Genomic DNA, 72,089 nt, shown 5'->3' with positions numbered 1-72,089 from the left:
CATATACAGTTGACCCTTGAACAACATGGGTGTTAAGGGCACCAGCCCTCTGGGCAATTGAAAATTTGCATATAACTTTTGGGCCCCCCCAAACTGAACTACTAATAACCTACTGCTGCCTTATGGATAATATGAACAATCGATTAACATGTATGTCATATATGTATTATATGTTCTATTACAATAAAGTAAGCTAGAGAAAAGGAAATGCTATTAAGAAAATCATAAAGGAAAAAATACATTTACAGTTCTGTACTATATTTATTTTTTTTTAAAAAATCTGTGTATAAGTGGATTCATACAGTTCAAACCTGTTGTCTAAGTGTTAAATGTGTTTACCCTCCCACAATTTTCTACCCTAAAAACAGTCTTTTTCCTTTGTGTTGTCACTTCTCTAAAAATGCATTGTTCTTTTTTTAAGATCCCATATAAGCTCAAATTCTAACCACCTCTTTGAGTCACTCATCACTGAATACTCTCGTGTGTATGTGTGATACACAGGTTAATAAACTTCTGTTTGTTTTTCTCTGTCTTGTGTCAGTCTAATTTATAGGGCCCCAGACTATGAACTTAAAACAGGTGAAGGAAAAAGAAAACTTTTCTTCCTCTACATATTCAAATCCACAATGCATTAAAACATTAGAGATGAAACAGAGTGTCTTATCTGTACTGTTAATTCTCCCATCTAAAATAAGTCCTTGACCCACCTTCCCCTCCAGCTCTTTCCATATTTCTGTTCCTTTTGCTTTCCTATAAAGAGTTTCCATACTTATGTATATTTTTCTTCTCTTCTCTTTCTTGATCCATCAATTACATATGACAAAGTTGATCACTCTTTCCTGAAATATTTTGTTTCAGAGCTTCATGAGTTTTCCTTCTACCTCATGGACTATTACTGGTTGCTTTGTGGGGTTTTCCATGACTCAGTCCTCAGACCTCTTCTCTTCCTTGATGTTCTATACCTTCTTGATGTTGCCCAATGTCAAGGCTAGAAAGACCATGTCTACACTATAAACTACAAGGGTTCTATCTCTAGCCACACCTTTCATCTGAACTGTAGCTTTTTATATCCAATTGCCTATGTAACATCTCTACTTGCATGTCTAATAAACATCTCAAGCTTACCATGTGCCAAACTGAACTCCTAACTTTGATGCCTGGCAGTTAACAGCAACACTTTTTTTCCAATTGTCCAACCTAGTAAATTTCAGAGTAATCCTCTTTTTGTCTCACAATACCCCCAATTCATCAGAAAATCTTGCTGTTTCTACCTTCAAAATGCATCCATTATCTGATGACTTCTCCCTTTCTCTACTCCTACCACCTTGGTCCAAACCACTATCATGCCTCACCTGAATTATTGCAACAGTGTCCTCACTGATTTCTCAACTTCATATAGCTCACATTTGAGTCTATTTTCAACCAACGAGTTACTCATCGGCTTGAAACCTCTCCCTATTTCTGACATTGTAAGAGCCAAGATACTGCCCCCCGCCCCGTGACCTTCCTTACCTCTTCTCTTGCTACTTCCTATTTTTTCACTCTACTGCACCATACTAACCACCTTGCTATTCTTTGAAACCATCAGATATGATCCTGCCTCCGAGATTTTGCTCTATCTCTTCTATATAAAATGTCCTTGCCCTAGATACTGGCATGACTTTCTCCCATATTTCCTTCAAATTCTCACTCAAATATCACTTTTTTAGTGAGGTCCACACTTCCCATCTAATTTAAAACTACACGTACAAAATCCCTAACATTCTGCATTCTTGTTTCCCTCTTATTTTTCTTCATAGTTTTGTTAACCTTCTAATGTACCATATATTTTTCTTGTTAATTGCTTTGTTCCCCGTCTAGAGTATTTCTCTTGAGGGCAGAAATTTGCATCTGTTTATTTCAATGCTTTATCTCAGAGCCAAAAAATAGCTGATATACATATTTTTTAGCATAAAGCGTTAAAAAAAACGACGAATGAATGAATTCACCAATTTATGATATTTGAACTATTATATATTCTCTCTCACCATCCAGATTTTCAGCTCTTAAGAAAAGGATGGCTACCTCACATCTCTTTGTATCTCCTAGCACAGTGCCAAGGATGTCATAGACCTTAGTAAAGGCATAGGCTGTTGAGAATGTAGTGAAGACAATGCTGAAAGACAGTAATAGTGAAACAATCTTTTCATGAGAAAAAAGCAACATGAAATTGCTGTTGGTGCAAATTTCATACTAACTAATATGCATCTGATAATAGAGCTAGAAATGTTTAATAGAATTGAGAAGTCTTTAGAGTTGCTCTTCATGATTACAATAGAGCATTTTAAATTGGAAGTAAAGTAGATGACTACTTCCTGGCAAAGCAAAAGTAAAAGAAATGTACTTGGCTTCCTAAGCAGTAAATAGAAACCAATAAAGGTGATAGCCCTGTACAAATCACTTACTCAATTCTCAATTTACAAAAGCATTTCAAAGAATATTGTCCATTGGGTGTTTGGATCACAGTAAGTATCTGGATCTCCATTATTTGGTCAGTTCTCAAAACTCTATTGCTAACATTAGCCGTTAGCATTTTTCACTTGGATTGTTACAATAGATGGGTGATATTAGAAGTAGTTACGTAGTTTTCAATATTTTTTTCTGGATAAATTAAACAGAGCTATTAATAAAATTTAAAGAAAGGAAAGCTGGAAAGAAGTTGCAAAATAACACATATGGTATAAGTCTATTTTGGTTATATATATTTACATATACATAAAAAGACATGGGAACACAAACTCCAAACTGATAATAATGAGTACCCTGGAGATGTGGTGGTGTTAGGGTAAGGAAAGTAATTAAAAACAAGGGGTGAAGATTATTCACTTTTTACATATAATGTCCTTGGTTTCAAGTTTTAACAAGAAGCATGTGTTACCTTTGTAATTAAAGGTAAAACAAAATAAAAATGTCAAGGGCACTCATCTAAATCGTACTCAAAACATCCAGAATGAGTCAGGAATGTGGTTCAGCAAGCTGGGGCACCTTGAAGTCAGGTAGCCAAACAAAGGTAATGAAGCTATGTTCTTAGAATTCAGTGCAACATTCTTTCAGTGGACCTTGACCCAAGTGATAGAAATGTAAAGCACCAGCATTTTCTGGATCCAAGATTGTCACAGCCTAGTGTGGTAGGTGACAAATTATGTTGCCTTTTCCTCTGCTTCCAAAATGGATGCTTCTGAATTTGAGTCTCCACACATGTTTACCTAGTCTTCTTATTCGATACCTCGTTAGAGGTGTGACTCTTTCAGATAGTGTAGTGAGCTGAATCGTGTCCCCCAAAATATGTGTCTACATCCTAACCTCCAGAACTTGTGAATATTACCTTACATGGCAAGAGATGTGATTAAGATTCTTGAAAAGCTTACCCTAGATAATTCTGGTGACCCCTAACAACAATCACGTGTATCCTTAGAGGAAAGAGACCGAAGGAGTTTGGGCACAGACATGCAGAGGACAAGAGAAAGACAGAAAAGAGGGTGACATGAAAATGGAGGCAGGGATTGGAGTGATACAACCACAAGCCAAGAAAGCCAAACCAAAATAGTTATGATGTATCTTTAGATACTATAGTGGGTTGAATAGTGTCCCCCCAAATTCATATCTACCTGGAACCCTAGAATGTGGACTTATTTGAAAATAAGGTCTTTGCAGATATACTTCAGGTAGAAATTGAGATGAAACAGTATTGCAATAGGGTGGGACCTAAATCCAGTGAGAATGATCTTTTTAAGAGACAAAAACAAATATACAGAGACAGAGAAAAGCATTATGTGAAGGGAGGCAGAGATTGGAGTGATGTAGCTCAGTCACATGCCAGGGAACACCTGGGGTCACCAGAAGCTGGAAGAAGCAAGGAAGGATTTCTCCCTAAAGCCTCTGAACAGAGTGTGGCCTTGCCCTACACCTTAGTTTCAGACTTCTGACCTCCAGAACTGTTAGAGAATAAATTTCTGTTGTAAGCCACCAAGTTGGTGGTAATTTGTTATAACAGTCACCGGAAACTAATGAAGATGGATAGTGGAGAATTATAGAGGCAAATACCATGCCATTGAATGCTCAGTCCCAAGTTTTATGTTCAAGAAATAAACTGCCCGTGCCTTCCATGCACTGAGAATAATCAAAAACCCCAGGCATTTGAACAGATTGTGTCCCAAATTCCCTTAGTTTCACAGTAAGTATATTGATTCTAACCACCATCTTAAGTACTAGCTCTTCTCCATTTTACAGATGAAGAAACTGACACAGAAAAGGAGTGATCTGCCCAAAGTCACACTGCTCCTACGTGATGGAGGCTGGATTCAAATATACAGTGTGTCTTTGGAAAACAGGTTCTTACCCATGAATAGGTAACTAATTACACTAAAAATGTCAGAAAACAATACTATTGTCCAAGCAAAACAGAAAATTAATAAAGTATGCTAAAATGTTTATCTCTTTATTTTTATTGCACTTAAAGAAGAGAAATAATAAGAAAAAGAAGCTGGTATAAGAAGATATTAAGGGTGATTTTGACAGAAATTTTAGAGTACTATAGGAAATTTTGGTATGATCTCCTTTGAGTCGTTTTATTTTTTTATTTTTAAAAACGCCATTTTTAAGCAAGACTGGGTGTGTCATTTTTCTGAAGTTATATCCTTAATAAATGGTGGATTGTGGATACTTCGGCTGGAGTCGTCTTCACTAGTGCCCCTACAGGCTCCTGCGATTATTTTCCTACCTCCATCTTACTCAAATGCCAGCCTCTTCTACGTTACCTTTTTTTTCCCCCCACCAAAACAGAAATCAGCAAGCCTCAGATCTTGAGAACATATTTTAAAAACTTTTTATTTTGGAAAAATCTCAAGCATATACTGAAGCAGAGGAATTGTATAATAGACTGAACATACCTGTCATTTAGCTTCAACAATTCTCAACAAATTAACATATAGCCAATCGTGTTTTATCCCTACCTAATGCCTGCTATTCTCCATTATTTTGAAGCAAATCATAAACATTCTATTATTTATTCTATATTTCACTGTTTGTTTCCAAAAGATGTGAACTCATTTGCATAATTATACCCATCAAATAATGATCATATTTAAAGATTAGTGATTATTTCATAGTAAAACCAAGCGTCCAATCAACATTCTTATTTCCTCAATGTCCATGTATTAAATATTACATTTGGAGTGTAATTAAATTTTTACATTAACTAAAGTTAAATTGACATTATTGAGACTTTCTATCCAAGATAAAGGTGCATCTTTGCACTTATTCAAATATATTTTTCTATTATATTTCTCAGTTCTATACTGCCTTTTTGAAAATATGACTTCTATTTCTTGGCTGAGATTTTCTATTTGTTTTTCATTTGTTTCAAGAAAATGTGTAATTTATGTTGAGGCACTTTTATCATGCCTGCTTCAAGGTCCTTATGAGGTAATTCTAATATACATCTCTATGTTGGCATTAGTTGATTATCATTTCTCATTCGAGTTGTGAATTCCTGGTTCTTGGTCTGATGGGAATGGGCGATTTTCAACTGCATGCTGGATATTTTGGCAATTATGTTAAGAGTCTCTGAGTTGTTTCAATTTTTAAATTTAAGATAGTCATCGTGGTCAGGTTTAGCAACTAGATCTTGGTCTACTTTCATAGACTGTGGGTCCATGACAATTTAATTTTCAGACTTTGCTATTGTTCTGCTTATTTGTTGTTGTAAGGGTGTCACTAGTCTTTGATGGTGCTGCTTGAGGAGACAGAAAAAGCTTTGAGTTCTGGGCCACCTGGTGCCACTAGGTAGGGGAAGAGTCTCTAGCCTGCAGAGTTAAAGAAGCTTCACATGTTGCTCTGCTAGTGATGATAGTATTCACCTAATGGTGCTGTCCATCTGTCTCTCAGTGGGAGAGAGACATCTGTCTCTCCAGAGGGGAGTCTCAGGAATGTAGGAACAAAGTCTTCATGGACTGCATACTTGTTGTGGCTCCTCCTTGTTGATAACCCCTGGCCTCCAGGTGTCTCTCAGTTGGGAGAATGGAGTAACACTTCCCTTGCAGTAACTTTTTTTTTTTTTGTTAAAAATTTTTTTTTTTAACGTTTATTTATTTCTGAGACAGAGAGAGACAGAGCATGAATGGGGGAGGGTCAGAGAGAGGGAGACACAGAATCTGAAACAGGCTCCAGGCTCTGAGCTGTCAGCACAGAGCCCGACGCGGGGCTCGAACTCACAGACCGTGAGATCATGACCTGAGCCGAAGTCGGACGCTTAACCGACTGAGCCACCCAGGCGCCTTTTTAAGCACTTACTGTATTTCTCCTACAGTAATGGGTGATATTGTTTCAATTGAAGCCCATTTCAAAGTCTACTTTTTCCAAAAAGAAAATCATCAGTTTCTCTGTTTGGGGGTCACCAAACTTTTTCTGTAAATAGTTTAATAGTAAATATTTTGGTTTTGCAAACCATAGGGTCTCTGTCACAAATACTCTACTCTGACATTTTAGCAAAGCAGCCATATACAATACAGAAAAGAATGGGTGTGTTTCAATAAAACTTTAATTACAAAAACAGACAGCTGGCCAGATTTAGCCTCTAGTTCACAGAACCCTGTTCAAAGTTTTAAAATTTATTTATGTAAACTAATGCAGAATAGTTTCTTATTTCTATTTTAAATTTCTCCTATTATGACTATTTTCTCCTTGTCATTTTAGATTTTGTGTATTTGTTCTTTCTTCCTTTTGTTTCTAAGTTACACAATGCTTTGCCTGTTTTGTTGATTTTGTTGATTTTTTTCAAAGACCTAGTATTTAGTTTTATTTAATAATTCCATTTTTTTTGGTGTTTAATTCATCAGTTTTGTTTTTAATCTTCACTAATTTCTTTCTACTTTAGTGTGTGGGGGGGGGTGGGGGTGGGGGTGTGTTTCTTTTTCTAAAATCCTGAGGTGGAAATTCATATGTTTGTTTACATTGCTATTTGGATAAATAATTAATTCTGTTAATTTTCCCCTGATAACTTCTTTTCTGTTTCCCACAGATTCAAATATATCATGTTTTTATGTTACAATTAAAAGAAATTTTATAATTTTATTTTTCATTTTCTTTTAGATCTAAGGATTTTTTTAAAAAAATTCTAAATAAAAATCTTTCAGGTTTTGATTTAGTTATTAATTTTTAGTTTTCTTTCATTATGGTCTAAAACTATTAATTTATATTATTTTTAGTCTTTTAAATTTATTGAGTTCTTTTTCTGTACTTTGATATAGTCAACTTCATAAATATTTCATATCCACTTGATGGAAAGTGCTTCCTCCATTATCAGGATTGATTTTGATATGTATCTCTTATCTAAGATCTACTTTGTTGAATATATTATATCTACCTTATTAAATATATCATACTTTTTTTTATAGCTTTACCAATACCTTGTCCACTTGATTTGACTTAAATGGTCAAAATTTTCTCTATTAATGTAATTTCTGCTTTATGAAAGTTGGTACTATGTTATTGAATAAATGTAGCCATTAGCACAATGAAGTCTTAATTTTGTATTTCTTAATGCATTTGGTCTTAATTCTACTTTCTCAGATTTATAGTATGTAGCATAGTGTTCAGTTATTATTATTAAGAAGGCGCCATGCCCACCATGGAGCCAGATGCAGGGCTTGAACTCACGACCCTGAGATCAAGACCTGAACTAAGATCAAGAGTCAGATGCTTAACCTACAGAGCCACCCAGGTGCTCCAGTGTTCAAGCATCATTTGTTAACTGGGGACACCTGGGTGGCTCAGTCGTTTGAGCATCTGATGGTTGGATTCAGCTGAGGTCATAATCTCAAGTTTAGTGGGTTCAGGTCCTGCATCAGGCTCCATGCTGACAGTGCAGAGCCTGCTTGGGATTTTTTCTCTCTCTCCCTCTCTCTCTCTGCCCCTCCCTGGCTTGTGCTCTCTCTCTCTCTCTCTCTCTCTCTCTCTCTCAAAAATAAATAAAAACAAAAAAAATAAATAATGATTTGTTAACAGGTCTGAATTTTTTTTTACTTCAAATGGGTGTTTTAAACTTATTTACATTTTTTGACATGATCAACACATCAATATTTCGTGCCCTATATCGGTTTCTTACATAAAGATATATGTATATATACATAATATGTACACAAATGAGTTATACTAATACACTAAAAACTTACATTAATATCTTTTTATAGTACCTTTAAATTTGCTTTTGGCTATTGCTTATTGATTCACCACTATGAACTATGTTGAAATTAGCCAGTAACCTTTCCTTTCTCCCTAATTTTTGCACAATATCCAAAATGAAGTTATATTCTTTTATTCCAGGTTAATACTGTTAAAGCAATCAGCAATCTTCTTTTTATAAATACTCTGCTTTCTCTTCTCCATTTGATTATTGTTCCATATCTACATTGCAAGAAAATACAGACACTGCATTATTGACTTCAAAACCTCTCTAATCTTTTGGTTGGCTAAAGCTCATTCTACAGTAAATTACTCAGGTAGAGCTCATGGAAATAATATTTTCTAAATCACTACATGTTCATAGGCATTTATTTACAGCTTTTATGTTGACAGTTGGTTTGTTTACATAGAAAATGTGTCTTAAATTTTCTTTCTTCTGAGTATCTTAAGTGCTACTCTATTCCATATCTGGGATAAAGTGTTGCTGTAGAAAACTCTAATGATAATCTTATTTTCTTTCATTATGTATGGTTTTGTTCTTTACCTCAATGCACATGGGATTTGTTTAATCCAGTATTTCTACTAAACTATGCCTTGATGTTTACCTTTCTGTGTAGATTTTTCCAAGTATGTGGTATATATTTTAATAAGTTGCAAATAATCTTTTATTTCAAGAAATTAAAAAAACTTTTAGTGAGAGTATATTCTGTTCCCTTGGTTTGTTTTTCATATAATGACTCATATATAAATGTGTTGAACCTTCTTTATGAATCTCTATCACTTTCCTTCAAATTTCTTTTTAATCTTCTAATTTTTTTTTTTTTTTTTTTTTTTTTTTTTAATGAGAGAGAGAGCTTGAGGAGGGAGAGGGACAGAGAGGGGAACAGAGGATTCAAAGCCGGCTTTGCACTGATAGCAGTGAGGCTGATATGGGGCTCAAACTCACGAATCACAAGATAATGACCTGAGCCAAAGTCAGATGCTCAACTGACTGAGACCCCCAGACACCCCCTTTCTAATTTGTTTTTAATTTGTTCCTTCTTTCCATCTTCTACTTCTATTAAGGCATTATCAGTAGTGTTATTCATTTTCATATCCTTTGTACTCTATTCTTTTTTTTTTTAATTTTTTAATGTTTATTTATTTTTGAGAGAGACAGAGACAGAGTGCAAGTGGGGGAGGGACAGAGAGAGAGGGAGACACAGAATCCAAAGAAGGCATCAGGCTCTGACCTGTCAGCACAGAGCCCGATGCGGGGCTCAAACTCATGAACCTGCGAGATCATGACCTGAGATGTAGTTGGAGGCTTAACCAACTGAGCCACCCAGGTGCCCCTGTACTCTATTCTTTACTTATGAGATGATCGTTTCTTTTTCTTTTCTGAGTCTGTCCCCCATTTTTCCCCAAATGTAGTTTTTCTCCAACTACTTTATTTATATTTTTAAAAATTATAATAGCTTCTATCATTTTCTTAATTTTTGTAGGTAATCTTAAGATACTAGTGTATTCATTTCTTCTCCCTGTTATGACAAATTACCACAAGCTTGATGTATTAAGACAATGTATATGTATTATTTTACAGTTCTGAGTGTCAGAATCCAAAATTGATCTCACTGGGTTAACTTACTTAACTCACTTAAGTTTCCAACAAGGCTGAGTTCCTTTTGGAGACTCTACGTGAGATTCTGTTTTCTTGCTCTTCCCAACTTCTAGAGATTGCCTACATCCTTGGCCTATAGCTGCATCTATGCATCTTCAAAGCCAGTGATTTTGGACCAAGTTTTTCTCCTGCCACCATCTCTCTAATTCTCTGTTTTTAGCCTCCCTTATCTAAGGTCCCTTGATATCACACTGGGCCAACCAGAGTGATTCAGGCTAATCTCCCTATTTTGTTTAGTTTACTCCTGATTAGCAACCTGAGTCTATCTGCAACCTTCTTCTTTGCAATGCAATTCTTCTTTGCCATGCAACCTAACATATTCACAAGTTCAGGGGATTAAGATGAAAATATCTTTAGGGAGCCATTATTATGCCTATCACAATTAGCAAACAATTTTCAAATGTTTGAGGGCATGACATTTTTGCATGTTTTCATTTTCTGTAGAAATCTTATTCTTTTTATTCTCTTGTCTTAGTCATTACACTATATTGGATACAACCATAATCCCTGTAAGTAAAGAAATTTTTCTGATAGTCTGGTATATTTCTCTTCTCTTCTCTTTCCTCACCTGTCTTTTTTTTTTTTGTCCCTATTGCCTTTATCCTGTTTGTTGAATACTACTCCTAGAAGTTTCTCCTCAGTACGGGGCTTAGTCTTAGAAGATAGCTTTGTTTTATTTCTTTATTTTTTGAAGTCTGTCTATTTATTTTGAGAGAGAGCATGAGTGAGGGAGGGACAGAGAGAGAGGGAGAGAAAGAATCTCAAGCAGGCTCCACATTCAGCACAAGCCTGACACAGAATTCAGTCCCACAACCATGACATCACAACCTGAGCCGATATCAAGAGTCAGACACTTAACTAACTGAGCCACCCAGCCTCCCCTCTTTTCTTTTTCTTTTTTCTTTTTTTTTTTTGAAGATAGTTTTTTTTTAATACTTTTTAATGTTTATTTTTGTTTATTTTTAAAAAATTTTTTAACGTTTCATTTATTTTTGAGAGAGACAGAGACAGAGTGCAAGCAGGGGAGGGGCAGAGAGAGAGGGAGTCACAGAATCTGAAGCAGGCTTCAGGCTCCAAGCTTTCAGCACAGAACCTTATGCGGGGCTCGAACTCATGAACCGTGAGATCATAACCTGAGCCGAAGTCAGACACTGAAACAACTGAGCCACCCAGGCAACCTTGGAAGATAGGTTTTGTTTTAATAATTTTGAGAGTTTATAGGCCCAGATGCCTCAAGCACCATTAGAATTTATGGTAGTATAATCCATTGTAGTCTTTTTTGAGTTGGATTCTACAGAAACCTGTCATATTCTTTCTGATGCTATTCTCAGATTAGCCCAGTGCTCACCATTCTCAGAACTAACAGATATCCAGTTGTTTTCCTTCTGCGTCTCCCCACACAGGTATGAATACCTTGTATTGTGAACTGTTGGTGGTTGGTCACCACTAACATTTGGAGGTACAGGAAAATATATTTTCATATGTTTTCTTATATGGGTGTTTGGTTTTACCATAGTCATTACTTTGTTTATTTTAATGGATAGTCAGACAGATTCAAGAAATGTGCCATCACCATCTTCCAGATTTCTCTGCAGAAGAAGTAGGTACAGGAGGCTCAGACTCCTTTTGAGTGGTAAGTGGGGACAAATAATGTTATTTGTTATTATAGATTTTCTATTTCTTTAACTCCATCTGTTTCATTTAAGGAAGGCACAGTAAGGTAGGAAGGCAAAACTAGGCAACTGTGGAGAGGCAAACAGTTCATTCAGGAGGGCCGCTTAAGTGAGAAAACCTTCTCTTTTTCCCACCACAGAAGTTCTTGGTCCAGGTCATAGCTTGGATGCATTCATCAATTTATTTGATAATTCTTCATTTATTCAGATATTTATAATGTAACTCCTATTTCCTGGGTTCACTCTGAAAGATACAAAGATAATGGAAACCTGAAGCTTATTTGCAAATGTCTTGAGTCTAGTATGGAAGATAGGATGAATTTACAAATAAATGTAATATTGATGCTATAAAGGTATGTCCTCATAGAGAGGGCTAATTAATCAGAAAAGTACCAAAATAAATAACAAACTATTATTTTCCCCTCTACCTCATTTCCATCTGAATCTTCTCAACAGCTGAAGAATATGCTTTAGATAGACAGGCAAGCTTTGTTTTTCAAATCCCTCAGAAGAGGGGAGGAGATGGTTTTGTTCATCTGAAGGGATGTTCATAAGAGAGATGTTGTCTCTCAAGGAGTGCTTGTTTAACAGCAATTACCACGTGATTAAGTCCAACATTCTGGCAAGAAAGGAAAACCAAAAATATTCATCATGAAGTTATTCAGTTTTAGAAAAGGGAACTATGGCAAAATTTGGGCTTTTCTTAGGGAAAAAATCCTGAAAGAAATAGTTCTGAAAGTAAATAACCATGAAGAAGTCTGGAGACTGTTTAAGAACAGCTTATTGGAAACTCAGGAAAAATGTTTGACTCAGCCCAAAAAGAGCAAGCATTTGAAAATAAACACTAAATGCCTAAATGGCAAAGGAAAGAAGGCGGTTTAAAAAAAGGAGGGGATAAGGGCAAGGAATCATTTTAGGGAGGAATAGAATTTTCCAGGAAGAAGAGTGGGAATTCTATAAATGCGACAAGTCAAATTTAAACAAATTTAAACAGGTCAAGAGCTACTTAATTACAAGGCACCTTGCAAGAGAATCCAAAATAAAACACTAAGGTCCTTAAACAAAGAAAGGAAAGTAGGTAAAGTATTAACAGAACTTCTTGAGATTCAAGATAAGGAGGCTGTACTCAAGCACATGAAGGCAAAACATTTGCTGTAATGTTCATGAAAAAAGGAATTTTATGAAGATATAGCACTTTAAATTGCATTTTAAATGAAGAATCTGTATCAATTAGCTTTTGCTGCCTAACAAATGACTCCAAAACTTAGCTATTTAACACAACAATGATTGGACCATGATTCAGCAGATGGACAATTTGTGCTGGGATCAGCTGGGCAGTTCTGCTGGATTTATCTGTCTCTCACTCAAGTGGCTGCAGTCAGCTCTTGGCTCAGCTGGAGCTGGATGGTCAGGATGGCCTCACCTACCAGTCTGGCAATGCTGAACTTCTCCTCCCTGGTTCTTATCCATGTGATTTCTGGTCAGGACTGCCACATCCTTGTTAAAGGATGACATGTGCAGCCACAGAGAGTGAGTCTTAATGTATAACCATTCATGTGCCTGGGTTTTGTCTTCCTCATGTCCCATTGGCCAGAGCAAGTCACGTGGTTATGCTCAGCTTCAAAGGAGCAAGAATAAAATTCCACCTCTTATTAGAAAGAATGGCAATGTTACATTACAAAGAGATGCGTATATAAGCGTAGCAGGGATTATTGTGGCCATCTCTACAGACAATCCATCATAGTTTGCCCACTAGCCACAGAAGAAACTTTCCTCCCACTTACAAAATACATTCTCTTTCTTCCCCAGAAGTCACTTCTCATTATGGTATTCATTTTGAATTACAAGATCTTCGTCTAAATAAGGTCCAGAAACAGATGAGGATCTTTAGACACAGTTCCTCAAATGTGACTCCTCTTTATTCAAAGACTTAGCACTGAAGTTATTTATATCATGCACACACACACACACACATACACACACACATACACACACACTATGTAATAGAAAGAATAGCTAACAGCAATAGATACTTCCACTCAAATGGGAAGAAAGAAATACAGGTAGTCACACTGGTCGGTAGCTATTGTAAAATCTTTCCAAGTAAACATTAACAAGGGCCTCTACTCCTAGAGAAGGGCATGTTCCTTAATTGGAGCCCAATTTTAATCCCAGGAACGGTTCCCAAGTCCATTGTTCAGTGTAGCTCTAGAAGCCTGAGTCCTATCCATAGAAATTTGGGGCTCAGAGGCTTCTCTTGGTTTCCAACTGTTTCTTTTCTCTTTAGGATAATCTCTCACCAAGTTTTATAAGTTCCCCTATGAAGAGGAATGAAGTCCACTCCTTGTTCCAAAATCTACATCCACAATTTCTTTGGAATAGACACTTCTTTGTTTGGGCAGCATGTCAGGCTGATATAGGAAAGCACCCTTAAAATTACTGAAAGCTCTTTTGTCCAGCTGAAAGAGTCTGCTAAGCACCACCTTACCTCTTCCGGAGGATTTTTAAAGGATCTGATAGCCATATACTTGATTTACCCTTATCAAGGAGCCATTTCTTATTTTGAGAATCTTTTGCCGTCTGGAGAGGTTGGATGTGAAAACAGCTTTATTTTCCAACCTAGAAATTTGGCTTCCCTCTACATCTCTAAATTCTGCTTGCCAAATCATTCTTTCTTTAGCTCCTCTTTTTCTCACAGTATCATATAAGGTACAGCGAGAAGAAGCCAATGGACGCTTTAACCATTTGGCCATAATATCATTTTAGGCATATCTACAAGGTTATTAGGTACATTTTTAATCCCATGACAGCTATGTCAACTCTTTCATGGCTACATAACATGGGTTATCTTTTTAGCTGGCTATTGCTGTTTCCTCACCACTTTCCTAGCCTCTAACAGCTCATTTGCCTTTTTTTCAGGCTTTGACAGCAGTTTCTGCATTACTTTTTCAGCCTTCATTTCCAGTCTTATTCCAAAGTCATTGCTACATGTTTTGAGTTTTGTTACAGCATCCTACCACTTCTGGTACCAATTTTTGTATCAGTTCAATTTTACTGCATAATAAACTATTCCCGTAAGAAACTGCCTAGAAGAAAACAAGCATATTTTTTGTTGACCACAATTCTGTAGATGGACTGGGAGTTCGTCTGGTCTGGATCAACTCCATGAGGATTGGAGAGCCTAGAGTGGCCTTGCTTGGATGACCAAGGCCAAGCTAACCTGGGACAAGTGGGCCTCTTTTCACATGGCTCAGTCCCCAAGGAAGCTAATCCAGCTTGTCCACATGGCAACAGTTTTTCTAGGACGGGAAGGGAAGGCAAGCCCCAATGGGCAAACACATTTCAAGCCTTTGTTTGCATATATCTTATTGGCCAAAGCAAGTCACGTGCCAAGCCCATATGCAGGGAGTGGAGAAATAAATTCCACATCTTACTCTGAGACACAACCAACCCACACTGAAAAGGTAAGTATTTATAAGAATGAGAACAATAACTGTGGCCCTCTTTGCAAACATTTTACCACAAAAGCTAACAATTACAGACTTAACATCAGAAAATGCACACAAATGTGCTAGACTGACTGATAAACTAGACAGAGATAAATCATGTATCTTCAGAAAATCGTCAGGCATAGAGAAAGTGACCATAACATATAACTTGACAGAGATGGCCATAAGGCCTGAGATGTATAACCAGTGATCACACTTTCATTCTATGTGAAGATCACTAGAGAAGATTCTAGGGAGTGCAAAAGATGAGTATCAGTTAATGGAATCATAAACTGGTAGAATCAAGTCCACATTTAGGGGCATATAGGATCACTGAAAAGCAGTATTTTATATGCCCCCACCATACAAACATTCCCTTAAATGTAGCCAAGACAAGCAGATCAAAAGCAATATCAAGGGTACCCTGAAGGGAAAAGAAGACAGTATTTCCCAAAATGCCAGCCTTAAACTTAAGGACTGAGATGTGGGAAGCTGAGGTGGAGGTGGGAGCAGGGGGTGGCAATTAAAGGAAGTTGAAGTGCTCCCTCTCCTGACACCCCTAACACATCAGAATTATATCTGCTGAAATGTAACCATAGGAGTGTCTCAGGTAATTTTAACCCCCATTTGGGATAACATTCTTCCTTCTTCTCTTCTAGTTATTTCCCAGGAGTTTTAGGAATTTGTTCTCTGTTGAATTATGGATCTTCCCAGAGCACAAAGTCTGGAGTGATGACCCCAATTGCTATAAACCAGAAACAGCTCTGAGATGGAGCCATAATAAAAAGGTAGAATGTCTAAAAATAACCTAGTAGGGGAAAAGCACCATTTGTAACCAATCTAAAAAAATGCTCTGAGAATACATATAGCTATTTCTTTCTTTTGTATCATAGCTACATGAAAAGACTAGAAAGAAAGACATTAAAATTATAACATTGGTTATCTTTGTTGTTTGAACTCTATGATATTTCAATTTTTCTTTAGTTTGGATGTTTTATATTATAAATATTTCTTTATAAAATAAAAGCAGATTATACATTAGAAATGACAATAATTAAAAATATGAACTGATTCAATATTAAGTCATATTTGCTTCAAATACTTTGTTATAAAAGCAGAGTATAAAATATACATCCTGAGATTATTCTTTCTAAGGTTAAAATAAATGTCACTCTGGGGCACCTGGGTGGCTCAGTCGGTTAAGCATCTGACTTTGGCTCAGGTCATGGTCTCATGGCTTGTGAGTTTAAGCCCCGTGCCAGGCTCTGTGCTAACAGTTCAGAGCCTGGAGCCTGCTTTGGATTTTGTGTCTCCTCCTCTCTCTGCCCCTCCCATGCTCATGCTCTGTCTCTCAATAATAAATAAATGTTAAAAATTAAAAAAAATAAATAAAAATTTTAAAAAGTCACTCTTATGAGTGGATAAATATACAGCCTCTCACCCAAAAATTTACTCTAGGAAACAAATTTTGTTTAGGATTTTAATAAATGATTAGGAATATAGGGAGACATTTTCCAACTGTGTAGATGATTCTGGATGGTTTACTAAATAGAAATCAAATGGCAAGTGATGGGAAGAATTTGCAGATTGATTACACAATAATATGACATAGACACACAAATGACCAATGAGTTTCAGGGTGGACAAAATAAAAGAAATGCTGAGGTGACATTTACAGAGCTTGAAAGTTTGCACCCCTTGAAGAGATTACAATGTAGATAAGATAAGGCATGGGACACTGATTAAGTCAGGGAGATACTTGTTCTTACTATATAAATTCATTAACAGATTGCATGAAGATATATTTATGGGAAACAGACATGAGTCTAAACTCATTTAACATTCCCTAGAAAGGTTTTGTTTTGGCTTTGAACAAAATCTTAACATAAAGCCAAAATCAACACCTTTCCTACTTACCATATTCCCTGTTAAACTCATGTTTTTCAAAAGATGGGGGATGGGGTAGGGAATAAATAGGCTAACTACACTCCATATCTCTTACTTAATATATTATTATTACCCTCCTCTCCACAACTGTGTTAACATCTATTATAGTGTAACACAACTGTTAAACATTTAGACAGTGAGACCATCTGGCATAGCCTATATGAGAATTTCTACATTGCCAAACATATTAGAAACCATTTGAACCACATATGTAAGAAAAAAAGGGGTGGGGAAGGATATTTATTCAATCACATAAACTATTCCAAAATATAAAAAACAGTGTCAAACAATGTATCAATATCTGAAAATATCTGCTCTACCAAAGTTCGATACTTCTGTAATCATTTTTCCTGTTTTTTAATTGCTATAACCCCAGGCCCTGAAAAATAGATGGTGTATCTATTAGCCACTTAGTAAACATTTGTAAGTGAATTAGTGAATAAATGAAAAATATTTTTGGATGTGAGAAACTTCTTTTTTGAGAAGAGGCAGCTCCAGGGACTCACAGTGCTTTAGAGTGGAGTCTCTCCATAGTAACATCTTATCTTTGTCTTTGGGTCCATCCAAATTCTACTGTTCTTCCAAACTCATGTCATGATCTTTATGCTACGTGAAATATGTTAGAGAAAGACAAATACCATATTATTTCACTTCTTTGTGCAATCTAAAAAACAAAGCAAATGAATAAACAAACAAAAAGCAGAGTCACACCTATAAATACAGAGAACAATCAGATGGTTGCCCAAGGGAAGGGGGGAGGGGTAGAGGATGGGCAAAATGGGTGAAGGGGAGTGGGAGATACAAACTTCCAGTTATGGAATGAGTAAGCCTGAAAATAAAAGATACAGCATTGGGAATATAATTAATGATATTGTAATAGAGTTCTCTGGTGAGCACAGCATAACATATAGAGAAGTTGATTCCCTACAGAAGTTGTACACCTAAAACTAATGTCATATTCTGTGTCAATAAAAAAATGTCATATTCTGTGTCAATAAAAAAATGTCATATTCTGTGTCAAATAAAAAAAATAAAAATGAAAAAAAAAAACTCACGTTGTAATCTAAACCTTTTAAGATTTCTCTATGAGTCCAGACTTCACTAGTCTTTTAACTAGACTTTATCAGTCCACCATATATACATTTAACTTTGTTTGACTCTTTCTCAGTGTTTACTATTGATACACATTTTCTGAATGGACTATAACCTTTTCATGTTGTGTCTTCTTCCTAATTTATTAATACAGAAATTAATAAGGCATGGTCCCTGCCCTTAAGAAGATCCACGTAAAATAAACGAGTTCAGCATGTCAAGCATTATATATGCTTTGGTAGACATTTGGGTTGGTTCTCCTAATCACAATTCCACCCTCCTTCTAGTTTAAGGGATTCAAAATCTAATTTCTAAATTTCCCATATGCACTTGAGGCTAAGTTTTAAAATCTGAACAAGGACTTGAAGGACAGCTCAAAATAAATGTGGGGTAGCAACCCTCTTTCTGCCTGTATTGATACTGGCAAGCAAGGTCATACAGGTGTGTTGGTGGTGACTGGACTCCATGTCCCAGAGGCTAGTCACCAGCTAATGACCATGAGGGAAAGTGTGGGAGCAGCAAAAATTTCTGATCTCTGGGTAGCTGCTATGATGGTGTGACCTTCAAATCAATAGTCCAGAGTGACTTTTTAACTTCAGTTCCTTCTAACCTTTGGGGATCCAATTCCCTGAATTAAACACAGCTTGAAATCACTGGTATTATCCATCTTGCTCTGAACTGTGATTAATCCACATGGTATGGTATGAATATAAAGAATAGAGCAGAGGGGCTCCTGGGTGGCTCAGTGGGTTAAGCGTCTGACTTCAGCTCAGGTCATGATCTCGTGGTCTGTGAATTCAAGCCCCACATCGGGCTCTGCGCTGACAGCTCAGAGCCGCTGACAGCTCAGAGCCTGCAGCCTGCTTCGGATTCTGTGTCTCATTCTCTCTCTGCCCCTCCCCCACTTGTGCTCTGTCTCTGTCTCTCAAAGATTAATAAATGTGAAAAATTAAAAAAAAAAGAGAATAGAGCAGAGACACTAGAAAAGAGCAGTAATAATGGAAAGATAATTGTTCAGCTGAGCCAAGCAGATGAAGGGTGGAAGAACGTAGTGTAAACATGAGAGCACAGTAGTAACTCAGAGTTAAAGACCAGATAGAAACAGAGATAGAAACAACAGAATGTTTCTATCAGGAAACTTACAGAAAATCTACCCCAGCCCCATTAGTTAAAAAATAAATAAATAAAATAAAAAACACTCAAAGAGGGAAAGGAACTTTATCTGAAAAATGGGAAGTGTGAGTCTAATGGGCACCAGAAGAAAGAGACCTTCTGATGTCCAATCCATTGCTTATTCAACTTATAAGATCCTGTAATTTTTATTACACGAAACTGTTGAGAAGTATGTTGGTATTTCACTTCTTATCTAAAAAAGCATCACAAATCTCAATATGATATTATGGTTGTATTTCTCTTGTTAGTTTTATTTTTTTTAATTCTTTAAAATGTTTATTTATTTATTTTGAGAGGAGGTGTTGGGGAGGGGCAGAGAGAGGAAAGAGAATCCCAAGCAGGCTCTGCACTGTCAGTACAGAGCCCAACATGTGATCTCATGAACTGTGAGATCATGATCTGGGTCAAAACCAAGACTTGCATGGTTAACCAACTGAGCCCCCCAGGTGCTCCTCCATTGTTAGTTTTAAAGGATTAACACAATAGTTACAACTGAGCAGAAAGTATCTTCAAAAGTATATTGAAATGGGTAGCCTCAATAATAATGAGTGAGAATCAAATTCTTCTAACCACTTAGGATTCATCTTTGTATTGCCCGTTTTTTTTTTTTAATTTTTTTTTTCAACGTTTATTTATTTTTGGGACAGAGAGAGACAGAGCACGAACGGGGGAGGGGCAGAGAGAGAGGGAGACACAGAATCGGAAACAGGCTCCAGGCTCTGAGCCATCAGCCCAGAGCCCGACGCGGGGCTCGAACTCACGGACCGCGAGATCGTGACCTGGCTGAAGTCGGACGCTTAACCGACTGCGCCACCCAGGCGCCCCTTGCCCGTTTTTTAAAAAACATTTCTTGGGGCACCTGGGTGGCTCAGTTGGTTGAGTGTCCAACTTCAGCTCAGGTCACGATCTTGCGGTTCGTGAGTTCAAGCCCCACGTCAGGCTGTGTGCTGACAGCTTGGAGCCTAGAGCCTGCTTCGGATTCTGCGTCTCCCTGTCTCTCTGCCCTTCCCTGCTCACACTGTCTCTGTCTCTCAATAATAAATAAACATCAAAAAAATTAAAAAAGAAGAAATAAAAACCATTTCTTGATTACCTCTATTTCTCAGCAAATATACTTCCCTCTATAAACACACCAGACAGAACCAGCAATGCTCCTAATCAAACAACACAAGTCCATGAAGGCAGCATTTACATATGCATTTAGTCTGTAAAATTCCTTCAAAGATATTCACTTATGAATCAACCACACCTTTGTAGAGAAACATACCACAGCTTACTGTTCTCTGTGACACTCCTGAGTCCATGAAAATATAGATTTATTTGAAAATGCTCCTCCTCCTACTTTGAGTATGAGATTTTAACTGTTATCATTAGAAGAGTCAACAGTTTCTTTCTTGGCAAACATTTAACTTACTGAAAAACAATGAAATCTTACAGTTGTGTGTCTTATTTCTGGAAGAGATGGCAAAATTTTCCTGATCCGAGACTCTGGTTTGAAGTAGTTTAAGTGTTATTACCTTCATTTTACTGAGGTAAGTAACGCCTCTGAGATTACTTTCTCTTATAAAGTCATAAAGTTAGTCACAGGCAGGAACAATGTCTGCTCTTGCATTTCTCTGTCTTTTTGGTTTCAAACACAGAGGAATTCACTCTTCAGGTTCAGCTTCATCCATATCCCAGCCATCCCTAACTACGGTAGAAAGTATACTCAGAGCTGTGTCCAGTATGAGTTACCGAGTATAGGCCCCAAGTACATGCAGACCCACAATCTCCAATCTCCCTAACCTTTACCACGACTATACAATTCTTATGGATGGGCCCCTGCCTTTTTTTACTTGTATCTTCTGGTGTGATTGAAGCCTTGCATGATCCTCAGTCTGCCCTTGAAGGTTGAGGGAAAGTGCTGACACCCTTGTTATTCCAATATCCTAGAGACTACAATTTGCCTCCTGGATTCCCAGTTCAGGTTGGGATGCTGTTCCAAACACATGGAATCATCTAGAATTATGATGTCACTCACCAGATCAGAATGTAACAGGTGTCTACACAGCATTCTTTCTTTATTTTAATGTTTATTTATTTTTGAGAGAGACAGAGAGAGAAAGAGAGTATGAGGGGGAGGAGCAGAGAGAGAGGGTGACACAGAATCTGATGCAGGCCCCAGGCTTTGAGCTGTCAGCCCAGAGCCCAATGCGGGGTTCAAACTCATAAACTGCAAGATCATGACCTGAGCAGAAGTCGGATGCTTAACCAGCTGAGCCACTCAAGCGCCCCAACAGAGCATTCTTGAGAAAAGAATGACTTGCATAAAATGGCCAATAAAGATCCAAAAGACATTATTATAATTTTTATTTCTATTTACTTGTATTACATTGTTTCTCTTTAAATTTAAATTTTGGGGTGTGTTACCCAAAAAACAAATAATCCAGTGAAGAAATGGGCAGAAAATATGAATAGACACTTCTCTAAAGAAGACATCCAGATGGCTAACAGGCACATGAAAAGATGTTCAACATAGCTCCTCATCAGGGAAATACAAATCAAAACCACACTCAGATATCACCTCACGCCAGTCAGCATGGCCAAAATGAACAAATCAGGAGACTATAGATGCTGGAGAGGATGTGGAGAAACGGGAACCCTTTTGCACTGCTGGTGGGAATGTAAACTGGTACAGCCACTCTGGAAAACAGTGTGGAGGTTCCTCAAAAAATTAAAAATAGACCTACCCTATGACCCAGCAATAGCACTGCTAGGAATTTACCCAAGGGATACAGGAGTGTTGATGCATAGGGGCACTTGTACCCCAATGTTTATAGCAGCACTCTCAACAGCCAAATTGTGGAAAAAGCTTAAATGTCCATCAACTGATGAATGGATAAAGAAATTGTGGTTTATATACACAATGGAGTACTACATGGCAATGAGAAAGAATGAAATATGGCCCTTTGTAGCAACGTGGATGGAACTGGAGAGTGTTATGCTAAGTGAAATAAGCCATACAGAGAAAGACAGATACCATATGTTTTCACTCTTATGTGGATCCTGAGAAACTTAATAGAAACCCATGGGGGAGGGGAAGGAAAAAAAAAAGAAAAAAAAAGAGGTTAGAGTGGGAGAGAGAGCCAAAGCATAAGAGACTCTTAAAAACTGAAAACAAACTGAGGGTTGATGGGGGGTGGGAGGGAGGGGAGGGTAGGTGATGGGCATTGAAGAGGGCATCTTTTGGGATGAGCACTGGGTGTTGTATGGAACCTAATTTGACAGTAAATTTCATATAAAAAATAAATAAAAAATAAATAAATACATTTTGGGGTGTGTTATACAATATACATATGCATTAGTAGTGTAGTTCATATAATAATTGAGTAAATAAATGTGGAAGTTTATATTAGAAGTACATGCTGAAAAAATATGCATGCTCAAGTCAATATGGAGATCATGCTTTAGGAATATAGGCAGCAGAGTCCCTTTATGTGCTTCTAGACAGCTCCATAAAATTGTGGTTCATATCTGCTTGTGGATAGTACCCTCATACTTAGCACTATTCTGCCATATAATAGGTTTTCAATAAATCATTGTTGAATGAACGAAACAATGGATCAATAAGTGACTCAAAACTGGCCTAAATCAAAAGTTACCATGTATCTTTAGATCCTATAGTTGGTTGAACAGTGTGCTCCCACTCCCTATTTCATATCTACCTGGAACCTAGAAGTAGGAAATAAATAGAATTTAAATCTTCTATTTGGAAACAGGGCCTTTGAAGACACACTAGAGGTAAGAATTGAGATGACATCATGCAGGACTAGGTGGGCCCTGAATCCATTCAAAATGTCTTTATAAGAGACAGAAAAGCACACAGAAATAGAGAAAAAGTTTATGTGAAGGCAGAGGTAGGTGGAGACTGGAGTGACACAGCTCAGCTACAAGCCAGGGAATGCCTGGAGTCACCAGGAAACAGCAAGGAAATGTTCTTCCCTAGAGCCTTCAATGAGACCATGGCCTTGCTGGCATCTTGATTTTGTTTGGACTTCTAGTCTCCAGAACAATGAGAGAATAAATGCCTATTGCTTTAACACCAAGTTTGTGGTAATTAGTTGTGACAACCATAAGAAACCAATACAGATACTATATTTTAGATACCAGGCCATTGTCCCAACAAGTTTAGTCCTATTAGATCTGACTCATGTGCCCTTTCCATTGGCCCATTGTAGTGAATCCAACACCTCCTCCAATGGAATCCATTTATGATATAAAAGGCCTCTGGGTGGCTCAGTCCATTACATGCTTGACTCTTGGTTTTAGCTCAGATCATGATCTCACAGTTCGTTGAGTTCAAGCCCTGCATTGGGTTCTATGCTGACAGTGTGGAGCCTGCTTTGTATTTTCTCTCTCCTTCTCTCTCTGCCCCTCTTCTCTCTCTCTCTCACTGTCTCTCAATACATAAATAAATAAATAAATAAATAAATAAATAAACTTAAAAAAAAAAAAAAAGGCAATACTAGAATCTAGCTCTCCTGACTCTTAGGGTAGCATTCTTTCCACTACCTCTTACTATTTAGCTGAAGAACTTCTCACATGAGAAAAAGTTCTCAGAAAGTCTAAGGTGTGGGTATGCATTATGGGTATGTGCCTAAGCATTCATGATGTAACTTGAAACTTTTCGCTCTTAAAATTCTTATGAGGATAAGCTTCTGACCTCTGATATATGCCAGTTCCAGCCAGTTAACAACAATCATAAGACATGTTACAGTTTATTTTGGTACTTGATATTCTGGTCACAGCAATAACCAGGAAACGAAGTTACTTTTAAAAAAAATCAGCTTTGTCATTATTTAACATTATTGAGTACTTATCATGTGCATGCATTTATATAAATAAAAATTTAGTTGAATTATAAATCATTAAAATTGCTTGAAACATTCAAAAGGAGAATCAAATTTTATTCTACTTGTAGCAAATATTTTTGATCTACCTTTCAACTCTCTATTAGCCTATATAAACAAAACAATTTGCTTAAAGCAGTAGGTGACCAGAAAGTCTTTCATACACTTTAGAGACAACTTACATGAACACAGCAGTGACTGTGCTTGACAGAGAAGAGGTGCTCAGGAAGTGTTGGAGCTATTTTTCTGGATTAAAAAAGATTATTAGGGGTCCCTGGGTGGCACAGTTGGTTAAGCTTCCAACTCGATCTCTGCTCAGGTCATATCACAGTTCATGAGCTCAAGCCCCATGAGCTGGGCTCTGTGCTGATGGAATGCAGCCTGCTTGGGATTCTCTCTCCCTTTCTCTCTCAGTGCCCCTCCCTCACTTGTGCATGCCCTCTCTCTCTTTCTCTGAAAATAAAATAAGCTTTAAGAAACAAATTAAAATATGAAAATTAGCACTCAGAAAAGCCCCTTTGAATTTAATTGTTCATTTGCTTGTTGTTATTAGTTACTTAGGATTTGACTGAAACTATCATATCTTCTGGATCTTGAGCTTATTTACAACTTGATTTTGAGCATCCAGAAAGAATGTTACTGGTGATGTGGAAATGTCGGGATTCTGTGGACATGATGGGCTTATGTTGGGTGTAGCAACCACATGGAGAGGGCACATCAAGCCAAGGCCAATGAACTCCAGTTGGTCAAAAACACAAGATTTTAAAAGAGGAAAAGAAACAAAAGAGGTGTCATCCCAAGGATACTCATTCCAAAAGCATGAAAGATTAAGAAGGATAGAAAAGTTTCAAAGTGAAATTCTTATGAAGTCACAAGTGATCAGAATTCAGTTTGGCTGAGATCCACAAACCTGAACTAAGCACCTCCTATGAGCCCAGCAGTGGGTGAAAATGAGTAAAACTTGGTGCCCTGAGCTGTAGTCTATCGAACTCTTTAGAATCTCTTTCAGAAAGACAAGAAGGAAGAATCCGAAGAAGCCTTTGTGTCTATGCATGGTGCAATTGGTTGAACTCTGCTTTAAGAAGAAACCCCAGGGAGCAAGTCTTTCATAGATTCATAAGGGTCTAGTAACTGGCATGCATTTTTTTAATACACATAGAAAGTCCCCAGTAAATGAGTGTTTTCTGTGTGTTTTACTCAACATACAAATTAATAATGTCTGAACAAATGGGCTATAAAAGCAAAGATTAATATTACACAGAAAGAGCCAAGAACAAAGACTCTGTTAGAAGCGTGACATGAAGGCTGACATCCAGATGTCAGTTAAAAAACAAAACAAAAGCTAAAGATCAAGCAATGTCTGGGGACAGAGGCAGAGGCCTCAGGGGCAGCCTCCATTTTCCCTGGAGGGTTCAGGATGACTTGGGGAATGCTTAATCACAGCCCATCAGATGGGTTGAACAGTAGTTATGCTGGAGGAAAGCCCATGGGGTTGTGTTGTAGGAGTTTGTTTTAAGGATGCCCTACACTGACATTTATATCAATTACTTGACTAACAATATAGAAAAAAATTCCATGAAATGCGGCTATGTCAGAAAGATGTGAGGGCAAAGAGAGGATTCAAATATCAATTGATGGAACCAAAAACTACACTGAGTGGCCAAGTCAGTGTGTATAAAATTACACAGAGTATAAAGTTTCATGTTAGGGTCAAAAGGTCAATCACATTAGTACAAAATGGGTGACCTAGTTCCTAGGAATTTATGTTGCCATTTATTTTTTACTTGATCCTAAATTTTCGTAATTCATGGAGGTGGACACAGGGCACAGGCTACCCTATGAGTCTACATGTAAAAAAATATAATGCCCAAATTAAATCCTTTTTTATCCTACATGGCTTCAGATTTCATCATAGGCCTATTGCTCCCTGTTATGAGTTTATAATAAAGAATCTTTAGCAAGGAATCAGAAAGGTTTTGCCTACAGGAGAAATCAATTCAAGAAATCGGCAGCGTCTTCAAACAGCTGAAAGTATCATGTGGAAGAAAGATTTGACTAATTATAGGAACTAGAAGAAAGATGATGGGCAAGAGTATAGGACATGCTTCAGTTGTATATAATGAATCATATTCTGCCATTAGAACTGTTCAACAACAGTCTGCCTGCCCTAGGAATATGTGAATTCTGTGTCACTGGAATATTCTAGAAGGGGCCAGATGACTATTGACAATGAAGGAGAATGGTCAATGCACTCCTTATGTTCTTTTATGCTCTAAAGTAAATACTACAGATAAAAGAAAAAGTGTGGAATAAGAAAAGCACGTCCAAATGCATACCATCTCAGTAATGTCAAACAGCCTTTTAAACTTCTATGAAAACTATTTTCATAACCTTTACTTCACTCTTTTCAGGAAAATTAGATTCAATAACCTGTATAATGCACCTGACACAGTGGATGCTAAGTAAATTGTGGAAAAAATATAATTATTATGATAGTAATTATATAGTCTCTGCAGAGTAAACCCAGAAAATATCTTAACTATGTATCACTAGAGACAGGAAAAGAAAAACGGAGAAATCAGGTAACATTCTTGGTGCTTCTAACTCTGTAATGTGAAACTACAAGTTACCCTCTGATTACCTTCTGCCTGTTTAAACAAATGATCCTCAATCTGTAGAAAACATTTACTTGAATTAAAATATTCATACTTCACAGATGAGTCAGCTTGCTGGTAGAAATAAAAAGCCAAACCAATAAATTAATTAAGATTCAAAATTCCAGTTTCAGACAAGTACTTTAAATATAAGAATGTAAAATATATATATACAACCAAGAGTGGGGATTCTTTTCTCTTAAAATTTTTTTTCAAATATTATTGGAAGTAGGGTCTCTTTAAGAAAGAGAAACTTATTGAAAATACTCTTCAGAGGCTGGCCCACAGAAGTGATGCTTGATAAATAATTTTGGAAATTGCTCTATCTTTTAACTTTCCTTTTAAAAAAAAATGGACAGTCTTTAGACAGCGTAGCTCGTAGACTAATTTAAAACTCCATTGAAATGTCCTTTAAGTGTTAGTGAATCCAGATTTTCAATTAAAAGTTTGTATCCTTAAGTGCAAGTAAAACTGTGCTGTGGGTGTTTTCACATGAACTTACCCAAAAAAATCACAACTAAAATATTCATAATAGAAGCATCTCTTTTAGAGAGAAACTTGGTTGAACGCAAAACTGGCAGGGGTGTGGGGAAGAACTGACTTAGCATAGACAGAATGAGGAATACAGTTTACTTAGAGAACTTCACAAAACAGACACAAATTATGCACAAAAATGATTTTGAAGAAACTTCACATAAACTTTTTTTTCTTCAATTTTGAGAGCAGATGAAAGCCATTTTCGATACTAAAAGCAATAGCTGTCACCTGATCTGTGAACTCGGCAAATCCTAAGCAACTAGGTGAAACTAGTGTTGTGAGAACTGGTTCCTGGACAGCAGGAGAAATAAACCTCATGCAAAGATATTAGAAAGTTAATCCAAACAATGATCACCACAGACAGAAAATGAAGAGGGAAGGTACAGGCGGGAGGGGGGCATGGGGGGAAGGGGGAAGAACAGTGACATTTGGTGATGAACCATATGTGCGTGGTTTGAAAGACATGACTGAATTGTTTTTGGTGCAGCATTATTCTGACATTTAGAATGAGGCAATTTTCCATTTCCATTAATGTACTGCCAAATAGGAGGGGAACTGTCGCGAATTAAAGACTAAAGAAAGCTGTTCCTCAGAGTTGTATTAAATCATTGCTGATGAACTCATTAAGAACAAATTAACGAGGTAAATTGTACTAGGATTAACCAGCAAGAAAACCTAAGTAAAATTATACAACCTCACTAGTTTCTAAATGGTCCAACATTAAGCACTGACAGTACATGCCATGAATGAGAGGTCTTCTTTACTGTCTAGAAATCTCCTGGCATCCTCAGAAAGGACTCTGGCTTACCTCAGAGACAAGAACAAATTTAATGTAGTATCTCAGTAGACTTTGTAACAACCAGAAGATGTTAGGGGAAATTACTTTCCTCTCACACACAGACCATTTTTCACAAAGAAAAACAGGCTAAAATTTGCCTGCTTTATATGAAGAGGCAAAGATAGCCCCTCTTCATAATGTCAGCATAGAAAATTATTGTAACTGTATAAGTAAGTCTTCTAAGTTTACCTGAAATCAAGCAGATGTGATACTTTGCCTTCTTCAGTAGAGGGTGGAAAATCCTATCTGTGGTCTTCATACCCCTCTAAGGAAAAATTATCTTTAAGGGGCTCCAGGTCTCAAGATTCCAGGATCCCAAATCCTTCAAGGTCATCAGTACCTTATCTATCTGGTTACAGAGCAACTCAGACTTGCCTTTCTACATTATTTTTAGTACTGAAGCTCTAAGGCTGTAAACAACCTTGGGGGGAGGGGGCAGGGGAGGAAGCAGCAGAACTATATTGCAGCATGCTCCTTAATATGTCCAGTGGTGACATTCTTTATTTTCTTACCTTGAGTCCACATACTAGAACTTCATGATAAAGCCCTGGAAACTTTTTATAAGGTGGTGTTGAGCCCTCTCGTATCATGCTCTTCATTGGCATTTTGATAGGTCTTCTTTTTATCATGGAAAATGGGGACTCAGGTCAGATCTCCATGATGGCCCAAGTCTAGCCCCTAGACCTTCTTTTTCAACTTCCCCATCCATTCCAGCACCAGAGCCTAGCATGTTGCTTCGAACATAGGAAGCACATTATAAGTGCTTTTTTTTTCCCTTTCATTTTAATGGAAAAACTAATAATAATGCTGTGTGCTTAAATTACAGTCCAAACTCAGAATTCTTCCCACATGTCAACAGTCATTTGAAACTCCTGGAATACTGGTTCTAATTTGAAATCAAGACAATAACAGAGCCCATGCCTTATATGTAAGTTAATCTGCTGCCTTTTCTCTGATTTTTTCATAATCATTAAAGTAGAGCTCAGCTTCTCAAAAGTAATCCATTCAGAATACCTTGCTATATGGTTTTTAAAATTTCAATGGATTCAATTCATGTATAAAGACTCCTTGAAAGTGCAATTTAGAGACACCGGGGTGGCTCAGTTGGCTGAGCATCCAACTCTTGATTTCTGCTCAAGTCATGGTCTCAATTCCACATCAGGTTCTACACTAGCCGGGGAACCAGCTTGGGATTCTCTCTGTCTCTCCCTCTGTCCCTCTCCACTTGTACACTCTCTCTCAAAAAAAAAAAAAAAAATCTCTTGTATCTCTCTCTCAAAAAAAAAATTTAATTTCAACAATTGGATTCATTTTTTTTTATTATTTTCAATGTTTATTGATTTTTGAGAGAGAGAGACAGAGACAGAGTGTGAGCTAGAGAGGGCAGAGAGAGAGGGAGACACAGAATCTGAATCAGGCTCCAGGCTATGAGCTGTCACCACAGAGCCTGACGTAGGGCTCAAACTCACTAACCTTGAGATCATGACCTGACCCAAAGTCAGACACTTAACCCACTGAGCCACCCAGGTACCCTTCAATTGGATTCATTTTAAACAACTTTGAATCATTCACATTTATATAGCACTTTAAATCTCATCATCTCAAAGTCAATTACATGTTATTTATTTGTAAAGTAGGACTGAATGGAATTATTGTTCCCATTTTGCAGACACTGAAGTAAATACCTATAAATATATGGCTTTCAAATGTCTCACAAAGCCATGGGAAACTTGACACTCAGAATCAAATCCATTATTCCACCAAGAAAGCCCAACACCTCCTGCCCCCATGCTTTGCTTCTTAAACATTTATTTATTTTTTTAAAAAATGTATATTTATTTTGAGAGAGAGAGTACAAGTGACACTGGGCTCGATATCACCAATTGTGAGATCATGACCTGAGCCAAAACCAAGAGTTGGATGCTTAACCAACTGAGCTACCCAGGTGCCTCTTCAATATTTATTTTTTAATTGTAATTTAGTCTCCTTCATGAAGCTTCTTACTTCTGCTAACTAAACTTTAAAGGAAAATGTGTATATTGCTTGCTCTACCTACTCTCACCGATTAATTTCCAAGGTCATTGGATATGGCCAATTGGTGTTTAACTAGCTAAACCAAGTTCTGCTAAGGTCAACAGGAACTAGAGATAGGCATCTGATAAAAAGATTGATGTCTGCATAGGTATCTAACCCAAAAAGGTGTACCCTTTAGAATAACTAAAAAGAATGCTGGCAAGGACATGCTGCCTAGCCATTTCCATTTTGAAAGATTGCAATATGGAAAACAATTATGTCTGGACATGTTACTCCAACTTTATTTATAAACACCAAATTCAATATATCATATAATCAAAATGTATGAAACCAAGATGAACCACTCTTGCCTTGTAAATCAGACAATTCTGTTTGCTTTTGCTCTGGCTTATGATTACATCTTCCTGACCTGATAATTAAACCCACAGAAAAAGTGACCTTAGCAAAGGAGAAATTTCTACATGAAAAATCCCTTTTGCTTTGTTTTATTTATTTGTTGTTTTCTGATTTTTTTTAATCATTTGTCTTATAGATGAACCAAAAAAATTTTGCTGGAACCAAAGACATGTAAATACAAGAATCTAAGTCAATTTGTTTGAGAATGTTCTGGCCTAAGAGTACATTTTCCAGCTTCATTTGTTGCCTGCACAAGGTCAGGCCTCCTATTGAATGTTATTTCCTGAAATCAGGATGCTTCATTTGTAATCTAAGTAAAGTCACTGAGGACCACAAATAGTCTCCTGACCTCGTTGAGGCTGAGCTCCATGCTCTGTTAGTTGGCTAAGTAGAACATAGTGAAGACTCATCTAATCCTGGATGTGTAAATTTCCATGATTACTGTCCAGATTCATGCTTACTAGGAGACACAGACATATGGAAGAAGGATCCCATTTTAGTCCTCCAATTTTATAAACACTATCTTCATTCATGAAATTCTAGAATTAGAGACTTTCTAATGACCCCTTTATTTTTTCCTCCCTGATTTAGATTTACTTTGCTTACTTTACCACAGTAATATTCACAATGTTAACAAAATAAATATATTAGAATTATTTTTATTAAAAAAATATACATGTAGGGGAACCTGGTTGGCTCAGTCAGAAGAGCATGCGACTCTCGATCTCAGGATAGTGAGTTTGAGTCCCATGTTAGGTATAGAGATTACTTAAATAAATTAACAAATGATATATATATATATACACATGTATATACACATATATATGTATATATATACACATATGTATGTATGTGAGTTTGATCACGATACAGGATAGCGAACCATTCATGTGGACAAGAAGCTGAAGTTTACATATAAAACTCTCACTGTTCCAGGGTATACTTTAAAACCAACAGTTTTTACCATAATAACATGGCTCTCTCTCCGGTGTCTCACTGCTGCGTCAGTGCAAGTAGGAGATTGAGCTGGAGCTAGCTCAAATAAAGGCTCTTTGCTTTTGCATCGGACTCGGCTCCCTGGTGGTCTTTGGGGATCACGAATTCTGGGCATAACATTTGTGTATATATATATACATATATATGTTAGAAATCATATATATGTATATATATTATATTATATTATATTATATTATATTATATTATATATATATAAATATATGGCTTCCGATAGTATGAGATAGACAGCTTCATTTGCACATGATTTTCTTCTTTGCTTATACTATGAATGTAGAAAGACCTTCCCTCTAGTACTGGATTTAGACTCTGAATTTAAGAATAAAGAATTTTTACTTTAATTTTTATGGTAGCCCAACAATGACACAGTTCCTAATGGAGTAGGTTTGAAGCAAATTTCCAAGGAGAAACTTATGTCAGCTCAATTTGCCCTTGACCACTTTTGTCTTACCTAATCCCTTCAGGCCAAATGCCAAAGCTTGCTTTCCAACATAATTATATTCTATTGGTCTTTTGGCTTTGACATAATAAATCTCATCTTCCACCACTTCAAAATACTCTCCAGTTTTCTCATTAGTTATAACAATCCACAAAGAACTTTGTATTATTCTTCTACAATTTTCTTTAACAAGTCATAGCTATTTCCATTATAACTGATTATCATGTTTGATGGGATCTAAATCTAAACTTCTTGAGAGAAAAATAAATTTCTCTAATTTCATGTTCAGGAGTCTTGTTTTATCTTCTACATAAGTTTCTGTAACTTTAAGCTGACTTTGGCACACAGTTTCCCTTCTGCCATCCCTCCAAGTCCAAAAATTCCCATTGAGAGGCATTCTCTATGTGGGACTGCATCTTGACAACTCACCACCTAAGAATGATGATCTCCTTCCAGATATTATAGTCATGTGTCTTGATTACCATCACTAAATTCTTGTCCTCAGACTTGGCTCATCTTACATCATCAAGACAATTTCACACCCAATTCTCTAGCTGCAACCTCTATGTCTGCTAGTCAGTTCACACTGTCTCTGCTAAAATAAATCTTCTTTCAGACTTAATATTTAGTTCCTTCCTCAAATCCTTGCATTAGCTTTCCAAAGCTTTCCTCATTTGGAAAGACCCATGCAAGTGAGGTCACTTCTTGCTTTGCATCTGCACCCACTCTCATGTACTGCCTTCACAAGCACCGTTTGCACACTTGCATGTTTCTGTTTCTGCCACATCTGCTTTAGAGCCACAGAGATATCAAAGTAACATCCTTAAAAATAGGAGAAAACTGACCTCACTAGTTGTTTGCTATTGCTAAGTACAGTGTTAATGAACTTCCACCCTTCCTCTCTCAGTTCCTCTAAAATCCAATCCTTTAAATAATATTCTCCCATCTCTCATCCCAGATCTCTTTAAATGAGTAACACACTCAATTAAGAACACAAGCCCATTTCCTCAGCCCACACCAGTGATGGACACAGGAGGTTCACCATGTAGCTATAAGTTATCTTAAAGGAAAGAAGTATAGAATAGTGAAAGGTATTGTTGTCAGAATCAGAGAAACTTGACCTTGAATCTCAGTTTTGCTACTTAGAGAATACACGTTATTGTGCAAGTGACTTAAACCTTCTGGGCTATAACCACTCCATCTATAAAGCTATCTTATATGCTGACACTTGGCATGTGAAACACATTTAGCATAACAACTGCCATATAAGAGGTCCAAACAAATATTACCTATCAATAAAATTTCACATATAACATGTGACAAGCTACTGTGGATATAAAGTCATATTATATTCTAGGGCCATATGAAATATTATGACCAAGGAGGTTCTAAAAGGAATATTTTCAAATATATATTAATAATCAGAATAGCATGGAAAATTTCATCCTTCAAAGAGGCTCAGAGGTATTTCATAGCTGTTTGAGGACCCCACAGTTGGTTTGTTACAGAGTTCTGGACAAGAACTCAAAGTGCCTGGTCAAGTGTTCTTTTGCCATACAGAACTAGAGATGATCAATCCTTCTCTCTCTTTTTTTTTTTTTTAATTAATTAATTTATTTATTTTTTTCAACGTTTATTTATTTTTGGGACAGAGAGAGACAGAGCATGAATGGGGGAGGGGCAGAGAGAGAGGGAGACACAGAATCGGAAACAGGCTCCAGGCTCTGAGCCATCAGCCCAGGGCCCGAAGCGGGGCTCGAACTCACGGACCGCGAGATCGTGACCTGGCTGAAGTCGGGCGCTTAACCGACTGCGCCACCCAGGCGCCCCGATCCATCCTTCTCTTAAAATCATTAACAGTTTTCATTTCAGGAAAGAATGCACTTTTTTGAAATTGAAATGATTCTGCATGCTTAACCTGGAAAGCCAACTGAGTTTCTTTGAGAAGAAAAATAGTCAAGTTTTAAGGTAAAAAGGCCATCAGCTGCCAAGGCAACTTTAGCTACAACAAATGTCTATGGTCTAGAAAAGGCTCCATTGTACCTCCTCCACTCAGCACAGACCTCTGTCTTATAATAGAGTCATTTCTTCTCATTGAACTTTTCCTTTGTTGTTATTACTGAGTATTGTAATTAAACATTCTTCCTGAATCTGCTTGGCAGCTGCCACTGTGTTCTAAGGAACCATTCATAGTCCTGTGTATTATTATCCTAATCCTCTATTATAAAGAAAACTACTTTATGCCAAAAATCAGATACAAATACTGAAAGCCTTTACATTTTGTTTTATTAGAATGAGTATTAATTGACATATTGGGCGTGGGGGTGGGTCCAATTCTTTAAGACACTAGGACCTCTGTTAGGTTAAAATAAGCATGCAATTTTGAGTTCTACTTGAGTTATATTCAGCTTATGTGTTAACTTCAACATAGCTTGGGAAGAATTCACTGCACTGAATATTCATATGGCGTGCATGATACAGACACTGAACCCAATTTAGTAAATGAATACTTGTAATTTCACCAAATCCCTGCCGAGAGATTATTATGCAGATTTATGAAGGAATATCACTGAAGCAATTCTTGGCTATGTCTTCAGTCACCAAGGACTCAAAGTATGTAAACCTCAAATAATTTCCAATGTATTTACAGCTCCCAGTTTCATCTTCTGAACTTTTCTGACATTACCTCTCACTCTCTGTTTCATCTCTAATTTTCCCTTCGATATTCTTGCCCTTGAGCAAAGAGCCAGCATCATAACACCTATGAGTGCTGCCAAGTTCCTCCTGACAATATCCTGGCTGCCATAATGCCAGCAATCTGTTCCAATCCTGTCACTGCAAAATCTCATTAAAGGCAAAAGGATGCCCAGTCACAAGCATATAGGTACACAGTAAGAGCAAGCTCATGTTTCCAGCAGTGGCTATGGCCTATGCTGGGGCCTCCTGATGTCTTCCAAGGAATTACATGTTGACAAAGAGTTGGGTTCAGGGAGCAGAAGCTAGTATCTGTCATGCAAACTTCAGTGAAGAGACATAATAAACCCATTCCTTTTAGGGATGCTTAATAGGTTATGAGACAAGATTCTGAATCAGCACACATTTTCCCAAAGGTAGGACAAAGAGACGTGCAATGTAGTCTGGTTGAATATAACCTGGAGTGCATGCCAGACCTGGATTCTAGGTCAAACCCCACACCTATCTCATGGTCACCCTGGAAAAGTTACTTAAACTCTCCATATCTCACACCACATGCATACCACTCACACTAATAATTAGCTAGAGATCTGAAACTGTGTACTTCCAGGAGCACCATCCCAGAAGATGACAAACACTAAGTCCATGCATCAGTTCAGACCTAAAAAAAATTTATCATCGCATCTCAGAGAATGTGTGTTGAGAGTTTATAGAAAATTCTAAGCAATTTGTGAACACATCTCTTTATTACGACTTGAAGAATCATCTTACCAACCTCCATTTCACTATCCGTACTTCTTTTTAAAGCCCACTGGAATGATCTTTATTTTTATAGAATTAAAACCAAAAAGATATTGCTGTAGCAATATATACCATAACATTGGGTTATGGTTCAAACTTTGGGCTTTTGAGCAGCCCACAGTTTTCTAATCCCAGATCCTTTATTTTTTTAACTTCTCTGCGTCTAAATTATACTAGCCTCTACCTCTTTGGATAGATGTGAAAATTAATGAGATTTTGCAGGTAAAGTCCTCAATACTGGGCCTTGAACTTAGTAACATTTAATACATTTCAGTTATTAGTATTGTTATTACAGCAAAAGAAAAATTCTGTGGCAGTTTTTGTGAAAATTGGACTAGGATGTGAGACATCGTGTGAGATATTGATGCATTAGCAAGAAAGGGTTGAAAAGAAGTTAAGTGGAACTGGGTTTTTCCTTGGTTTTATACATAAAAATGTGTAACAAGGGGGGGAAGTCATTTGACTTCTCCAGCCTCAGTTTCTTTATTGGTAAACATAACAGTAACAGTAAGTTTATGTGAAGAAGAAGTAGGGTAATGTATGTGAAAGAAGACACTGACGGAGACTTATTGCATTAACCTCAAATGGAAAGTGGAGCCCAAGCCCGAGGACTAAGACTTATAACCATATATTCACAGGATAGCAGCGAGCAGTTGGGGCCACAAGTATATCCAGGGCCTCTAAAATGGGGCAAAAACAGCCTGACCACAATCAATCATAATTACTAGGCCTTTGTTAATCAGCATGTGGTTCATAAACCATTACCATCAGCATCACCCAGGAAACTGTTAGTAATACAGAAACTCAGGCCTCACCCCAGAACTATGGAATTAAAATCTTAATTTTATTAAGTTCTCTGGGTAATTCATATGCATACTAAGGTTTGAGAAACACTTATCCAGACCCTCTGTTTAACCTACAATCTCTACAAGCAAAAGACAGTAGAGGAAAAAGACAAGAAAATCTTCAGAGTAGTAAGTGGTCAGCTCACAGTGGCATGACTATAGTTTTTTGTTTTGTTTTTTGTTTTTTTCTTCCTTCAACGGGCATGCTTTAACTAAGTTGGGGAAAAGTTAGGTTGGTGGGGCTCTGCTATGGAGTGAATGCTTGTGTTCCCTACCAAATTCATATATTGAAACCAATTCCCCCAAAGTGATGGTATTTGGAGTGGAGGCTTTAATTAATTAGGTCATGAAGAAAAGAGACTTCATGAATGAGATAAGTGCCCTTATAAAAGGAGCTCCTTCATCCCTTCTCCCATATGAGGACTCTATGGAAAGATGCCATTTATCAACCAGAATATGGGCTCTAACCAGGCACCTTGACCTTGGACTTCCCAGCTTCCAGAGCTGTGAAATAACTTTCTGTTGTTTATAAACCAGCCAGTCTATAGTATTTTGCCATAGTAGCCTGAATAAGCTAGACTGGACATCAAATGAATCACTGGAAATGATTAAGGATCTCTGCAAGATGGAGAACAAAAAGTTAGGTATCTAACTTTTTGATCAGTTTGTGGCTACCTGACACAAGAAAGAAGTTGGAGAGAGAAGTAGCAGAGTAGAAAGACAGGAGGCCACCCAAAAGGACAACCTGAGAGGTTCAGATATCTAAGTTTCTGTATGTGAAGCAACACTTCTGAGGACCTTTCCAGTGCCTCCCTCCATAGTACTGCCCAGGGAGCAAAAACTTTGGAGGTGGGAGAGGAGGGGTTTGGAAGTTGCTCAACCAGATTCCATCTCCTGCTTTTCCACACCAGGGAACTCCATCACAAAGCGTTCCCTACAGGGCCCTTAAAAGAACTCTCCCGAACTCAAGTTTGAGATTTAACTGAGCAAATGTTTAATAATTGAAAATGATGATAAACCTATGGAGTTTTCTTTAAATGTCATCTAAGAACAAAGAACAAAGGTCTAAAATAGCAAGGCAGAAAAACAAATTTGTTCCATGTCAAGACCCAATGAGTTGAGACTGATCAATAAACTTATTGCTTAATCAAGAGCATGGTAGATAGTAAATAACCAATAAATAGTAGATACTTTATAAAAATTAATGTTTAAAAAGTACAGAAATATAGTTTTCAACAAGAAAGTACTGGGTAAATAAATTATGGCACATCAGTATAACAGAATGATACACCAACAAATTTTATCATAAAAATAGAGATAATGAAAAGATGGATAGAAGCCAGAAAAAGACCAGCACATTATACTATTAAATAAATGGCTCAAAAATTTATGCTGATATTTACATGTGTCTGCACATATGTTGGAGGAGAGACCACATGATATGATAAATAGATTATCAGAGTGTTTGATTTTGAGCATGATTTTTTAAATAATTTTTCGTATCTGTACTTGTAAACTTTCTTCAGTGAATTCATTTTCTTCAGTGTATTCAAATCAATCTCCAAATCTCTTTCTATAATTTTACCTTCATCATATCTCTCAGGGCATCCTTATTTGGACTCTATAGTTATTTGTAACTTTGTCTGCAGTTACAAAGTGTTCATGTGCTTCAAGAAGAGACCAATAAAGAACAGTCTATCAGTCAGTGCATGCATGCGTGAGGTTTTTGCCTCCCATTGTTGTGAAAAATAACCTTATTTTGGCCTTTATTCTAAAATGAGTCTGTTAGGTAGACCATATTGCTTCTCAATATTTTTATGTACAAAGATGTTTTATGTTTGTAAAGCTCTATCTGATGTGTCTTAGATTTCCTACTTTTAGAAACACCAAACCTGAGTGTGTTGATCCCCATTTTCTTTCTCATCAGTAAAACTCCCTCACCTTTCTTCTCTTTGTAGTTGGAAAGGCAGACAGTGTATGACCTATGAATCTTATGAGTGTAAAGAGTTCCAGGCTAAATGGACCAGAGAAGAAGCTGGGGACATTTTCCACTGGGATTTGCCTCTGAACGTGAGGAAGCCAGGATGACTTGCCTTGATTTCTCTTACTTTGTTATGTTTGTTCATATTCAAGATTTCTAGATTGTTATCTCTATACTAAAGTATGACATTGTTCAAGTGGAGGCCATGTTTTGGTTCTCATTGTGTGCTCCACCACAGCTAGCCCGATGTCTTAGGCATACTAGAAGCTGAATTGGCAGGAACTAAATTCTTAAGTATGTGAAAATATCAAAGCTTTGAAAATTCATATGACCCTGCACGAAAACAGACAAAGATTAGTAAAAAGATATTGAGGGTCAAGAATAAAAAGGGGAGATTATTATAGAGTAAGGGTACAAATGAGGTTGTTATTCATATACAACACATTTTGGTTTCTTCTTTTTAAACCACAATTTGGTTCTATGTCTATGGCCTTTATTTAAAAATTACTCTTTCAGGGGTGCCTGGGTGACTCAGTCAGTTAAGTATCTGACTCTTGATCTTGGTTCAGGTCATGATCTCAAGGTTCATGGGCTCAATCCCTGTGTCAGGCTCTGCACTGATGGTGCAGAGTCTGCTTGGGATTCTCTCTCTCTCTCCCTCTCTCTCTGCCCCTCCCCCACATGTGTTCTCTTGCTTTCTCTCAAAATAAAAAAATAAACTTAAAAAAGTTACATCCTTCAAAATCATTGAGTTACATTACTGCTCTCTGTTTCATGTGCAGGAAAACACATCTATGAAAAACTCAGGAACATATGTTAAGGAAACCTTCATTTTCACAGGGTTTCCATCACCACTTTGTGTTTCCCTCCAAATCATAGATCCCATAAATTTTGAATTACCCATAAAAAGTAAGGAGTAAAATGTGGCTCTACAGCAATAGTTATAATCACTTTTAAATAGCAACCCTTTCATCAGCCTCCATTGTGTTGACTTCCCTTCTGATATATCATCTCCAGGAGTGAGTATATAGGAGAGTTAGCAGAAATCAGAAATAACCCACAAAATTTGCCCTACATGATACCACTTGTATCTCCAAGTCTGTGGGGGCATAGGAAATACACATTTCATTTTTAAGTATTGTATTTTTACTACTGTTCCTACCCCTTTCTACAGAAAACCATAACTTCCACAACCGTGCTCCCTTTTGTCACTGTCTCTACCTACCATTCCATGATCAAAACAGCAAGAGCAGAAGAGATGTGTTTGCGTTCTATTTTCTACACCCTCCAGACTTGAGTGTCTCTTTTTTCTCCAGTAATTCCAGAACATGCTCTCAGTAATTCCTGTCCCTCCTATGTATTTAATGTCCTGTGTGAGGATGGGTGTATGATGGGTTGGTAGTAAAGAAGGGAACGTAGAAAGTACCCACTAAACTGCTCTCAATTCCCTCAAAACCAGCTTCAATGAAGCATTAAAAAGAAACAGAAAGTGCTCCACTTCCAAATGAGCTAAGCCTACTTGCTCCACATTGCACTTTCTGTCCAGCCCACCCCTCCACGGCCAATTACAGAGGCTCTGCTAATGACTCTCAGATTTTCAGAGCTCGTTTCCAAGAGATCTTATAATGCTTACACACTTCACTAAATTCCACATGGATTCATGCCCTTAGTGTCTGTCACTTCACTAACCAAATGAGAAACAATCATCCTAGAAAGAAGAACGTTTCAAATGGGATACAAAAGGGACCTACAGAGCAAGTGAGTAAGGAAAGGAGTCTTTATATGTCTAGGGATGCTGGACACCCACAAAATTCTAAGAAATGTGCAAGAAACTAGTGAGAAAGAAGACAAAGGATCAAACTTGTTACATTTCAAAAAAGGAAAGGGTAGTGAGAATATTTTAAAAGAGCAGTAAAGCAGAATTTTTTAGTGAAAAATGGATATTTACATATAGTGTTCTTGGCCTAAAGAATATTAGTACTAAGAATGGAAAACAGTAAATAGGGGGAAAAGGGAAAAGAAACAGGCAATACAATTTAGCTACATTGATTTATTTATGATTTTATTAATGACATTTTTCTTCACTTTTAAATTCAACCAGAATAAATTATCAGAATGAATTATCAGAGAAAGCTGAAACTGAAAAGCAGTCTACAAAATAATTGACTTGTAATTTTCACAATATCAAGGCCATCAAGGTCAGGGGCAGATGGAGAAATTTTTCCAGATTATAGACAACTAAAGAGACATGACTCTTGAATACGAAGTGCCATCTAGTAGTTTCTCTTGTTATAAATGACAGTATTAAGACAATTGGAAAAATCTAATAAAGTCTATAGATTAGGTAATATTATTGTGTTGGTTTAAATTCCTGAGTTTGACATTTGCATTAGGTTTATGTAAGAGCACGTCCTGATTTTCAGAAAACACATGGTAAAGTATTTAGAAATAAAAGGGCACTGTATTAGCAATTTACTCTTGTAAAGTTCAGAAAAAAATATATATATGAAAGATATATATATATATATATATATATATATGAAGGAAAAAATGTAGTAAAATGTTAACAACTGAGTGAAGTATATACTGGAACTCTGTATTACTCTTTGGGTGACTTTTCTGTATTCTGAAATTACATAAAGAGTTAAAAGTAAAGTAAAAGTGAAAATAGAAGAGAGCTTGAAGGAACTCAGTCAGTTAAGCATCCAATTCAATTTCGTCTCAGATCATGGTCTCGTTGCTTGTGAGATGGAGCCCCACATCCGGCTCTGTGGTGACAGCATGGAGCCTGCTTGAGATTCTCTCCCTCTCTTTCTCTGCCCCTCCCCGACTCATATGCACACACTCTTTTCCTCTTACTCTCTCTCTCTCTCTCAAAAATAAATTAAAGAACTTTTTTTAAAAAAAGAAGAGAGCTTGAACATTTTACATCCCCTTTTCAGGTTTCCAGCAGCTTCTGTTGGAAACTTCAGGAAGGATAGAGAAACTCAAAGTTCTTGTCTCACCTCCCACCCAGGATCTAACTTGCACAGCCACAGCTAGGGATGAAACTTGATGGACAATACGTGCCAGAGATGTGCAAAAATACACTTTCCTGCAGTCACCTCTCTGCTCCACAGTAAGGGAGGAAGGACGTCTCCTGTTCAGATGAGACTCATCCCGGCTGCTAGTACACTTTTTCCCAAGCTAATCTCTCCCTCTGCAAAGAGGGAAAATTAGCCTCATTTTGTACGAGGCTATTTCCATTTTAAACATTCCCCAGCTAAAAATCTACAGGTTTCACAGTGATGTACTCACTTAGCACTACTCTACATAAGTGAGGCAGCTGTGAAATAGGAATAAAATGCCAGGTTTTGCTTCAGAAATCCTAAACTTGTGCCTTTTCCCCCCAGCTTTCCATCAATGAGATGTCTTGCTTTGGGCAAATCATTTGACCTTTTTAAACTTAGCTTTCATATCTAAAAAACGGATGCATCCATATATATTGTTGCAAAGATAAAATATAAAAATACACATGAAGCACTTTATAAACTGTAATGTACTGTATGTAATTATTTATTTATATGAGTGTACCAAAGACAGAAAACTCATATTCTGACTTGTCTCCTCTTCTCGTCACTTTTTATGTATAGTTAAGGTGAGTGGTACTACAAACCAGGTGTCCTAAGCCACTGGCTCTGAGTAATTACTTTGGGGCTTTAGCTGGTCTTTTTATGTCAACAGAAAAAGAAATAACAATTTTTAGAACATTTAAGCAGGATGCTCTTTGGGGGCCAGTTTCCTGTCTGCTTTTCCCCTAAGAGTGGAACAGGCCTTAGAACACAGCTATGGCTCAGAAAATGTTATCACTTAAGCGAACCATTGCCTGGGTTGGTCATCAGGTAAGCACTAATGCGTTATGGCTCACAAGTCCACCTGTCAGGGACCTCAAAATAGCCTCTGCTGTCAGAGACAACAAAGGTTAGTCCAAGTTCAAGCCCACCAATGACTAAAGCTGACTGAGAGAGATATCTTCAACCAGAAGGTCCAGAAAGGCAACGGTGATCCATTGTAATGACACTGATAGCATTCTTGGGCCTTTTCTTTCTCAACTTCTGTACCCAGTGAACCCTTGGGAAAAATATTTTCTCCAGTATAATTTTCTTGCCTCTGCCCAAACATTTTTGCAAAAAAAAAAAAAAAAAAAAAAAAAAAAAGCCTGCAGTTTCCAGGCAAATAAATAATATCAAGACAGAAAACCCGAGTGAGTGGAATTAGCAGAATCCTGTGACCTCAAAGAGCCCCAGCTCTACTTGGTAGCTTGTAGTGTCCCCTGCTTTTTCTGAGTGCATTTGCATTATCATAATGGTTGTTTGGTGAGAGTGGGGGTGGGGGCCAAAGTTTCTAGGCAACTCAGTCTCTGGACCCCTGCCAGCCAGCCATTCAGCCAGCAGGATCCAGGTCTTAAGACAAGGAGCTGTGCTGGGGATTTCAGTCCTATGCAAAGTCACCTAAGGTGAAGTCAGATGATTCAGCTCTTTTTTTGGCTGCATTTCTCCAAGTCTTTTCCATAGACACATGCCTCTGGCAATATTCTTCCTACCAAGGGCTTATGCAGGCACAACTGGAAGCCTTCCCCTTCATGATCGATGGTACAGGCATACACATTTTCCCATTCTGTTCAGTCTCCCTGGGTCCTGGGTTTCCAACCGGGCAATTCCTCCCAGCAGACTGTTTAAATGTACTGTCATCTCTGTCACACTGCTCAGACTGGGAACCTCTACCCGCTTGACTGGAGACGCATGGGTGTTCCAAGGTTTGGCACAAAGCCCTGTAAATGAGGCCAAGATTCTATCTCTTTGACTTTATATATTCTATTTGGATATCCTCCTCTCTCCCCTACTGACCCCCCAAATGGAATACTGCTGAAGAGACCATCTGCCACAAATGCCCATACCCAGTGATCAAAATATTTTCGTTTCTTTCCCAGCTTGGTGTCAGTGACAAAATATGTGAGGCTTGCAAACTGGCCTTTTAGTATTTAAGCCTCCTTAAAAGCCAGGTGACATTGCCATCCTATTTGGCTCTGCTAGCCATATCCAGAAGACATCATGTTTTAGGGTAAAATTTTCCTCATCAGACAAAAACCAAGTCTAAATATGAAAGGGTTTGAGAAGAGGCACAGCTGTGGTCTTGTGCTTTGCCATATTCTCCCAGAAAGATGAAAACTAAACAAATGACAAATAATGGCTCTGGCAAGCCCACAGAGCCTGGGAGGAATTTGGCTGTCAGGGAGGGCCACCAGCTTTAGAAAGCCAGCACCTGTTCTTAGATGGCGAGTCACATACATACACACATAATGTTATGCTTAGAGACCCAACAGCAAATAGGCTGCTCTCATTCCTGACAAACCCAGACATACATCAAAAACGTTCTGCCCTTCTCGGTGGTCGGTTAATGCCAAACTTGGTGTCAAGGTGATCTCTAACTGGGCTCCACTTTAATAGCACATTTCCTTTAAATATCTGGTTCTTGAACAAGAATGGTCACTTGGAACTTTGACCCCAGGAACTGGTCATTCAGGATAATGAGACAGTTCTGACAGACCCTAGTTACGGTTTAATAAATTCTACATGTGAGACTTCTTCAAGACCTTCTGATTTAATTACAGGACAGTGCCTCAGACATGGACCTCAAAGAGCATAATTTTTGACAATGAGAGAATCTATGCAGCGACAATTCAAACTATATTTACTGTGTAACATCTGCACCAAACCCCAAGAGGTATCATGTTCAACATTCTCTGTCTGGTCTACAGAGAGTTTTCTGATGTGTAAAGCATCATTGATGCCGCCTCTGATTCCTTTCCATTTACCATTTTTAAAGCAGTGGCAGTATACTTCTCTTGGAATCTCCACAGCATTTGGGGACTGGCCTCATGAAGTCAGCCTCTCACATTAATCGATTACCATATTATGGGAGTAAGTTAAGGAAGTTACGCCCAGGTTTCCTGAGAGTTGAAGTTCAAATGGGGATACCGAAAAGCCAACCTTGACAGAAAATTCTATAAAAATAATTGTCACCAACAGTAAAATATATATGTACTATAACCATGTGTCTCAGATTTTTTGGGTCACATTTTTTTGTTTAATTTATTTATTTTTGAGAGAGAGAAAGAGAGAGACAGAGAGAGCAAGTGGGGGAAGGGCAGAGGGGGAAGGAGAGAGAGAATCCCAAGCAGGGTCTGCACTGTCAGCAGGAAGCCTGATGTGGGGCTCAAATTCACACACCAAGAAATCATGACCTGAGCCAAAACTAACGGTCATACGTTTAACTGACTGAGCCACCCAGGCACCCCTCCTGGGTCACTTTTTGTCTAGCATGGGAGAGATATTGAGGTGTCACATATGTTAGTCCACACATCCCAATGCTCACACCAGAAGATATGACTCTCATATGGGTTGTTGTATGTGTATGCAAAAATACACTTTTCAAAAAAGTAAATATGACGCTTACCACACTTACAACAAACCCTTGGAATTCAGTTTCAACAGTCAGTTCCTGTTTGCCCAAACAACCTCCAAAGGGTCATGACTTACAACAAATTATCATTTTTTTGAGGTTCAAATTTGAGTCTTATGATGCAAAGAAGTTGCTTGGGAGCAAGTCAGTTAAACCCGTGAAGGAGCCTAGTGGTGACTATACAGCTTAACTCCAAGAGCTTCATATTGGAGAGCAGCTGAGAAGAATGGCTAAGAGCATAGATTCTGGAGCCACCCTACTAAAATCCAATGCTGCTACAAAGAAACTTGGTGGCCTTGGGTAAGTCATTTAAACCCCTCTGTCTCAGTTTTATCAGTTATGAAATGGGGAAAGAGTAGTATCTACCCAGTAGAGTTTTTGTGAGGACTAAATTAGTTGATGTATAGATTTTAGCTGGGGTCCTCTGGAAGAAAGACCCAGAGACAAACATTATGGTGAGGATAGTTCATGTGGGAGCTACATGCCTAAGGTGGTAACAGTGGTGTTAAAAGGGAAACCTAACAAGACAAGATACCATGCGATGCAGTAAGATGCCTTACCATACTGGCCACTCTACAAATAGCTAAGAAAACAGCACATTGCTCAGCAGATGTTCTTTCAACATAGGTGATGTTAATGGGATTACTGTGGAAGGGTTGCAAAGAGGAGGCACACCTCACAGCAGTCCATGAATGAGATAAAGGAAGGGGATATACCTGTCTGGCTCCTTTTGGTCTCTTGAATTCCACTGGTTCACTCTGCAGAGAGGTAATTGCCCTATTCTACCGATAGCTTCATCTGGTCCCTTGGCAAGCACTTTGGAAACCACACTCCATGCCTCAGCCAGGTCTCAAATGGAGAGGTGCTTGGTGTTCGTTGAATGTTGAAAAAGAAAGATACGATTGAGGGATCTGAGAAGGCACATGAGCTTTGTACCCCTCATACAATATTCAAAGCCTGGCACATAGCAAGCACTATACAAGGGCTTCCTATTCTTGTTCACTGCTGTTGTCCCTGAGAGTAAACCACAGGGAGATGAGAGCAACGTTTCACTGTAAAAACAAGCTCTGATAAAAAGTCAACTGATTATGCTAGTAATGAAAGAAAATAAAAATTGAGATCTAGGAAAATGACTCATTCTTTGTGAGTAAAGAAGAAACTGTGGATGAACTAAAGAGAACATAGAAGTCAGCAGCTTCTCAACTCTGTGAAAGGAGCAAGTCCATCCTGTGCTTTATTTGGAAATAAGAACTGCTCATGACACCTATTAGTACCTGCTCCTCCATGACATGATGTGCAGTGGTATCTGGAAAAGTCTGCATCTGGGAGCAAGGTTAAGAGGAAGGCAAGTGGCAAGATGGCCAAAAGGAAGTAGGAAGCTGGCTGAAAATAGGGAACAAATCCACATTTGTTCTCTCAAAATATATCATTTTTTTTCACATAATTACATGAGAAAAGAGTTGAAGATTAAAAAGTTGAAAGAAAAATCCTCCTCAAAATTTACTTTTAATCATAAAGTTATTGGAAAATATTTTAGGCTGATTATGGAGAATTCTTATTTGTGAGGATGAAGGGGGAAGTGGATGGAGTATTCACTCCTGGATCAATGTTAAGCTCTTAGAGCTGTGCCTGGCACATACTATGCTACGGAAACATTTGCTACTGGTAATACCCTTAGTTTACTCATCCTTTACTTGTAAAAAAAATCCCTTCATAAGCCCAAAACAACAAAATCACATATATTTAGATTTATGGGATCTTAAGGAAACAAACAGTTTCTGAATGGCGGTCAATCAACTAACATTCATATGTAAGCAATTTGGTAATATCTATCAAAATAAGTGCACTATATGCCATGACCTAGCCATTCTACTGACAGAAATTTATACAACTGAAGCGTATTTTTTTCAAACATAAATGAAATAACCAATATAGAGAGTCATTTAATACCACCTTTTTGTGTTATTTTATTTTTTATTTTATTTTACTTTTTTATTTTATTTTATTTTGAGAGAGAAAGAGGGAGTGCACAAGCAGGGGAGGGGAAGAGAGAGAGAGGGAGAGAGAATCATAAGCAGGCTCCATGCTCTGTGCAGAGCCAGAAGCAGACTCCATCACAGGACCCTGGGATCATGAACTGAGCTGAAATCAAGAGTCAAACACTCAATGGACTGAGCCACCCAGGCACCCCTACAACTTTTTGTAATAACAAGTGTTGAAAGGAATGTTTAAGTATGCATTCATAGAAGACTGGCTAAACAAGTTATGATATATCCACACAATGGAGGACTCCGCAGCTATGAACAGAATAAAGAACAATTTTACATATTTATAAGGAAAAAATCCCAAGAAATATTATAAAGTTAAAACTCAAAGTGCAGAACAACATGTTAGAATGTGAACATTTGTGAACAAATATGTGTATAAGTGTACACATATGTAGACACACACGCAAAACCCACCCCCTCACACGCATGTATACACTATGAAATAACTCTGAAAGAATGCATCAGAAACCTAATATTCTCCCAGGCAGGATTGGCTGACAAGGAGGAAAAGATGGAAGGGAGATTTTTCCCTGTATACTTTCTCTTATTTACTTTTGAATGTCTTCGAACCATGCAAATGTATTACTGGTTCAAAAGAAATGAAATGAAATGAAAGGAAATGAAAAGGAAGTGATTTACATTATTTATTTTTTAAAGAATTAAACTAGACTGTGCTTACAGCTGTCTCTCCTCACATGGGATTCTAAGTTTCTGGGGAACTGCGAGTACAGCTGAAGAAAGCCATGACTGCTTTGCTCATGAAGATCAAGGGCAGGATGAGGCATCCAACAATTGCTGGGAGTGGTGCCAGCAAAAGAGGAACACATATATTTTATAAGATGGATAACAACTTTATTGGCCCTGAAATAGTTTCAGATCAATGTTCAAGTTGGATGTAGGCCATCACTAAGCTTCATACCTGGTAAGACATTTGACCATGTTATCTGAGGTGAAAATTGTTGACAATCCTAGTCATATCTATGGCAGAGGTCCATGTAACTCATGAAACATAATAATGACTATTACACTGCAAAATAAAAACAATAATCGAGATGCCAGATTTTTCTTAGGTAACCTCTTCATTCTTAGGCTCTCTTCTATGAACAGTATAAGAATCACAGTGGCCATTCAAGTCCAACTCAGCCCCTGAGTGACTGACTATGAGCCTTCATCAGCAAGCTTTCCTCTTCTGTTAAGCCAAGGTGCTGGGAACATCAAGAGCATATTCGTAAAGAAGAGAATCAGTCACAGAGCAATGGTATGTTTTTCCCATTAGGCAAACAGCAGAACCATGCTTCACCCCACCCTTTGTCCAATACCCAGTTAGAGTCTGATGGATGAGTTTTATTACATCTTGAATTAACTGAAGGGTTCTGGGCAGAGACTCCAAAAGCAGAGGGTCCTTCTTTATCCTGACACTGCCACATACTCATTTGCTGTCCCCAAAATTCACTGGCTTCCCTTGACCTCAGGAGCTACACCTATAAAGTGAGGGAGGAGTGCCTGGATGGCTTAGTTGGTTGAGTGTCTGACTCTTGATTTCAGCTCAGGTCATGATCGTGTGATTTTGGGTCAGGTCACGATCTCACCTGGCTCAGATGGTGGGATCGAGCCCCATGATGGGCTTCAAGCTGAGTATGCAGCCTGCTTGGGATTCTCTCTTCCTCTCTCTGTCCCTCCCCTATTCGTGTGTGTGCCCATGCTTACCCTCTCTGTCTCTCAAAATAAATACACAAAAATTTAAAAAAAATATAAAGTGAGGAAATCACACTTCATAAGTTTTTTAAGATATTTGTATTTATTCAACCAGCATTTATTGAGGCCCTATGTGCATAACACTGTTGCTTTATAAATCTCAACTCAAAGTGACAGAATTCTAAACTCTATTTGGTTAGTAGCAATCTTAAATGCAAATATTTGAGTTCACCTTCTATTTTAAAGTTCTTTTCAGAACAAAACACCATATAAATGATATTAAATTATCAGCGAAAAATACCAACTACTCTTTTGTACAGAGAAACCAAACACATTTTTAGGATGTATATATATTACTATTATCATGATCATGATCGCTAACATTATTATTTTCCTTTACTCCTCATTTTATTATTTCTTATTAATATTATTTTTTATTTTATTTTTGAGAGACAGAGTGTGAGCAGAGGATGGGCAGAGAGAAAGGGAGACACAGAATCCAAAGCAGGCTCCAGACTCTGAGCTGTCAGCACAGAGCCCGACGCAGGGCTCGAACCCATGAATTTGAGATCACGACCTGAGCCGACTTCGGAAGCTCAACTGACTGAGCCACCCAGGCGCCCCATTATAAATATCCTAAAAGGTGTGGCTTCCCTTCAATTAGGCAAACAGTCACTCTCAGTCCTATTTCTACTCTCTAAGGCTGAAAAGGCTGTTCTTTTGCCTGTGCCTTGCTTTCTGATTTATTAAGTAAGCCCCACAAGTGATGTAAGAGACCTGGTTCCAGAGTCATTCATCGGACATGGTCACACAACACTACATATGCTGGGCATAACAACATGGGGTAGCGACATGGTTATTAGACATAGTTACTAGAGTTATGGAATGTTTTACAGCTTGTATCAGCTTTTTACTTATATCATGTTCCAAGAGATCTCTTGTAGCTTTATTTATGGTAGAGCAATGCCAAGAGACAAATAAACTGAAAAAAATACAGATAGTGTAAAAAAGGGGATATAGCACCCCAGTATACAAGGGACTACTACAAACTGATGGGGAAAATTTTAATTTTTTGAGATATTTTTGTTATTTGTTCAACCGGTATTTTTTGAGACCCTATATGCACACACTATAACTTTATCTAAAGGACATGAACAAATAACAAAGTAGAAGAGGCAAATGGCCAATAAATGTGGGAAAGATGTGCAACCTCACTAAAATACAGAGCAATGCAAACAAAATTTAATGAGATAACATTTTTTAATGTAACAAATTGGCAAAATAACTTAAAAAGTGATCAATTCAGTGCTGATAAAGGATGAGGGCAAGGAGGGGCGCCTGGGTGGCGCAGTCGGTTAAGCGTCCGACTTCAGCCAGGTCACGATCTCGCGGTCCGTGAGTTCGAGCCCCGCGTTGGGCTCTGGGCTGATGGCTCAGAGCCTGGAGCCTGCTTCCGATTCTGTGTCTCCCTCTCTCTCTGCCCCTCCCCCGTTCATGCTCTGTCTCTCTCTGTCCCAAAAAATAAATAAACGTTGAAAAAAAAAATTTAAAAAAAAAAAAAAAAAGGATGAGGGCAAGGAGACACTCTTTTTCAGTTTGGTGGAAATGTGAATTGGTATAAACCATTTGGAAACTTTTCTAGTAACATGTATTAAATACAGATAAATACAAAAAATACAGGTAAAATACACGAAAAGTAAAAACACACCTTCATTGACCTATGTCAGTTTTTTCCTAAAGTAAATATATGTGAACAAAAATATAGTAAATAAATATATATGAACAAGTGTGTCAATTACAGCATAATTTTCTGGTAGTAAAAAACCTATATGGGGTGCCTGGGTGGATCAGTCGGTTAAGCCTCCGACCTTGGCTGAGGTCATGATCTCATGGTTTGTGAGCTCAAGCTCCTCATCAGGCTCTGTGCTGACAGCTCAGAGCCTGGAGCCTGCTTCTTCAGATCCTGTCTCCCTCTCTCTCTCTGTCCCTCCCCTGCTCAAGCTCTGTCTCTGTCTCTCAAAAATGAATAAACATTAAAAAAATAGGAAAAAAAACCTATAAATAAGCTGAAAGGACACAATAAGTTAAACAAATAGTGGAGTATTGCGTGGATAAAATGTAGCTATTAAGAGAATATATTATTGGCCAGGAAGACTGTCCATAATGATTTTTTAAATGAAAAAATGTATATTTCAGAGTGATGAGTTTAATATAATATGTTTCATAAAAGCAAAAGTCAGCCCCAAATGTTCATGTGCAAATATGTTTTCCTATACATATGGATGTGTGGCAGGGAGAGCAGTGTGCAAAGAGCACATCAGGTGATTAACATCATCACTTTCTAAAAGTTGATGGAATATGCCCATCAAAAACAGGGGTTCAGAGAGAGAATGTGGAGGAAGATTCTTATTTCTTTTTCTTTTTAAGTTTTTTAAAATGTTTAATTTTTGAGAAAGAGAGAGAGAGACTGAGCATGAGTGGGGGAGGGGCAGAGAGAGGGAGACAGAATCTAAAGCAGGCTTCAGGCTCTGAGCTCTCAGCACAGAGCTGAACAAGATTTCATTCAAACTCGTGAACTGCGAGATTGTGACCTGAGCCCAAGTCTGACATCCAACCAACTGAGCCACCCAGGTGACCCTTAATTATTTTTCTTTATGTATTTCTTTTTACAATGCTTCATTGATTGCAGGAAAAATGAATTGTTCTGAAAAATTTTAAGGAAACTTTGGTAAAAGAAAGACAAAAAAAAAAATATGCCAGAAGTCAGCAGAGGGGCAGCAAAGTAGAGAAAAGCATGAAATTGGGTTCAAAGAGTGTAGACAGAAAGGAAAGCTCACACTGACCCTCACATGCATTGCCTTCCCACACAAGAGCAGCCAATGCTCAGGTACTGAGCATGAAAGGATTTGGGGCAGAGACCCTTGTCCTTCTGCATATGTATATAGTGCTTGTATGATACGACCAAATGATCTCCAGAGTGTCTGCACCTGATTTAATAAAGGATTGGATTACTTTCCTGCTGAAAATTTCGTATAAATCCAGATCTATTGAGTTACCTTCTGTCATCACTCCTCGCACCATCTCTAAATACACGCAACCCAACAGTATTATATTTATAAAGGATTTCACAATTATAGAGGGCTTTCATCACAGCCCTGTCTCTGTGGTGGGGAGGCGGATAGGTCCTGTGCTTCCCATTTTACAAATGAAACTTAAGCCTTTTATTAAACAACTTATAAATAATAATTGAGTTATAGTGAAATATTGCCATTTTTTCCCCTTTCTCCTCAGGGGCTGGGAAACTCAGCTTTGCATTTTAAATACCTAAGTATACTGTGACTCTAAGTATGAAACATGGCAAGGTAAATTAGTGGACAAATGGGGTGAAATCCGTCAGGAACGTTTGCTGGGTGAGCAAATTCAGAATGTAAGAATTAACAATTCTTTATTAACAGGTAACTATAATTTTCCCCCAAATATTGCCCAGATAATTGCCTTAAATTTCTACTTCATTTTGTGCATGCAGACATGGCCTCAAAAACTCTGTAACAAAGATGGGAAGCAATCCTTTAAAGTTAATGTATTATTTCTGTGCAATTTTCGCCATGAACAGAGCATATTAATGCATTCATTCACCATCTGTGTCTGTTGGTACCATGGCCAGTTACCCTAGAGGACTAAGACACCCTATTTTGTGACAGGCATTTGGACAATAACAGGGACTCCCAAATGAACAATGTGAAGTCTATATTATGTGCAGATGGAAGACAGATAAATAGACAAACACTGCAGGTTCAGCAGTTTGCTCAGAATCCTCAGTTCTGAAGGATTAAGATAGGCACATAGAAATATGTCAAAGCTGGTCTCCATTCTTGCAAAACACTAAAAGTGAAGCTTAGGGAACATTTTTATGTTAGCTTTTCATTTGTACCAACAAAGAACACTGTCAGTTCATTTAAGAAGTACCCTTTCTTGGGGAAAGCACCCCCCCCCCGCTTGTCCATTTTCAATGTCCTTCAAACATTTTGTTTTGTTTTCTCTGTGGGCAGCTTCAGGTAGGAAAACAAACAAAGTCATTGACAGAGGAGGGTATGAGGCATGAATGAGAGACTGGAAAACAAAATGACTAGGCAGCTCTTCTCTTTTGGCATTTAAGAAACGTGAAAGTATCTACTTTAAAAACCAAATTACATTTAAATTTAAATAAGTCACTTGGGGGCACATTCATCACTTTTAAAAGAAACATGAGGACAGTCATCACATTTATATAATATTGTTTTGTTTTGAAATAGTTAACTTCCTTGCTCTAGAAACCAAATGTTGCTCTACTTAGTCATTCATCATTCTCATTGGCTTCATAGAGAATTATGTACAGATAATTGAGACTAGGGAGCCCTAAACATTTTTCTGTAGGCTGCATTATCCTTTGCTCAGTTTATATGACTCATTATCATATTACTTGGTCTACAGATCCAAGATCTTTAAGTTATTTGGTTGCTATTCTATGAATTTCACATAATGTAAAATATTATTTTAATAAAATTTCAATATGCATTTTACATAACTACTAAAGAGACTCCTTGAGGTTTTTCAAATATATGGATAAAATGCTATGAAGTTCACCTGCTGAATCCTCAATCCAGAGCAATGATCTCTGCTTTCTAAAACATGTATCTATTCCCAGTAGCTTAGTTATTCATTTATTCATTACACATTTATTGAGTACTTATTATGTACCAAGCACTGTAAAATGTACTGGGGACAAGTTGATAAATGACTCATTGCTTACTCTGTAGTAGCTTATAGTCCAGAGGAGGACAAAGGAAACACATAAGATAAATTACAACTCAATGGAATTACATATAAAGTACTACAAAAGCATTGAGAAAATGTGACAAACTCAGGGGGTCTTGGAGGGCTTCATATGAAAGGCAAGATTTTGCCTGGGTCTTCAAGGATGTGTAGATGCTGGTCAGGAAATGAATGAATGAATGAATGAATGGTTTGACGGAATGACTGAAAAGACAATCATCAGCACCTCTGTATTCCAGGTAGTCTTAAAAAGGGTTTTCCTGCAGAGATGGATGAAAAAACATGGAAAGCTTAAGGAATGACAAGATCTTCAGGTTTCTTGAACAGAAGGTTTGTGCAGAGGAAGATGCAAGGAAATGAGGTGGAAAGTCAGGTTGAGACCAACATGCAAAGTGTCTTAAATCTAATGTTCAGGTGTTTGTACTTCATCCTGGAAAAAACAGAAAGTCAAGGAAGATGGCTAAGCAGGGATTATCAAACATTCTAATGTATTGAGCACCTAAATATATGCCAGGTCTGTTCTAGACTCAGCATTTATAGCCAGGAAGAAACAGAAGGAAGAGATAGGAAAAGATGCAAAGAATCAACAGGACTTCACTGGAAATGCATTGCATATTAGACTGAAGAAGAAAATGAAGGAAAGAGATTATGTTGAGTTTTCTTATCAGACTTTGAGTCGTCATTAGGAAGGAAAGAAAAAGAATCATGTTGCCTAACTTCTTGTAGACCAATAGAGGATGTTGTTTCTCTTTGTTCTTTGAAACAAGAAGTGCTGAGTAGCTTCAACTGCCTGAGATATTTTGGTATAACCTACCATAGCATAGCACCTTGGAAATGGTTTCTTGGCATCTGAATGGTCATCCAATGATCTTAATGGGTCATCTTGAAAGAAAATATTTGGAATATTTCTGTGCCTTTTAAAAATTATACAGCAAAATCTAGAGTTAGAGATGAAATTGACCATGTTCTTCATCCTGTCTTAGCTTCACAAGTCAAAGGAAGCACTGAAGTCTGGTGACTTACAGTGAAAACATAGTGTTTTTTCAGTGAATGGTGACATATTGCATTTTTTAACATCTCTATGAATGTGATGGGCACATTTTAGGAGTCAGTGTCCATCATTTTTCTCAGATTTCCTTAATCTGTGACAAAATGGTGATGCCTTCAGATGAATCCCACCCAACTAATGGAAGTGCTAGTCTTCTCTGAGTCTCCTTGGTGACTCTCAATGCTCCCGACCACCTGTGTCATCTGGCATCAGTGCCTGTTGTTGCAGTCCTGGCTGCCACATCAATGACAACTCCATCCTTGTGTGGGCGAGCTGTGGAGACAGATGGTTCCTCAGAACAGGATAGGGACTGTCAGTCATGGAAGGGAGAGCCGAACACGAGCCTGGAGTGTGGAGTGTGGATCAAAAACACTCCCTATGTGGGTCCAATATCAGAAGTTAAAGGGGAGCAACTCCAAATCTATTCACTTTTGGGGAGTTCCTAGACCCACCTGAAAGACTACTGAATTTTCTTAAAAAAAAAAAAAAATAGTAGAACAACCAGATAGAAACTGCTCTATTCATTGGACCCCTCTTCTAGCCATTATCTAGTTTGGATAGCCACTGATCATGGAAGAAATTTTGTTCCTAATGTAAAGTCCACTCTGGATTCAGGAAACAAAACTGACTGCATTTCTTTCCAGGTAGAAGAAACAGACATTCTGCTGAGGTGATTTCAGAGTCAAGGAAGGAGGCACAAAGTTGCAGAGGAGAGGGTCCCTTTGAAGGCTAATCCCAACCGTTCTCAGAGCAAATTATGGAAACCATAGCTGACTCCAGCAGTAGTAATCTATTCTTGAGGGGCATATGTAGCTTGTAGTGGTGGAAGGAACAAGACTTTTATTTGTTTTACGTAGGGAAAGAGCTTTATTCAAACCTTCTTTAATTATGATCACGGGGGCGCCTGGGTGGCTCTGTTGGTTGAGCGTCCGACTTCAGCTCAGGCCATGATCTCATGGCTTGTGAGTTCGAGCCCCGCATCGGGCTCTGTGTTGAGAGCTCAGAGTCTGGAGCATGCTTCCAATTCTGTGTCTCCCTCTCTCTCTTTCCCTCTCCCTCTCATGCTCTGTCTCTTTCTCTCAAAAATAAATAAACGTTAAAAATAAACAAATAAATAAATAAAATTATGGTCATGTATTTCTCACTTTCTTCTTATTATTATTATTTTTTGTATTGATTCTGGGGATAAGGGAAAAAGAAAGATTCAGGGGAATCTAAGGACATCTTCTTAAGTGAAATTATACAACTGTATCTAAAGAAATTCATTGGTGTTCTGGGTCTTTGTGCAGCAGAATGGACGAATGAATGAATGAATGAATGAATGAATGAAATTCATCTCTGGTCTTAGAGAGATGAAAGGCAGTTTCTTCAGAATATCTTCTTTGTTCAGGAAGAGTCTCTGGCACCTACTGGTTGTCTAGAGGCTGATCTAAAGGAAGGCTTGTCAAAAATAAGGTGGTCTTCCAGAGAGGAAACCAAGGACCTAGGGTAGAACTCAATCGCCAAAATATCACAGTGTTGTCCTGAGGGTGGACTTCTATTTTATCCTCATGTGAGTTTTATCATCCCTATTTTGACCTCTTTTAAAAATATACCCATCTTGGGGCGCCTGGGTGGCTCAGTCGGTTGAGCATCCGACTTCAGCTCAGGTCATGATCTCGCGGTCCGTGAGTTCGAGCCCCGCGTCGGGCTCTGGGCTGATGGCTCAGAGCCTGGAGCCTGCTTCCGATTCTGTGTCTCGCTCTCTCTCTGCCCCTCCCCTGTTCATGCTGTGTCTCTCTCTGTCTCAAAAATAAATAAACGTAAAAAAAAAATTAAAAAAAATATATATATACCCATCTCTCTCGTACAGATACTGTCCTTGGTATATGTATGTTCACTTATACATGTGTGCATAAACACTTGCACACACATGCAGATGAGAATGGGGAGCAGGAACACAGAAAGAAATATACTGGGTGTTCGCATGACCACATAGACTAACATATAATCAAGCCTGTGCCAAGGCCAGTAAAAACCATAGTCAAACCCATCTGAGTGAAGCCTAAAGCACTGCACCTTTACATGATATTATGGATAAAGGGAGACACAAGAAAGGTGGACCTGGAGGTGGTCATACAAATTTGGTACTATTTCCATCCACCTTGAAATATACTGCTGATAAAATCCTGACAAAATCACTGGGCATTTAGGATATTTTCTTCCCCAGAGAGATTAAGAAAAAGATCAGATGCCTATGGCACTGATCCCCAAAAGCAAGACGAGGAAAAGAAAGAGGCAAATTTGGCACAGAAAACTGGCAATGAAGAGGTGAAGGAGAGGAAGCCAGTATTTTATTGATCTCGGGACTCCCTGCAGCACTCTCCAATCAATAGAACAAACTGAGGCCTCAGCAATTCCTTTTCTTGTGTTTATAAGTGTATAGACCCTAGGGCAAGAGTTTCGGAGGGTGTTATCAATCTAGATTCAACAGAAGGGACAAAATAAAATACAACATTCTCAAATGTCAGTGAAAGAACCACCAAGAAGTCTCCCTGAAATTTGGGGATAAACTCATCCAAGACCTCTGATCCTGGCTGCTATGCCCCACTCCTCTCCCACCTTGTAAATTGCTTGGTAGGCAAGAACTTCAAGGATTCTGGAAAACTCCTAAGAGCCCCTGGGTTCTAACCCTGGAAGATATTTAGAATTCAGTAATTTCAAGGTGACACAGAACAGTACTAATGAATGCTTATTTGGTTTGGGCATCCCTTCTGAAAAATTAAGTTCAAATTTTGTACCCGTTACATTAAAATATTATGTTACTAATTTTAGAAAATTACAGCCAGCTGCCTCGTTTTCTGTGCCTCCGTATCTTGTTTCCTAGCCTTTTAAGACTTTTTTAAAAGGCAGAGAACTGCATATCATTTGATCCTGGGATAACCTTTATAAGCCAATCTCTCATAGAAGCCTCTCCCTTGCTCGAAGGCAGATGCATCATGGAGAATTTTGGCAAGGTTCAATCGATAACTGAAGTAATGCAAGTAATGACACCAGTGTGAATACTGCTGGCTTAGATATTTCCTGTTTTTCAGAAGGAACAAGTACCCACTATTCCTGTCGTTTTAAAGGAAAGAAACAAGGACCATTATTTCTTTGGCTTAATATTAATATTAAATGGATGCCCACAGAATGTTGTCAATGAAAATCTGTGTTTAAAGTGATAATATATTCTAAATGCTTGGCCCAGAGTTTTCTTAGGAAACAGCTCTTAAAATAATGGAGTTTATGGCATTTCTGAATATCCTCAAGTCTTGGGATTTGAGGGATGAGGAGCCCAACATGTCACCGATATGCCTTTCATGTGGCTACTGATGAATTAATAAATTCACAGAGGTTCATTTCACATAGGCATCATTTTTATTAATTGGACAGGGCTTACAGACAGCTCACTGTTGAGTGCAAGCAGAGAAGGAAGAGTTCACCCTATTGTCAGTGCTGGGCCTGCAGGGGGCCGGCCTCAGTCACATGCCAATGTTATCTTAATACTTTTCAAAGTCATAAGAGTAGGTTTTTTCCATGAGGAATTTTTACTTTCTTTGTGGACAGAAAATTCAACCTGCATGATGGTCAAAAGAAGATTTAGAATGCAAAAAAGGAAGTCATATAAATCTAGGTCATCATTTTAAATCGATACAAAGTTGGGTTTGTTTTTTTCTTTTTCTTTTTTTTTTTTTTCTTTCCTTTAGAAGACAACTTTTTGGAGATAAACAGCTAAAAATTTCCAAGTTGGGAATGTTTTGTTTGTCGGGTTTTTGGTTTTTGTTTTTGTGTTTATATTTTAAACATTGCTGGCATGGGGCGCCTGGGTGGCTCAGTCAGTTAAGCATCTGACTTCGGCTTAGGTCATGAACACCCAGTTTGTGGGTTGGAGCCCTGTGTCGGGCTCTATGCTGACAGGTTAGAGCCTGGAGTCGGCCTCAGATTCTGTGTCTCCCCCTGTCTCGGCCCCTCCCCCACTCGTGCTCTGTCCTCCGGATCTCAAAGATAAATAAAAAACATTAAAAAAGTTTAAAAGTAACCATGACTGGCATGGAATACATAAATACAAAACACAAACAAAACACCAAGTCTGCTTATTCTAGCAAGATAGGCAAAGGAGATGGTGGAGAGACAATAAGGGATGATTGGCAAGGTGACCTAGCATGCACCTGGAGCCTTGCTACCCCAACCGTGGTTTGCAGATCAGCAGCATGAGCACCATCAGGGAGGTTGTTAGAACACAGAAACTCGGGCTCCACACCAGATCTACTGAATCAGAATCTGCATCTTAACAAGATCCCCAAGTGTTTTGTCTGCATATTAAATTTGTGAGAATTTATGGGGCGCCTGGGTGGCGCAGTCGGTTAAGCGTCGGACTTCAGCCAGGTCACGATCTCGCGGTCCGTGAGTTCGAGCCCCGCGTCGGGCTCTGGGCTGATGGCTCAGAGCCTGGAGCCTATTTCCGGTTCTGTGTCTCCCTCTCTCTCTGCCCCTCCCCCGTTCATGCTCTGTCTCTCTCTGTCCCAAAAATAAATAAACGTTGAAAAAAAATTTTTTTTTAAATTTGTGAGAATTTAATTCTACAGTTAGCGTTGTCTGCACAGAATAGCAAAAGTTTTTATGTGGAATATAAATTCGAGTCATCACCACCTGGAAAACATCTAATGGGACGAAAGGGGTGGGGGACCCATTCTTAGGTAAACTTATGACAATAGCAGATAGTTTGCAGAACGCATTTTGAAAGAAAGTTTTCCTCTTATTCTAACTTTGTGTAAATTGGTGCAGTACCTACTAGTAGCTGATTGGATTATAGGCATACAGTTAATGCAGACATTTATTTCTTTATGTTGTATAAACATTTGACAAGTAACCTAAGAGAACCTGAGAATCTCTGTAAGTTGGCATAAAAATCCAAGTCAGCTCAAGACTCTGGAGATGATCAGTAAATGACACAGAGGTAGAAAAAGAGAGGAAAAATAAGGTAAAGAGCCACACTGTACCATTGCAACTCCTCAGCCAAACTGGGTTCTCAAGTATCACCAAGTTTTTGCTGAGGAGGGACTATAAGTGACATCAAAGCCATAGCACATTTAAGCAAAAATAAAGTTACTAGGCATCTACTATATGCTGGGTCCAATGGTAGGATTCAAAATAGGTTTTTCCTTTTAAATCTCACAGCAACCGAAATGAGGAATGAATTCTCATTTCCATTTCACTAATGAGGAAATTGTGGCTTAGCAAGGATAAAATAATTACTCAAGGTCACAAAGCTAATAAGTGAAAGAGCTGGGATTTAACTCTGAAGCCCCTCCTAACCATGCCATACTGCTAAGTATAGTTATTGTATAAGTAAGTTAAATATTTAGTAAAACATACAGTTATTACAATGCTCTGATTTATACTAAACCAAACATTTCTTTTAACTTTTTATAGTCTTGAATTAAAAGAAACTTTTCATGTATTGTTAAAAATAGATATCTGCCCTGGGTGGTCCCCAAGAGATTTCAGTAAAAATTCCAGCACCCACAGTCAGCAGAACAGATAAATGACATTCATTATAGCATTCTGCTTGAATCAGGTTTGCCTGCAGTTTAGTGTGTTACCCTTCATTTACAAAAGAATGATCTCCAGGGCAATTTCACAGGATCATTATCATCTGCCACACCAATATTAACCCCCTTTAACATCAAATTGTCAAGGAGATTACTTGAGGAAACAGTAAGTGAACTCTAGAAACCACTGCCATGTGAAACCTACTTGGAATACATTTTGGCCCAAGAAATAGTGAAAGGTGCTGAAAAAATTTGTGATTGTGAGTGTCTATGAACATATACTGACCAAAAGCTTAGATGAATGTCAATCCTTTGCCATAATAAACACAAATAACCAGTGAAGCTGGTTCTGGGCTTTCTACTTTTACTTCAACCAGGACAGTTTAGCTTTTATCTATTTAATGTGTTGGGATTCCATGAAAAATTTTATTGCTGTTGTCCAAATGAAAATAAAAAAAAAAAAAGACTTGAAAACTGTTGTGTTATAGATCAAACTCCTCACATCATGAATGAGGAAATGGGAAAGATACAGAACCCATGACTACTTCGTGTGTGCCTGCTTTATAGTAGGCACTGTGCCAGAGATTTCCAAGGATGTCTCATTTCTTTGTATGTTAAGAAAGTAAATCTGATATCCTAAAAAGGAAGGAAGGAAGAAAGGAAGGAAGACGGAAAATCTGATAGAGATGAATTAACTTGCCTAGGTCACACAAGTCATCATGATGGACTGAGGGCTGGAGGATAGCATTATTAACCACCAAACTCTATGATTTTCCCAGAATGCCTTATTGCTGGTGTAAAGGTAAGACACTTTTGTCTTCCCATCCTATTCCCAGGCTGGATCACTGGGCTCTGTTTTCATATTTTGTTTTCTCTACATTCAGATTATAATACTAACTGACAACCTATAGGATTTTTGTTTTGTTTTGTTTTGTTTTTTGGCTACGTTGTTTTCCAATATTAAAAACAGATGAGGCATAGGGTCACACTTGACTATTTTTTCCCTTTCTGGCCAAGAACATCAATTAATAAGAGGGTTAGTTGTTGTTTGAGCTACTATCTTAACTCTGGAACATTTTTCTTTTACCCAAATATGTAGAGATATGTGATGGGCTAGGAAACTCTTATTATTTCAGTAGATCTTAACCCATAATAACCCAAGATAGGCAATAAAATGCATCTTATCTCCTTGTTTTACCTTTAAGCAAAAGCAGTGATTCTCCTCCATATGGTTAAAATATTAAATACTCACAAAGCTAGTTTGCTCATTCACCTTACATATGGCAAGTAAATCAAAATATCATGTGAACAAACTTCAAATAGAGTCTTAAACTTGACCCATGAACTTGATGTTACAAAGGATTTTCTTCATACTATATTTTTTCATGATATTTTTCCCACTTAAATTGCAAGAGAATCAAGGAAAGTAGGTGTGGTAGAGGGAGAAAGTGTCCTTGTTGCCCACCACTTGAGGTATCACTGAATCAATAAATTCTGAGATATAAAGTAATACGAAAGTGTAATCCACTTAATGTTATAGGGTAAATAGTGACCAAATTAACTATAATCTAACATATTCCTGGCACATTTTCCTTCCGTTAGTGGTGGCTTGCAACTGGGGTAGGATGTTGAGAGAGAAATATAAAGAGAAGGAAGAGAGAGTTCTGTAGTAGATAAAATATGACCTTTACATTTAGGCTTTCTTTTCTTTCAAGTTTCAGAAGATTGAGCCCTTTTGACCCCCAAAATATCTGGGTGGTTGGCTGAGTTCAAACTGCTCAGTCTACAGGGTTAGAATTATACTTGTGAGCTAAGAGTATTTATATTCTGCCCAGGGGGAAAAAGAGGAAAATAAATATGAGGGGAAGGATAATGACAATCAGTTGATGAGATTTAGAAAAGTAAGCAATGACTAGCTCTTCTTTTCCTGAAAAATAACCCATGATCAGCAAACAAAACTTCAATTTGACCTTTTCTCTACGACAACACTAAAGTATAATTTTTAATTCATAGAAGCTTCCAGCAGCAGCTGGAATTGCTATTTCAAAGAAGAAAATAAAGAATTACAAAGAAAAAATCCTTTTTCTTTGTTTTTCTTTTCTTGTTCACATTCTTAGTAGGAGGAAAGCTGTACAAAAATTTAGATGAGGTAGGAATAAAAGTTAACATAACAGATACCAAAACTGTAAGTTCATTGGAATTTCATACATTTGCCAACTGTTGTCAGTGGACTCTATTTCTCAAGGGTCTGGTATTTTCTGAATGAAACATAGATTCTCAGAGGAGTTTCATTTAATCCTCAGCCATCAGGGAAATAGAGAATCATGAATTGCTCCAATAGAAAGGTAACTTTAGCATTATCTAATCCAATTTCTTTATTATCACAGGTGACTGAAACCCAGAGAAGTTAAGTAGCTTGCTTGAAGCCAAACACTATCAGTCTTTAAACTCCTCCTCTAATTCTTTTTCTTCCTTTGTTCTCTGCTTTATGTTATATTCAATGAGTAATTTGTAAGAGGTTAGAGTTGGAAGAAATATTAAAGATTATCTATTTTACCATTTTCTCTTTCCCAATGAGTAGCTATCAAGCATTTGCTTGAACAACTCCGGTGAATATAAGTTCACTGTCAAAAAATTCCAGGGCAGCTTTTACTACCACATTAAATAGTTTCTGCAGTTTTTACTAATGCATTAAATAATTTGTAAGAAATTTTTAACATTTCCTTAAATATAAAGATATTACAAAAGGTAATCTGTCAACTCATTGCCAAATCATTTATGATTAAGGTTAAGAACAGGTGCAGTAAACATTATGATTAATATTATAATATTGGGGAATCCAATGAAACAGATAAAGTTTTATAATGCATTAGAAGAATCCTTATCAACCAGCAAGCATTCATTTACTTTCCCAAAGAATGACTTGAGCGCTAGGGAAAAAAGGACCATGCTAATAGGATTATTTAATTTCCCAGATTTTTCTCATTCCTATTCAATATTACCAGTTTCTGTTTCTCTCCTAATTGAACTATGGAAGGAGCAACTGCCTTGGCAATAGATCAATATCTAATTTTTGAAAGTTAATTTTTTTAAAGAAACTTGGGTTTTTAAGGAAAAGGGGCATAATGATACATAATGAAAAATACTATAACTATCCTGGCAAATTTTCTATGTAAAATTTCAACAGAATCCATCAATTATAGTAAATGACCAATAAAAATGTTCAATCAAAAACTCATTTTAAGATACATTGTTAATGAACTGTATATAATGATGCTTAATCAAAACTCGACATAATCGCATGGGAGAAAAGTTCCACAGGACCTCAGGAGCACTATTGTTCTGAACAAAAGATAATAATAAAACTGTATAATTAATAGCCTATGGTCATGTGGCACTCTCTGGGGGAAACTCAATTTCATAACAAACTCTATTGTTTTTCAAAACACAGGAATTGTGTTCCATAATAGCTCTCATGCCATAAGCAAGAAGGCATTATTTTTCAGGCTGTTTTTATTAGATGTGGAGCTTTTCATGGGTGTTCACACCAAAGTATAACTAAGATGTAAAATCAGTCAATGAAGATGCTGACCAAAAGATGGAAAAAAAATAAATTCTGCATCTATTTTACATCTTTTACAATCTAGAAATGAAACACTATCTTTAGAAAAATACTCCGAAAGGATATTTGTATCAAACAAATCTATACAGAACATTTATCTTTTTCTGGGATAGTGTAATAGTAATAGATAACATAGGATACTTTAAGACCCTGAGATACAGAACTCTCAAGGTGCAAATGAAAATAGTCATGGGGAAGTTTAGACTAAGAAACATTGTAAATTATGAAGGTCACTTTGTTAAATCAAACATTCACCTGATCGGCATGTTAGTATGTGAGTTTAGATAGTTATTAACTCTCAGATCTCAGTGTGTCTATTATTAATAACAAAACTTTGCATTTAATGTATGCACAGTCAATATATGGACCCCAAAATATAATTCTATGCCAATTTTATTGATAGGAAAATAAATAATAAGGTATGCTTGCCAAGAACACAGTGGGAAGCATGAGATCCATTTATGAAGGTTATCAATCAGAAATCAGTGTTGCAATACTTTACTGCTATAAATTTGGGCTAAGGTCATTGGCTCAAATTCTGATGTATGGTTTATTTTTCATAAATATGCAAAGTGAGTATAAGACACCTACTTCTCAGTATGGAAACTAAAAGGTATTAATGTCCCCTCTTTTAACTGTCTTCAAATCAGAATTACATGGTAAAGACAATGTATATTTTCAAGCCAACCAGTTTAATCACAGTCCCATAGAAGTTAGCATTCAACAGCTCTTCCTGTAAATCAGAGGGCCCCTTGACCCAGCTGGTAAGAGAACTATAGCTGAAAAATGGAAAAATCTTATAAAAACTTTATATTTTCTCATTAAGCCTCATAAGCAATATGGTTGTTATCAATCTCAAAATGGTTAGTCATGAAAACAGCCATGCTGTTTAAAAGCAAGCACTTATTGGGCCGCCTGGGTGGCTCAGTCAGTTGAGCGTCTGACTTTGGCTCAGGTCATGATCTCGCGGTCTGTGAGTTGGAGCCCCGCGTCGGGCTCTGTGCTGACAGCTCAGAGCCTGGAGCCTGCTTCGGATTCTGTGTGTGTCTCTCTCTCTACCCCTCCCCCACTCATGCTCTGCCTCTCTCTGTCTCAAAAATAAATAAACATTAAAAAAAATTTAAAATAAAAAAGCAAGCACTTATTAAGAAAGACTACACTTAAAGTAGAAAACCATGGGAAAAGGCCACTCTAGTGACTTACTATTGTCGAAAACAAAACAAAATAGAAAACAATAAAGTTAGAAAATGTGGGGGTACCTGGATGGTTCAGTTGTTTGAGCATCCAATTCTTGATTTTGGCTCAGGTCATGATCCCAGGGTCATGGGATCAAGCCCTGCATTGGGCTCTGTGCTGAGTGTGAAACCTGCTTGAGATTCTCTCTCTCTCTGTCTCTCTCTCTCTCTCTTTCTCTCTTTCTCTCTCTCAGTTCCTCTGCCTCCTTCTCCCACTGTGCACTCTCTCTCTATAAAAAATAAAAAAAGTTAGAAAATGTGATCTCCTCCAGTGAGATCATATTACATATTACAATTAAAATCTGATTTCATATATATATATACATATATATATAAAATACAATATAACATATTACATACTTTAAATTTTTATATAATATTAGATATTTTTAATTTAGGTATAAATATTATATATATTTATAAATATATAAAAATAACACATATAATTATATGTAAATATTATATATAAATATATATATATAATGATATAATATATATAAAAAACAAGGAAAGCCCAAAGCTTAAACATAAGTAAATGGTGTCCAAACAGATTGGTAGTAGGTCCTCTACAGTCAGAACTAGAGAAAAGAAGGTGGCAAGGCAAGAACCCAGGAAGACAAGCTACAGCAATAGAGACTTAACTGCTGAGCGTCACCTTTTAATGAGCTGGTCATTACAATCTCCCCCAAGGAAGGCCATTTCTAATCTGTTAATAAGAAAATAGATGGGATCCCTACAAGGGCCCTGTATCTCCTACAGATGACTTCTGAAACTAGAATAGACTTAGTTTTTCGTAGATCTTCTCTTTTGGACTGGAAGATGAAATAGGATCCAAGCAGGAGACAGAAACAACACCAGTAATTTCACATATGGAAATGTTAAATATGCAAAAGAGAAATAATACTAGTAGAAGTAAAGAAAATTCTAGAGCTACTGAAATAGCAGATGAAGGGAATAACTACTACCTCTAGGAATGAAGGAGAATATCCAAGGAAGCACCAAACTTGGAAGTCACTATCCCTTCCCACCAAGGCTGAGATTTAGACCTTGTTAGAGACAATAATGGCTGTGGACCCTTGGATAACACTGAAGCTCACTAATGTGCAGCAGGGTGGAATTGGAAAGCAGGAAGCAACCTGGTAAAGTGCAACCTACTGCAAACTCACTAGGAAGATGCTGGCTGGAATACCAGCAAGACTTGCTGGAAAATGTGCATCACTTGGTCTCCCCCTTGAACCCTGAACCTTGAGCCCTGTGGCCACTGCCCTACCAAAGAAAGAAGCAAAGCAACAAAACAGGAGTACATACAGAGTTCCCCTAGCATACTCTACTCACGAAGCTTAACATGGAGCTAGCCGGCAAAAGAAATTTTTATAGGATACAGATTCACTATCAAGAAATAGTGCAAAGGAGAGTGGATTGGATTGAGAAGTCAACAAGTTGATAACTAGCATATGGGGATCATGGATCTGGGAAACAAAATTCCAAGTCTGATCTTCTGAATCATATTTTCCCTACTCTTCAAGTTACTGAATTTACCTCCACTGGAGACAGGAATCCAAGATGGCCCAATTTCATGGAAAACTAAGACTAGGAAATGAGACTGGGAAAACTGTGTAGGGAACAAAAAATACAACATGAATATTGAAACAACAGGGTTTGTTATCCATGACTTCGGTGGTAGAGAAATGACTCTGGAAAAAAACATGTCACAGGCTGAATGAAGATACAAGATCTCTGGGAGAGACTAGAATCAGAAGTTACATGAACTTGGGAGAGTGTTTGTGCTCCAGGTAACTATCTTGCCTCACCTTGTACCCAGCCCTGTTAGATCTATAATTATATGACTGCCAGTTCACACATCACTTCGCAGCAACTGACACTTGTGTGTCTGGACTCCACTAGTTGCTTTAACCATTAAATAACCACCTATGAAGTGAGATACAAAGAATGTAAGTATATGAAAGTGTGTGGAAGTTATGCCCCAGTTCTAAATTTCAATAACATTAAAATAGATGACCAAATGAAAAATTTAAAAGGAAATTGGATATTAGGTGTCAAAATAAGGCAGGCATATTTGTCCTGCTGGTATAGTATTCAAGTGTTAATTCATTGGGAAGGGGTGTTAAGCAATGATATTGGACTCTAACTGCTAAAGACCACTGAAAATGAGGAGAGTCATTAGTAAAAGATTGACAGACTTTCTTAACAGCAGTTCATAGATTCTGAATCTCATTATCAAGTGTGATATCAACTGATGAATTATGATAGTCTTAACTACAGAATCAGCCTAGGTATAATTTCAAATCCCACAAGCAAGGAAACATCAGAGTGGACAGACATAGACTGTCAGTACTTATCTGAACTATTATTCCAGACTTGAAGACCCAAACTTCCCCTCCCCTTCCTAGCCCAGGCTCATCTTCTGGAATGTTACTCTAGAGCCTCTGGAGCATTATTATAGCCTAAATAACTTAGAATTGAGGAAAGGAACTGCTGGAAGGAAAGGGGGAACTCTATGGCTCTTGAGTCAAAGATATCTGTGAGCAGCTTAAGGAATTTCCACAAAGATGAAAAATTTTCCAGGGAAGATTAGAAGGAGCTGTGAGAGAAAGGTGGATCCGTTAGGAGGAGACAATTAACAAATGGAGGCATTCTTCAAGGCAGAGCTTCAAAATCTTTAAGGTATACTTAAGAGGATCTTGTCAAAATGCAGATTGTGTTTAAGTACATCTGGGGCACAGCCAGAGATTCTGCATTTCTAACAAGTTCCCAGGTGATGTTGATGCTGCTAGTTTGCAGAACACATTTTGTGTGTCTCTAGAGAGCAGTGGTTCTAAGTCTCTAGAGGGCAGTGGTTCTCAAACACAGATGATATAGACTCCAGGGGGGTGGCCGGGGGATATTTGGCAATGTCTAGAGACATTTCAGTTGTCGTAACTGGCGAAGTGCTATTAATATCTATGGGTAGAGGCCAGGAATGATGCTAAAAATCCTGCAGTGCACAGAGAGGACCCCCCCCAACAAAGGATTATCTGGCCCCAAATGCTGATAGTGCTGATGTTGAGAAACCCCACTAGACGGAACTATTTCTGAAGAGTTAAACTACTGAGTGCTTTTCCCTTAGAAAATGGATGAGGTTATGATAAATGTCATATTTAAAAGACAATTGCACATTCTCTAAGTCATTCCATAGTTTCCCAAACCTTTTAGTAGATGTATATTTCATATAACTTATTTTGTGATGTATAAGAGGTTAGCAGAAAAGGGGACAGTAAAGGAAGCAAGGTAAAAATACAAGCTCAGAGAAGCTGATAAAAAAAAAAAAAAGAAACTGCTAATGGTATCAGTGAGCAGTAAAGAAAGAAAAGCTTTACAAAGAAGATGGTAGTCTGTGAGTTCCTACCTGAACGAGACGTGGCCCCAGCATAAAGGAAAGTGTTGGGGCTGAGCATGCAATTCAAACAACAAACTAGGAATTCTGGTTCCAAACCTCCCTTTCCTACAGATAGGGAATACTTGTCTCATATAAGAAATACCCCCCCCCCATGGGGCATCTGGATGGCTCAGTCGGTTAAGAACCCAACCCTTGATTTCAGCTCAGGTAATCATCTCAGAGTCATAAAACCAAGCTCCATGTCTCTCTCCACCCCTCTCTGCCCCTTCCCTGCTCACTCTCAGGCTCTTCCTCTGTCTCCCACACATAGAAACTATAAATAAATGACCTTTAAAAAAAGAAATATCCCCTTTCCCCCAAATATGTATGATTTGGAATGTTAATATGAAATACTGGTGAACTAGGCTATTATTTAGTCAATACAGTGTGTTTTTCTAAGGCCAGTGCCCATGGTCCCTGATGTAGCAGGTTAAATACTTTAAGTATGTGTGCACACACATGCATGTGGATATTTGGTGGTTTTATAAGAATAGTGAGAGGCTGCCTATAAGCTACCCAGAAAATGGAGAGGGAGGTTCAATAGCAGCTGAGCTTTCTGGTGTATGGAAGGCACCAGACCATGGGAGTCATTCATGTCAAGGGACTTGAATCTTTGGGCTCTAAGTAGACCCAGGCATAATCTAACATGTGACAAATCATGGAAGAAATTGTCAAATTTACAGGATTGGCTGAGTAGGGTGAAAAGTTTGGAATTAGAACATTCCTAAAAAGGAAATTCCTTTCAGGTTTTTGCAAGACAAGGCTTGTCACTCTGCAAGCAGTCCAGTTATTAAATTAAGTCCTCAGTCATTTCCTTCAGAAACCTATCATGTGGCATTACATGCAACTTCTTTTCCTTTGATATCATTCTACATTGTCAATAGTGTACGGCTTTCGGTCTCCTCCAAGACAAACAGGAATGGATTATTTTCAATTCTCATCTTGGAGAGGCTCAATGAACATGAAATACTTTCACATTAAAATATGAAAATGTGCTTCATTCCACTGAGTATATAAATTGGAAAAGAAAGTTTAAATAAGCAGGTAAGTTATAATTAATAAGGAATGGGAATTTGCATGAAGAAATGGCCACCAGCTCTGGGACTTGGTGGCTAAAACGACCACCTTTATCAAAGCTGGCTTCCAGAAGTGAAGCCTTGGGCCAAAGGCAGGATAGCTTCAGCCCTTCAAAAGTGGCCACTGGGCAGATAAAAACCACCCTAAACAATGAGTCTCTGCCTGTCTAGCCTGCACTCCCTGACAACACCAGTTCCAGAATCTACTCCATTTATATGCTTGTATTTACTTAGTAGTTGTCTTGAGTTTGTCTATTTGACCTTGGCTGTCTCTCATTCTTGATTTTCAGGTAATCTATGTCTTACTGCATTTCCTTGACCTCTATCAAATTTGGAGCTTCAATGTCTCTGATTGACTCCAACCCACCCACCATGGGACTGAGGAGAAGCAGGTTCTGAAAGTAGTTCTACAAGAACTGAAAAGGAAGCAAGCCATACTTCCTTTATTCCTTTATTTTGTCACAAGTGGTGTGTGTTTTTCCTACCTTTCTTATGCTTAATCTAATTCAGAGTGTTTACACAGATGAGAGGAAAACAACATATATGAAATAAAGTATTAAGTTCTGCTGCCAGACTTCTACAATTGCCAATCTATCTGCCTGAAATACCTCTACTCAACTCCACTTTCTTAGGTATAATGGCTCAGTCTTCAGAGTCATATAAACCTGGTGTCAAGGATTAGATATGGTATGTTAGGCAAGTAGCTCATCTAGTTAAGCTTCATCGATAAATTGAGACTAACAGGCCCTGCCTCATAGAATTGTTGAGAAGATAATGATAATAATGAATATGAAATGCTTAGCATCATTCAGGGAACTGAGGAGGCACTACAGAAAAGAGTGAATGAGGAAATGGGCCAAGTAAGTTGGCTACACTTGATAGCATTTGCCACTGAGTCTTTAATTGTAACACTGCCAATAAAAATGATGGCTAACTATGTGTAAAGCACTGTTGTAGATCCTTTCCTCCTCACAACAATGCCAAGAGATAAGTATTATTAGTATCTTTAAATTTTTTTAATATTTATTTATTTAGAGAGCAGGGGAGGGGCAGAGAGAGGGGAGAGAGAGAGAGAGAGAGAGAGAGAGAGAGAGAGAAATCCCAAGCAGGCTCCACACTGTCAGCACAGAGCTCAATGCAGGGCTCAAACTCACAAACAGTGAGACCATGACCTGAGCTGAAACTGAGAGTCAAATGCTTAACCAACTAAGCCACCCAGGAGCCCCTATTAGTGTCTTTTTACAGATGAGAAAATAGAAACATAAAGCAGTTAATGATTTGTTCAATTTCAAATAATTAGTAGATGATGTTAAAAATAACTAACATTTACTTAGGACCTGTAATGCACTGTGCCCTGTGCTAAGTGTTGAGGATGCCTCTGCCCTCCTAGGGCTTATAACCAGCCCATTGGATAGAGCACAGATGCTCTGCTTGATCTCTTTATGTCTTCTAATTCAGAACTATTCAAACAGTAAGCCACAACCAATGTAATACATAAAACAAAAAGAGGAAGGAAGGAGAAAAGAAAGGAAAAAAAGAAGGAAGGAAGGAAGGAAAAAAGCATAGAACAAATGGAATAGAATAGAAAAATTAGGGAGCAGTGCACATAGCTAGGGCAATTATTATTTCATGAAATCTTGTTTCAAATGTGTATGTATAATGCATTCCAGTGTAAAATGAGTTAAATGTAGGTCACAGTCAAAATACATGAAAAACATTGCATTAACAAATTGCACACTGTCCACATCATTCTCCTTGAGAGACCTGTGGCAATGCCTTTTATGGAAATGGTGGTCAGTTTGTGCAACAAGTGACTGTGCTTAAAACACACATTTCATGGGAGAACAATTGTGACATCTTCCAACATCTTGACCCAGTTCCAACATCAAAGTAGTCATCTGAAGGTTATACTGCTGACCATGGAGCTCCTGGGTGGCTCAGTCAGTTAAGCGTCTGACTTCGTCTCAGGTCATGATCTCATGGTTCATGAGTTCAAGCCCCTTGTCAGGCCCTGCATTGACAGCTCACACCCTGGAGCCTGCTTGGGACTCTGTGTCCTTCTCTCTCTGTCCCTCCCCCACTCACTCTCTGTCTGTCTCTCTCACTCTCTTAAAAAAAAAAAAAAAAAAAGTTATACTGCTGACCAAATTAGAAAGACGTGTTGCCACCCTCTAGAAGCCTACTGTTGAAAGCATATCTTCATACAGACAGATGTGGAACTTGGGTGGGGGGGGGGGTGCTGTGATTGGATTACTGTAACAAAGCAACAGGCCCTCTTTGCTGGCCCGTGTTCCACATCCCAAGGCTGCTGGGCTCACTCTTGATTTATTCTGGGCATGAGCATGCATATGTCTCCAATAGATTATGTGTTCCATACCAAAAGATGCAGGGAGGAAAAAAAAATCCATATATTTTAAAGTGCTGTATCTTTCACAGGAGGCACATTTGTCACAGACATAGGTTTCATCCATAACTCATTGTGAGGCCAGGACGTTTTTGTTGTCACTGCTGCCACTGTTACATTGTGTAGCACATTCTCCCAAATGGTCCCCTTTTCTCTTTTCTGGCGTGAGAGTTCAGAAAGAGAAAGTAAGGCTGTCTGTCTTTTGTCCTAATTGCTTTTTGCTGTTTTGTTGTTTTATTTTGTTTTTTGGAGACCTATTTACAT

The sequence above is a fragment of the Lynx rufus genome, unplaced genomic scaffold (genome assembly GCF_022079265.1).
Source record: "Lynx rufus isolate CCGP_SWC_20201006 ecotype Redwood Valley unplaced genomic scaffold, mLynRuf1.p SCAF_3, whole genome shotgun sequence".
Lineage (NCBI taxonomy): Eukaryota > Metazoa > Chordata > Mammalia > Carnivora > Felidae > Lynx > Lynx rufus.
The sequence above is the reverse complement of the archived record's forward strand: the minus strand, read 5'-3'. Positions refer to the sequence as shown.